General features: G+C 45.8%; 4 pseudogenes; 3 read left to right on the forward strand and 1 right to left on the reverse strand.

Moving 5' to 3' along the window:
- Window positions 1-3,201: 3,201 nt before the first annotated feature.
- LOC134912234 (5S ribosomal RNA) lies at window positions 3,202-3,320 on the reverse strand (annotated as a pseudogene).
- Window positions 3,321-10,142: 6,822 nt separating this feature from the next.
- Window positions 10,143-10,261, forward strand: LOC134912246 (5S ribosomal RNA; annotated as a pseudogene).
- Window positions 10,262-16,904: 6,643 nt separating this feature from the next.
- On the forward strand, window positions 16,905-17,023 carry LOC134912258 (5S ribosomal RNA; annotated as a pseudogene).
- A 6,643-nt stretch (window positions 17,024-23,666) lies between these two features.
- LOC134912269 (5S ribosomal RNA) lies at window positions 23,667-23,785 on the forward strand (annotated as a pseudogene).
- Window positions 23,786-72,089: the final 48,304 nt, after the last annotated feature.

Consider the following 72,089-nt stretch of genomic DNA (forward strand, 5'->3'; position numbering starts at 1 on the left):
AATTGGTCAAGGGTCGCACCACGTTGGGCCGCCCAAGAAGGTCCAACAGACTGAGTAGAATGGGCCGTAATGTGAACAGGAGCTGACAGACCAGCCTTCACATAAGCATGCGCAATCACCATTCTAATCCACCTGGCCAGGGTCTGCTTGTGAGCAGGCCAGCCACGTTTGTGAAATCCAAACAAAACAAAGAGAGAATGAGACTTTCTAATAGAAGCAGTTCTCTTCACATAGATACGGAGAGCCCGTACCACATCCAAAGACCGCTCTCTGGGAGACAAATCAGGAGAGACAAAAGCTGGAACCACAATCTCCTGATTAAGGTGGAACGAAGAAACCACCTTAGGTAAATATCCGGGACGAGTCCTAAGAACCGCCCGGTCACGGTGAATAATCAGATATGGGGAACTACAAGACAAGGCACCGAAATCCGACACTCTTCTAGCAGAGGCAATAGCCAGCAAGAACACCACCTTAAGGGAAAGCCACTTAAGGTCAGCTTGAACCAAGAGGTTCAAATGGAGGCTCCTGCAACGCCTCCAAAACCACCGACAAGTCCCAAGGAGCCACAGGCGGGACATAGGGAGGTTGAATACGCCACACACCCTGAGTGAAAGTATGAATATCAGGTAAAGTCGCAATTTTTCTCTGAAACCACACCGACAAGGCAGAAATATGAACCTTGAGGGAGGCCAGACGCAGGCCTAAATCTAGGCCCTGCTGTAGAAAAGCCAAAAGTTTGGCTGTACTAAATTTGGAAGCGTCATAATGGTTAGATGCGCACCAAACAAAGTAGGAATGCCAGACCCGATGGTAAATCCGAGCAGAGGCCGGTTTCCGGGCCCGCAACATAGTTTTAATGACCTCTTCAGAAAAACCCTTAGCTCTTAAGAGGGAAGCTTCAAGAGCCATGCCGTCAAAGACAGCCGGGCTAGGTCCTAGTAGACACAGGGGCCCTGAACGAGGAGGTCTGGGCGTTGTGGAAGTAGAAGTGGACGCTCTGACGATAGGCCTTGCAGGTCTGAGAACCAGTGCCGTCTGGGCCACGCCGGAGCTATGAGAAGCAGATTTCCTTTTTCTTGCTTGAACTTTCGAATTACCCTGGGCAGGAGTGACACCGAAGGGAACACGTACGGCAGCCGAAACCTCCACGGCACTGCCAGCGCATCCACGAATGCTGCTTGAGGATCCCTTGTCCTTGCTCCGAAGACCGGAACCTTGTGATTGTGTCGAGACGCCATCAAATCCACATCTGGAAGACCCCACCTTTCCACGAGGAGTTAAAACACTTCTGGATGGAGGCCCCACTCACCGGCATGCACGTCCTGACGACTGAGAAAGTCTGCTTCCCAATTCAGGACTCCCGGAATGAATATTGCCGATATTGCCGGTAGATGGCGTTCTGCCCAACGTAGAATCCGTGAGGCTTCCTTCATTGCCAAACGGCTTTGAGTGCCGCCTTGATGATTTATGTAAGCCACTGTGGTGGCGTTGTACGACTGTACTTGAACAGGACGGTTCTGAATCAAATGCTGGGCTAGGTTCAACGCATTGAAGACCGCCCGCAATTCCAGAATGTTGTTCGAGAGGAGAGATTCCTCCTTGGTCCACCGACCCTGCAAGGAGTGCGGCTCCAGCACAGCGCCCCAACCTCTTAGACTGGCATCTGTCATCAACAGGACCCAGTTGGATATCCAGAAGGGATGGCCTCTGCACAATTGTCGGTCCAGGAGCCATCAGAGCAGTGACAGACGGACCTCCGGAGTTAAAGAGATCATGTGAGACCTGATCCGGTGAGTCAGGCCGTCCCACTTGGCTAGAATCAGCTTCTGGAAGGGGCGAGAATGGAATTGAGCAAACTCCACCATGTCGAATGCTGACACCATGAGGCCCAGCACCTTCATTGCCGAATGTATCGACACTTGCGGACGAGAAAGGAAGCAACAAATCCTGTCCTGAATCTTCAGGACTTTCTCCTGAGACAAGAACAACCTCTGGTTGTGAGTGTCCAACAGCGCTCCCAGATGCACCATCCTCTGAGCAGGGACAGGGAGGATTTCTTCCAGTTGATGAGCCACCCGTGGGCTTGTAGAAACCGGACCGTCATATCCAGATGACGCAGGAGAAGATCTGGGGAATTTGCCAGGATTAACAAGTCGTCCAGATACGGCAGTATCCTGACCCCTTGACGGCGGAGTACCACCGTCAGTGTATGTGCTGTCTTCATCAGACGAGGTGTCAGTGACAGCAGTGGATTGTGAGAAGACGAGCGCTCGCTTAGAGAACCTCTTGGACTTAGGCGAGCGTTGGTCAGACTTTTTAGTAGTTAGGGACTGGTTCAACTTCTTTAATTGAGCAGATAAATCGTCCGCCCACGGCGGGTTAGCTGCAGGGACCACATACAGTTGTACCGGCATTGGGGGTCCCATAGGGGGTGTTAGTTTATGAACTAGCGTATGCAGAAGCATGTAAAAAGCGGCCCACGGAGGGTCAGTATGTGCCTCCGTTGCCACAGTCCCACTGGGGAACAAGGAGCCCCCAGAATCAGAGCCCACAGTTGCTATATTCTCCCCATATGTGCCTGTGGCTTCAGCAACACCAGCAGTGTGTTCCGCCCCAGAACCGTTACCTTTATACAAAGGGGAGAGGACAGAAGGCTCTTGTGTGGGCGCACTCTTATAGAAAAGAAGTAAATTTGATAAGGTAATTGAGATAAATGGTTAAAACATAACTTTTATTGACTAATATTACAAACGAGGTTGTTACCGGAGATCTATCCTTTAGGAATGCAATATACCGAGCATCTTAGTGAGATAAAAAATGTTCTGGTCTCTTAATGATTAAAAGTGTGTGGAAGGGCGGTAGACATTAGTTGGTCATACCCCCATTCCCACTTGACCAGTACAGACTTGCTGTATTGATGGAACCACAGGGTAGTCAAGACACAAAAATAATGATAATAACTATGCTCTCTTGGCTTAAGTAGAATTAGAGAAATGATCAGAAGTCATTCCTCTGAGTATAATACAAGAAAAATGGACATGCTCCTATCTGGATTTGAGACAGTAATAACGGTAGAGGTAAATATGGCACCTCACGTAGATGGTGCCCGTGACCAAAGGTCTGGAGATTGCAGAGTAAAGAAAACAAGTGGTGATACTGCTGTTGGTGTTGCTACCACATAGGTGAGGAAAAGATCCCACTCTACAACACCAGGTATTCGCAGGTGGTCCCCCTTCCTGGTACTGACTTGGCCCAACGCTGTTTAGCTTCCAAGATCAGACGAGATCGGGCGTTGGCAGCGTGGTATGGTAGTAGAGAATTTTATGTGAACATCAATGAGAGTGCACCTATTTAAGAATATTGAAAATCAGAGCCGACAGGAAGAGGATTGAGGAAAGATGGAGTAAAAAGGTGGATCTGCTTTCCACGTTAGACCTGATCCAATATTCCCACTCATGTGGTGCAATGTACCAGGAATCGTAAATGAGAGTCCACGAAGGATAGTGATCTATAGACAGTTGAAGTTAATGAGAATCATGATCTATAGACAATTTGAAATTAATAAAAATACAGTCAGAAAAACACTATCACAGGTATATTACAGTATATCCCGACAGATAGTGCATGATAGGAGATGCTGATTGAAACAGATAAATGCGTAGTCACTCTGGTGATACGGTCTATTTCAAAACTGAGGGTAAGGTCTGGGATCTATAGGGTTAAGCACTGAGGTGACTGATTTATAGAAACTATACCAACATATATCTGTTAACCATGTGTGTCATACACTGTTTGCCACGTAGTCCCGGATAGAATATGGGATGCTAATATATACTAATTATCTGCATGCATAAATTGCTATGAGGAGGCAATAATAAAAATGGATAAATACCAGCACTTAAATAAGTATAACAAATATAATGGTCAAAAATTAATAACACCTAAACTAGGCGTTAGTTTCCAATAGGTTCACTCAATGCTAGGTGAGTGCTAATGAATAAAGGTCTCTAGATAATCACCCCTATGATACGTACTAGGTACGAGATAATTCAAGCGGTACTGCTAGGTTTTGTAAGTAGGAGTTGCTATCCGTGTCAGAGAGCCACAGGATAGTAATGCTTACAGTTTCACCAGAGATCAGGGTAAGCCGAGAGAGCAAGGCAGATAAATGAAGCTAAATGCCAGGATACGGTAGTGTCGACGGGACCCCTGTTCCTAAATGCGGAAGACGCGTTTCGCCCTAGGGCTTGTTCACTTCCGGGTTCCGTGCTGTACGGTGTAGAGAGAGGGCTTTTATGTCCGCCCCGGTTAAGGCTTAGCCAATCATGTGGTGTGGTGTGGTGGGTGTGATTTCCCCATATGTGTAGTTGCTAGGAGACCGCATGCATAAGGACGTCAGATAGGGAGGCGGGAGATACATAACTTATCGCGAGATCGCGGGCGCCATCTTGGATGTGGGAAGAAAATCTTGAAGGTTTGTGTGGGCAGTTACTAAGAGACTGAGAATAGCGGAGCGAAAAACGTCATTGCCGGAGGCTAGAAACATTGGGTGATGGTAAATCACCAATTAAGATATGTCGTATGATGAATGTGATCTCCCCGTATGTGTAGTTGCTGGGAGACCATATTTACTGGTGACGTCAGATCGAGAGACAGCAGATGCACCTCATATCGCGAGAGCACGGGCGCCATCTTAAAGGTGGGAGAAATGCCATAGAGAATAGGGTTTGTATAAGCGGTTGCTAAGATACTGATAATACAGAGCTGAGAAGTCATAACCGGAGGGCTGTGAACATTAGGTGGTAGTAAATCACCATTGTTAGATATAAGAATACTAAATAGTGGATAGGTGGCAAAAGCCCTTATTGCATTGCTGCTAATGTTGCCATTTGATATTAGGTGATACAAATAGATTAAATATTTAGGAAGAACTATACATGGGGGATGAGGGAATGTGATGAGATGGGGATGTAATAATGAGAGAAAATAAAATATGATATGAAAAATCTATAAGATATATAAAGAAATAAATAACCTAAAATTATGACTGGAAGTGGATAACAGATAAAGATAATAATTTATTAGTACCATACTTGATTATAGGGAAATATTAAAATGAAATTAAATTAAAATGAGAATAAAATTAAAAAATTTTTTTTGAAAAGTAAAATGATAAATAAATAAATGATAAATAATAAATGAATAAAAAATATATTGATAAATGAAAGGTGAAAAATGAAAAGTGAAAAGCAAACAGGATAGGCCTGGGGGAAATTGTAATGGAGGGGCTGGACGTGCCTAAGGGGCCATGATAAAAGGGAGGTAAATGTAGGAGTGGAGGGGTCGGATTGTGACAGTGATAATACTGTATGTACATAGGAAAGCAGGTGTCGGGGTGCAGTAACAAGTCAACAAATGAAAGGGGTGAGTGGAAGCTGAGGATGGGATGTGAGTGCAAGGGGGTGCAATGACCATGGGAATAGATAAAATAATTAGTCTTGCATTTGTGAGGATAGAAAAGAAGATGAGGGGTGGGTGTGAGTGGTTATGATTGATGGGGGAAAATCAGGGATAAATGTCTGGTGGGTGTGGGCTATTGGTGAAGAATGGAAATGGGAACTAGTTGTAAAGAGGAATGTTGGATGGGAAAGGGGGATGATGAAGTCAGGTGTTAAAAAGTGATGTAAATATGGAAGATGAGAGGTGCATGGAAATTGTGTGCAGTGAAAGGTGTAGGTGTATCCATGACCTGTGGAAAAAATGATAAAAGGAGGAATATAAATTCAGAACATATAAATGGTAAGTGAAAAGCTAAATTACAAGAAAGCTCCATAATTAATGGTTTCATTCAAGCCAAAGGGTTTCAGGCTGTTCAGGCGGAAAATCCACTCACTCTCCTTTTTGTATAGTTCTTTTGTTATGTCTCCTCCTCGTATTCCGAGATGTACTCGATCCAAGCAGAAAGTCTTGAACCCTTTGATGGATCCTTTATGCACAGAGTTGAAATGTCTTGCTACTGAAGTGAGCTGTTTCATTCTGTTTAAATCTCTGGAGGCATTACGGATGTTCCCAAGGTGTTCCAAAATTCTTTCTTTCCATTTGCGAGTGGTCATGCCCACATACTTAAGATTACACTCGCACGTTATGCAATATATCACCGCCTGCGTATTACAATTGAAGAAATATTGTAACTTAACAGGCTGGTCAAATTTATCGATGACCGTGTTGGTTTGCAAAATTTGGGGGCATGCTTTGCAGTGGCCGCAGGGGAAAGAGCCTGTGATGATAGGTTTTTTGATATTTGAAGAGATCAAATGGCTGTGCACTAGCTGGTCTCTCATATTTTTTGATCTGCGCCAGCTCATTTGCAATGGGGAGTCGAAGAGGGGTGCCAAATCTGGGTCCAATTGTAAGATTGGAAGATGTCTAGTTATTGCTCCCTTCAACTTCCTCCATTCAGGGCAGAAGGTCCCAATGAAGCGAACGGTGTCTTCCTGCTCCGTGCTCTTATTTTTCTTTCCAAAGATCAAACTCTCTCTTTTGGTTTTTGCTATGGCAGTGTATGCCCGCTTGAGTGAGCGTCTGCTGTAGCCTCTATCCAGTAGACGGTTGGTTAATTCCAAGCTTTTGGCCTTGAAAGTTGAATCTTCCGAGCAATTGCGTCTTAGGCGTAGATATTCCCCTTTAGGGATGTTCTCCACAGTGGGCGGAAAATGAGAGCTTGTTTGGTGTAGGAGGCTGTTAGTAGCCGTCTCCTTACGGAATAATTCCGTTTCCAAAAATCCTGCATTGGATTTATAAATACTAAGGTCTAAGAATGGTACTCTCGTTGGGCTGATAAAGTGTGTCAAGTTGATGTTGAGTTCATTGTGATTAAGAATCTGAATGAACTCCAGAAGTAAGTTCTTATCACCGTTCCAAATCACGAAGACATCGTCGATGTATCTTAGCCATAGTATTATATGTGTGGTGTATTTTTCATTGCAGATGTCAAACACGTGAAAGTGCTCCCACCACCCTAGGAAGAGATTCGCATATGTAGGTGCACATGCTGCCCCCATAGCGGTTCCCCTGATTTGTAAGAAAAACTGGTCTTGAAAAACAAAATAATTTTTTGAGAGGACAAAAGTAAGTAGCTGTAACAAAAAATCCGAGAAATCATTGGAACCAATTTGATCCAAAAAGAATTTGGTTGCAGCCAAACCTTGTTGGTGATTGATGCTCGAGTAGAGTGCCTCAACATCTAAGGTTGCTAGGAGGAAGTCATCCTCAAAATGAATATTGTGAATTTTTCGTAGTAAGTCAGCAGTGTCTTGCAGATAAGATGGTAAGTCAAGGACGAAATCGCGTAGGTGTAAATCTAAGAATCGACTCGGCTGCTCCAACAATCCTCCATTACCCGACATTATCGGTCTGCCTGGTGGCACTTGGATGTCTTTATGAATCTTCGGCAGAAGATAAAAAGTTGGAGTTCTCGGGTTTTGTACAGTCAAATATGCTACTTCTTGTTTAGTGATGGTTCCCTGAGTAGCAGCCTCTTGTATTAGAGAGGTATAAGCTTTTTGGAACCTTTTAGTGGGATCGTTAAGAAGTTTTTGATAGCAGAGGGGGTTAAGCAATTGTTTATGTGCTTCCGTGATATACATTTCTAACGGCCATAGCACAATATTACCACCCTTGTCTGAAGGTTTGATAATTACGTCTCGCCAGGTTTCCATCTCACGTAATGCTTTCCTTTCTTGATAATTGAGATTTCTTGATGGATATTGATGGGAAGTTTTAATTTGGACGTAAATATCGTCGAATTCTTTCGACACCCTGTTAAGAAAGACCCTGATTTCAGGGCTGGTATTATCGGGTGGGAAAAATGAGGACTTTGGTTTACATTTGGCTCGGCAAGGAGTGCTGTCTTGTATGTTTGATTCCCCTCATCTTCTTTTCTATCCTCACAAATGCAAGACTAATTATTTTATCTATTCCCATGGTCATTGCACCCCCTTGCACTCACATCCCATCCTCAGCTTCCACTCACCCCTTTCATTTGTTGACTTGTTACTGCACCCCGACACCTGCTTTCCTATGTACATACAGTATTATCACTGTCACAATCCGACCCCTCCACTCCTACATTTACCTCCCTTTTATCATGGCCCCTTAGGCACGTCCAGCCCCTCCATTACAATTTCCCCCAGGCCTATCCTGTTTGCTTTTCATTTTTCATTTTTCACCTTTCATTTATCAATATATTTTTTATTCATTTATTATTTATCATTTATTTATTTATCATTTTACTTTTCAAAAAAAATTTTTTAATTTTATTCTCATTTTAATTTAATTTCATTTTAATATTTCCCTATAATCAAGTATGGTACTAATAAATTATTATCTTTATCTGTTATCCACTTCCAGTCATAATTTTAGGTTATTTATTTCTTTATATATCTTATAGATTTTTCATATCATATTTTATTTTCTCTCATTATTACATCCCCATCTCATCACATTCCCTCATCCCCCATGTATAGTTCTTCCTAAATATTTAATCTATTTGTATCACCTAATATCAAATGGCAACATTAGCAGCAATGCAATAAGGGCTTTTGCCACCTATCCACTATTTAGTATTCTTATATCTAACAATGGTGATTTACTACCACCTAATGTTCACAGCCCTCCGGTTATGACTTCTCAGCTCTGTATTATCAGTATCTTAGCAACCGCTTATACAAACCCTATTCTCTATGGCATTTCTCCCACCTTTAAGATGGCGCCCGTGCTCTCGCGATATGAGGTGCATCTGCTGTCTCTCGATCTGACGTCACCAGTAAATATGGTCTCCCAGCAACTACACATACGGGGAGATCACATTCATCATACGACATATCTTAATTGGTGATTTACCATCACCCAATGTTTCTAGCCTCCGGCAATGACGTTTTTCGCTCCGCTATTCTCAGTCTCTTAGTAACTGCCCACACAAACCTTCAAGATTTTCTTCCCACATCCAAGATGGCGCCCGCGATCTCGCGATAAGTTATGTATCTCCCGCCTCCCTATCTGACGTCCTTATGCATGCGGTCTCCTAGCAACTACACATATGGGGAGATCACACCCACCACACCACACCACATGATTGGCTAAGCCTTAACCGGGGCGGACATAAAAGCCCTCTCCCTACACCGTACAGCACGGAACCCGGAAGTGAACAAGCCCTAGGGCGAAACGCGTCTTCCGCATTTAGGAACAGGGGTCCCGTCGACACTACCGTATCCTGGCATTTAGCTTCATTTATCTGCCTTGCTCTCTCGGCTTACCCTGATCTCTGGTGAAACTGTAAGCATTACTATCCTGTGGCTCTCTGACACGGATAGCAACTCCTACTTACAAAACCTAGCAGTACCGCTTGAATTATCTCGTACCTAGTACGTATCATAGGGGTGATTATCTAGAGACCTTTATTCATTAGCACTCACCTAGCATTGAGTGAACCTATTGGAAACTAACGCCTAGTTTAGGTGTTATTAATTTTTGACCATTATATTTGTTATACTTATTTAAGTGCTGGTATTTATCCATTTTTATTATTGCCTCCTCATAGCAATTTATGCATGCAGATAATTAGTATATATTAGCATCCCATATTCTATCCGGGACTACGTGGCAAACAGTGTATGACACACATGGTTAACAGATATATGTTGGTATAGTTTCTATAAATCAGTCACCTCAGTGCTTAACCCTATAGATCCCAGACCTTACCCTCAGTTTTGAAATAGACCGTATCACCAGAGTGACTACGCATTTATCTGTTTCAATCAGCATCTCCTATCATGCACTATCTGTCGGGATATACTGTAATATACCTGTGATAGTGTTTTTCTGACTGTATTTTTATTAATTTCAAATTGTCTATAGATCATGATTCTCATTAACTTCAACTGTCTATAGATCACTATCCTTCGTGGACTCTCATTTACGATTCCTGGTACATTGCACCACATGAGTGGGAATATTGGATCAGGTCTAACGTGGAAAGCAGATCCACCTTTTTACTCCATCTTTCCTCAATCCTCTTCCTGTCGGCTCTGATTTTCAATATTCTTAAATAGGTGCACTCTCATTGATGTTCACATAAAATTCTCTACTACCATACCACGCTGCCAACGCCCGATCTCGTCTGATCTTGGAAGCTAAACAGCGTTGGGCCAAGTCAGTACCAGGAAGGGGGACCACCTGCGAATACCTGGTGTTGTAGAGTGGGATCTTTTCCTCACCTATGTGGTAGCAACACCAACAGCAGTATCACCACTTGTTTTCTTTACTCTGCAATCTCCAGACCTTTGGTCACGGGCACCATCTACGTGAGGTGCCATATTTACCTCTACCGTTATTACTGTCTCAAATCCAGATAGGAGCATGTCCATTTTTCTTGTATTATACTCAGAGGAATGACTTCTGATCATTTCTCTAATTCTACTTAAGCCAAGAGAGCATAGTTATTATCATTATTTTTGTGTCTTGACTACCCTGTGGTTCCATCAATACAGCAAGTCTGTACTGGTCAAGTGGGAATGGGGGTATGACCAACTAATGTCTACCGCCCTTCCGCACACTTTTAATCATTAAGAGACCAGAACATTTTTTATCTCACTAAGATGCTCGGTATATTGCATTCCTAAAGGATAGATCTCCGGTAACAACCTCGTTTGTAATATTAGTCAATAAAAGTTATGTTTTAACCATTTATCTCAATTACCTTATCAAATTTACTTCTTTTCTATAAGAGTGCGCCCACACAAGAGCCTTCTGTCCTCTCCCCTTTGTATAAAAGTTTGCATACTTTCTGGCTCTGGGCGCACCACCAACTAGGACGATAATAACACCGATACGTATATAGTATACCATATGGAAAAGGCTAATTTTTGCCCTTTTTCTCCCCTACCAGTTTAGGGTAACTCACTGTCCTGTTTTGGTTTTTCTTCTTTAATTTTCAGTATCTATTCCTATTTAGCTTTACCGGTGCCGGATCGCCCTAGGTTTTTGTATAGTATTTTTCTACTGTTGCACAAACAGTCTCTGATCCTTGGCACGGTTTTCCGTATCGCACTTTATGACAACGTTTTCCTTACCGGATCTGTCCATTTTAGCAGTAACACCTTCACTTAAATAATTTTTGGAAGCAGTTTCTATAATGACCACCTTCTCATTAAAAGCGGAGCTAACAAAACGACAAAACCCGGAGACCTTTGGGGATTTCTTCACAGAAAATTTTGACGAATCCCCCACTGATTCTGACTGGAAAACTTCTTTTGCTAGATTACAAAAGAACTTGCAGAAAAGGACTCGCCTTTCGTGGGACATTACCACATTACAGAATTATATTAAACATAAGATTGTGCCTCGGGGGTTGAGACCCAAAATATTCCCCTCTTTCCCACTGGCCACGGAGAACTTGAAGACAGAGTGGGAGACAGCACTCCTGAAGTGTTCCCAAGAACTATTACATCTTTTGGTCAAACATGACACTTTACTCATAGATCAAGTGGAAAAAGAAATAGAGGAACTGGGCCATAACCTAGAAATTTGGGAAAAAGATCTGTCTTTTCAGACAGCTTTTGAGAAACATCAAAAAGAACTTAAGTCATATGAACAAACAATAGCTGATCGGAAGCGTAACAAATTCATTAGGGACAAACGAGACTTCTCGCGTGGGGATATCTTCAGGTGGAACTCCATACCCCAGAGCAGGAATCGAAGACAGAGGGACGACTCGACTTTCTCAGAATTTGAATCTTCAAACAGTGGAGATTCATCTAGTGAGACTTCAGACAACGCCAGATTCAATCAAGGTGAAGGAGAATTCTCTCCACGTTTTTTAGGCCAGGGCTTGAAACAAAGAGGCCGGGACAAAAACCAAGGAAAACCCGGCGGGGGGGAAAGAAGAGGCGACAGACGCAACCCCGATTGGGACCTATCAAGGACTGCCAGGTATCCGGCCCGACAGAGGAAGACGCTACGCTAATTCATCCGACTTCTTCCTCCTTACAGGTTATCAACCTATCGGGCAGACCCCTTTCACCTGCACATATGGCTGTTTTAGCCAAAGGCCTATCTTTCTCACCCTCCAGATCATTCAACAGATTTTGTTGGGAGAAGGATCTTAGATTATTTGGTAGAAAACTCCTGCTCAAAAAGTTCTTTACAAAACACCACGCAAGACGAGACAGCGATAACATCACAGATTTATCCCCTGAGGAGCTCCAAGCAGTCCAAACGCTCGAAGACCTACTAGTGGAATCAAACATACAAGACAGCACTCCTTGCCGAGCCAAATGTAAACCAAAGTCCTCATTTTTCCCACCCGATAATACCAGCCCTGAAATCAGGGTCTTTCTTAACAGGGTGTCGAAAGAATTCGACGATATTTACGTCCAAATTAAAACTTCCCATCAATATCCATCAAGAAATCTCAATTATCAAGAAAGGAAAGCATTACGTGAGATGGAAACCTGGCGAGACGTAATTATCAAACCTTCAGACAAGGGTGGTAATATTGTGCTATGGCCGTTAGAAATGTATATCACGGAAGCACATAAACAATTGCTTAACCCCCTCTGCTATCAAAAACTTCTTAACGATCCCACTAAAAGGTTCCAAAAAGCTTATACCTCTTTAATACAAGAGGCTGCTACTCAGGGAACCATCACTAAACAAGAAGTAGCATATTTGACTGTACAAAACCCGAGAACTCCAACTTTTTATCTTCTGCCGAAGATTCATAAAGACATCCAAGTGCCACCAGGCAGACCGATAATGTCGGGTAATGGAGGATTGTTGGAGCAGCCGAGTCGATTCTTAGATTTACACCTACGCGATTTCGTCCTTGACTTACCATCTTATCTGCAAGACACTGCTGACTTACTACGAAAAATTCACAATATTCATTTTGAGGATGACTTCCTCCTAGCAACCTTAGATGTTGAGGCACTCTACTCGAGCATCAATCACCAACAAGGTTTGGCTGCAACCAAATTCTTTTTGGATCAAATTGGTTCCAATGATTTCTCGGATTTTTTGTTACAGCTACTTACTTTTGTCCTCTCAAAAAATTATTTTGTTTTTCAAGACCAGTTTTTCTTACAAATCAGGGGAACCGCTATGGGGGCAGCATGTGCACCTACATATGCGAATCTCTTCCTAGGGTGGTGGGAGCACTTTCACGTGTTTGACATCTGCAATGAAAAATACACCACACATATAATACTATGGCTAAGATACATCGACGATGTCTTCGTGATTTGGAACGGTGATAAGAACTTACTTCTGGAGTTCATTCAGATTCTTAATCACAATGAACTCAACATCAACTTGACACACTTTATCAGCCCAACGAGAGTACCATTCTTAGACCTTAGTATTTATAAATCCAATGCAGGATTTTTGGAAACGGAATTATTCCGTAAGGAGACGGCTACTAACAGCCTCCTACACCAAACAAGCTCTCATTTTCCGCCCACTGTGGAGAACATCCCTAAAGGGGAATATCTACGCCTAAGACGCAATTGCTCGGAAGATTCAACTTTCAAGGCCAAAAGCTTGGAATTAACCAACCGTCTACTGGATAGAGGCTACAGCAGACGCTCACTCAAGCGGGCATACACTGCCATAGCAAAAACCAAAAGAGAGAGTTTGATCTTTGGAAAGAAAAATAAGAGCACGGAGCAGGAAGACACCGTTCGCTTCATTGGGACCTTCTGCCCTGAATGGAGGAAGTTGAAGGGAGCAATAACTAGACATCTTCCAATCTTACAATTGGACCCAGATTTGGCACCCCTCTTCGACTCCCCATTGCAAATGAGCTGGCGCAGATCAAAAAATATGAGAGACCAGCTAGTGCACAGCCATTTGATCTCTTCAAATATCAAAAAACCTATCATCACAGGCTCTTTCCCCTGCGGCCACTGCAAAGCATGCCCCCAAATTTTGCAAACCAACACGGTCATCGATAAATTTGACCAGCCTGTTAAGTTACAATATTTCTTCAATTGTAATACGCAGGCGGTGATATATTGCATAACGTGCGAGTGTAATCTTAAGTATGTGGGCATGACCACTCGCAAATGGAAAGAAAGAATTTTGGAACACCTTGGGAACATCCGTAATGCCTCCAGAGATTTAAACAGAATGAAACAGCTCACTTCAGTAGCAAGACATTTCAACTCTGTGCATAAAGGATCCATCAAAGGGTTCAAGACTTTCTGCTTGGATCGAGTACATCTCGGAATACGAGGAGGAGACATAACAAAAGAACTATACAAAAAGGAGAGTGAGTGGATTTTCCGCCTGAACAGCCTGAAACCCTTTGGCTTGAATGAAACCATTAATTATGGAGCTTTCTTGTAATTTAGCTTTTCACTTACCATTTATATGTTCTGAATTTATATTCCTCCTTTTATCATTTTTTCCACAGGTCATGGATACACCTACACCTTTCACTGCACACAATTTCCATGCACCTCTCATCTTCCATATTTACATCACTTTTTAACACCTGACTTCATCATCCCCCTTTCCCATCCAACATTCCTCTTTACAACTAGTTCCCATTTCCATTCTTCACCAATAGCCCACACCCACCAGACATTTATCCCTGATTTTCCCCCATCAATCATAACCACTCACACCCACCCCTCATCTTCTTTTCTATCCTCACAAATGCAAGACTAATTATTTTATCTATTCCCATGGTCATTGCACCCCCTTGCACTCACATCCCATCCTCAGCTTCCACTCACCCCTTTCATTTGTTGACTTGTTACTGCACCCCGACACCTGCTTTCCTATGTACATACAGTATTATCACTGTCACAATCCGACCCCTCCACTCCTACATTTACCTCCCTTTTATCATGGCCCCTTAGGCACGTCCAGCCCCTCCATTACAATTTCCCCCAGGCCTATCCTGTTTGCTTTTCATTTTTCATTTTTCACCTTTCATTTATCAATATATTTTTTATTCATTTATTATTTATCATTTATTTATTTATCATTTTACTTTTCAAAAATTTTTTTTAATTTTATTCTCATTTTAATTTAATTTCATTTTAATATTTCCCTATAATCAAGTATGGTACTAATAAATTATTATCTTTATCTGTTATCCACTTCCAGTCATAATTTTAGGTTATTTATTTCTTTATATATTTTATAGATTTTTCATATCATATTTTATTTTCTCTCATTATTACATCCCCATCTCATCACATTCCCTCATCCCCCATGTATAGTTCTTCCTAAATATTTAATCTATTTGTATCACCTAATATCAAATGGCAACATTAGCAGCAATGCAATAAGGGCTTTTGCCACCTATCCACTATTTAGTATTCTTATATCTAACAATGGTGATTTACTACCACCTAATGTTCACAGCCCTCCGGTTATGACTTCTCAGCTCTGTATTATCAGTATCTTAGCAACCGCTTATACAAACCCTATTCTCTATGGCATTTCTCCCACCTTTAAGATGGCGCCCGTGCTCTCGCGATATGAGGTGCATCTGCTGTCTCTCGATCTGACGTCACCAGTAAATATGGTCTCCCAGCAACTACACATACGGGGAGATCACATTCATCATACGACATATCTTAATTGGTGATTTACCATCACCCAATGTTTCTAGCCTCCGGCAATGACGTTTTTCGCTCCGCTATTCTCAGTCTCTTAGTAACTGCCCACACAAACCTTCAAGATTTTCTTCCCACATCCAAGATGGCGCCCGCGATCTCGCGATAAGTTATGTATCTCCCGCCTCCCTATCTGACGTCCTTATGCATGCGGTCTCCTAGCAACTACACATATGGGGAGATCACACCCACCACACCACACCACATGATTGGCTAAGCCTTAACCGGGGCGGACATAAAAGCCCTCTCCCTACACCGTACAGCACGGAACCCGGAAGTGAACAAGCCCTAGGGCGAAACGCGTCTTCCGCATTTAGGAACAGGGGTCCCGTCGACACTACCGTATCCTGGCATTTAGCTTCATTTATCTGCCTTGCTCTCTCGGCTTACCCTGATCTCTGGTGAAACTGTAAGCATTACTATCCTGTGGCTCTCTGACACGGATAGCAACTCCTACTTACAAAACCTAGCAGTACCGCTTGAATTATCTCGTACCTAGTACGTATCATAGGGGTGATTATCTAGAGACCTTTATTCATTAGCACTCACCTAGCATTGAGTGAACCTATTGGAAACTAACGCCTAGTTTAGGTGTTATTAATTTTTGACCATTATATTTGTTATACTTATTTAAGTGCTGGTATTTATCCATTTTTATTATTGCCTCCTCATAGCAATTTATGCATGCAGATAATTAGTATATATTAGCATCCCATATTCTATCCGGGACTACGTGGCAAACAGTGTATGACACACATGGTTAACAGATATATGTTGGTATAGTTTCTATAAATCAGTCACCTCAGTGCTTAACCCTATAGATCCCAGACCTTACCCTCAGTTTTGAAATAGACCGTATCACCAGAGTGACTACGCATTTATCTGTTTCAATCAGCATCTCCTATCATGCACTATCTGTCGGGATATACTGTAATATACCTGTGATAGTGTTTTTCTGACTGTATTTTTATTAATTTCAAATTGTCTATAGATCATGATTCTCATTAACTTCAACTGTCTATAGATCACTATCCTTCGTGGACTCTCATTTACGATTCCTGGTACATTGCACCACATGAGTGGGAATATTGGATCAGGTCTAACGTGGAAAGCAGATCCACCTTTTTACTCCATCTTTCCTCAATCCTCTTCCTGTCGGCTCTGATTTTCAATATTCTTAAATAGGTGCACTCTCATTGATGTTCACATAAAATTCTCTACTACCATACCACGCTGCCAACGCCCGATCTCGTCTGATCTTGGAAGCTAAACAGCGTTGGGCCAAGTCAGTACCAGGAAGGGGGACCACCTGCGAATACCTGGTGTTGTAGAGTGGGATCTTTTCCTCACCTATGTGGTAGCAACACCAACAGCAGTATCACCACTTGTTTTCTTTACTCTGCAATCTCCAGACCTTTGGTCACGGGCACCATCTACGTGAGGTGCCATATTTACCTCTACCGTTATTACTGTCTCAAATCCAGATAGGAGCATGTCCATTTTTCTTGTATTATACTCAGAGGAATGACTTCTGATCATTTCTCTAATTCTACTTAAGCCAAGAGAGCATAGTTATTATCATTATTTTTGTGTCTTGACTACCCTGTGGTTCCATCAATACAGCAAGTCTGTACTGGTCAAGTGGGAATGGGGGTATGACCAACTAATGTCTACCGCCCTTCCACACACTTTTAATCATTAAGAGACCAGAACATTTTTTATCTCACTAAGATGCTCGGTATATTGCATTCCTAAAGGATAGATCTCCGGTAACAACCTCGTTTGTAATATTAGTCAATAAAAGTTATGTTTTAACCATTTATCTCAATTACCTTATCAAATTTACTTCTTTTCTATAAGAGTGCGCCCACACAAGAGCCTTCTGTCCTCTCCCCTTTGTATAAAAGTTTGCATACTTTCTGGCTCTGGGCGCACCACCAACTAGGACGATAATAACACCGATACGTATATAGTATACCATATGGAAAAGGCTAATTTTTGCCCTTTTTCTCCCCTACCAGTTTAGGGTAACTCACTGTCCTGTTTTGGTTTTTCTTCTTTAATTTTCAGTATCTATTCCTATTTAGCTTTACCGGTGCCGGATCGCCCTAGGTTTTTGTATAGTATTTTTCTACTGTTGCACAAACAGTCTCTGATCCTTGGCACGGTTTTCCGTATCGCACTTTATGACAACGTTTTCCTTACCGGATCTGTCCATTTTAGCAGTAACACCTTCACTTAAATAATTTTTGGAAGCAGTTTCTATAATGACCACCTTCTCATTAAAAGCGGAGCTAACAAAACGACAAAACCCGGAGACCTTTGGGGATTTCTTCACAGAAAATTTTGACGAATCCCCCACTGATTCTGACTGGAAAACTTCTTTTGCTAGATTACAAAAGAACTTGCAGAAAAGGACTCGCCTTTCGTGGGACATTACCACATTACAGAATTATATTAAACATAAGATTGTGCCTCGGGGGTTGAGACCCAAAATATTCCCCTCTTTCCCACTGGCCACGGAGAACTTGAAGACAGAGTGGGAGACAGCACTCCTGAAGTGTTCCCAAGAACTATTACATCTTTTGGTCAAACATGACACTTTACTCATAGATCAAGTGGAAAAAGAAATAGAGGAACTGGGCCATAACCTAGAAATTTGGGAAAAAGATCTGTCTTTTCAGACAGCTTTTGAGAAACATCAAAAAGAACTTAAGTCATATGAACAAACAATAGCTGATCGGAAGCGTAACAAATTCATTAGGGACAAACGAGACTTCTCGCGTGGGGATATCTTCAGGTGGAACTCCATACCCCAGAGCAGGAATCGAAGACAGAGGGACGACTCGACTTTCTCAGAATTTGAATCTTCAAACAGTGGAGATTCATCTAGTGAGACTTCAGACAACGCCAGATTCAATCAAGGTGAAGGAGAATTCTCTCCACGTTTTTTAGGCCAGGGCTTGAAACAAAGAGGCCGGGACAAAAACCAAGGAAAACCCGGCGGGGGGGAAAGAAGAGGCGACAGACGCAACCCCGATTGGGACCTATCAAGGACTGCCAGGTATCCGGCCCGACAGAGGAAGACGCTACGCTAATTCATCCGACTTCTTCCTCCTTACAGGTTATCAACCTATCGGGCAGACCCCTTTCACCTGCACATATGGCTGTTTTAGCCAAAGGCCTATCTTTCTCACCCTCCAGATCATTCAACAGATTTTGTTGGGAGAAGGATCTTAGATTATTTGGTAGAAAACTCCTGCTCAAAAAGTTCTTTACAAAACACCACGCAAGACGAGACAGCGATAACATCACAGATTTATCCCCTGAGGAGCTCCAAGCAGTCCAAACGCTCGAAGACCTACTAGTGGAATCAAACATACAAGACAGCACTCCTTGCCGAGCCAAATGTAAACCAAAGTCCTCATTTTTCCCACCCGATAATACCAGCCCTGAAATCAGGGTCTTTCTTAACAGGGTGTCGAAAGAATTCGACGATATTTACGTCCAAATTAAAACTTCCCATCAATATCCATCAAGAAATCTCAATTATCAAGAAAGGAAAGCATTACGTGAGATGGAAACCTGGCGAGACGTAATTATCAAACCTTCAGACAAGGGTGGTAATATTGTGCTATGGCCGTTAGAAATGTATATCACGGAAGCACATAAACAATTGCTTAACCCCCTCTGCTATCAAAAACTTCTTAACGATCCCACTAAAAGGTTCCAAAAAGCTTATACCTCTTTAATACAAGAGGCTGCTACTCAGGGAACCATCACTAAACAAGAAGTAGCATATTTGACTGTACAAAACCCGAGAACTCCAACTTTTTATCTTCTGCCGAAGATTCATAAAGACATCCAAGTGCCACCAGGCAGACCGATAATGTCGGGTAATGGAGGATTGTTGGAGCAGCCGAGTCGATTCTTAGATTTACACCTACGCGATTTCGTCCTTGACTTACCATCTTATCTGCAAGACACTGCTGACTTACTACGAAAAATTCACAATATTCATTTTGAGGATGACTTCCTCCTAGCAACCTTAGATGTTGAGGCACTCTACTCGAGCATCAATCACCAACAAGGTTTGGCTGCAACCAAATTCTTTTTGGATCAAATTGGTTCCAATGATTTCTCGGATTTTTTGTTACAGCTACTTACTTTTGTCCTCTCAAAAAATTATTTTGTTTTTCAAGACCAGTTTTTCTTACAAATCAGGGGAACCGCTATGGGGGCAGCATGTGCACCTACATATGCGAATCTCTTCCTAGGGTGGTGGGAGCACTTTCACGTGTTTGACATCTGCAATGAAAAATACACCACACATATAATACTATGGCTAAGATACATCGACGATGTCTTCGTGATTTGGAACGGTGATAAGAACTTACTTCTGGAGTTCATTCAGATTCTTAATCACAATGAACTCAACATCAACTTGACACACTTTATCAGCCCAACGAGAGTACCATTCTTAGACCTTAGTATTTATAAATCCAATGCAGGATTTTTGGAAACGGAATTATTCCGTAAGGAGACGGCTACTAACAGCCTCCTACACCAAACAAGCTCTCATTTTCCGCCCACTGTGGAGAACATCCCTAAAGGGGAATATCTACGCCTAAGACGCAATTGCTCGGAAGATTCAACTTTCAAGGCCAAAAGCTTGGAATTAACCAACCGTCTACTGGATAGAGGCTACAGCAGACGCTCACTCAAGCGGGCATACACTGCCATAGCAAAAACCAAAAGAGAGAGTTTGATCTTTGGAAAGAAAAATAAGAGCACGGAGCAGGAAGACACCGTTCGCTTCATTGGGACCTTCTGCCCTGAATGGAGGAAGTTGAAGGGAGCAATAACTAGACATCTTCCAATCTTACAATTGGACCCAGATTTGGCACCCCTCTTCGACTCCCCATTGCAAATGAGCTGGCGCAGATCAAAAAATATGAGAGACCAGCTAGTGCACAGCCATTTGATCTCTTCAAATATCAAAAAACCTATCATCACAGGCTCTTTCCCCTGCGGCCACTGCAAAGCATGCCCCCAAATTTTGCAAACCAACACGGTCATCGATAAATTTGACCAGCCTGTTAAGTTACAATATTTCTTCAATTGTAATACGCAGGCGGTGATATATTGCATAACGTGCGAGTGTAATCTTAAGTATGTGGGCATGACCACTCGCAAATGGAAAGAAAGAATTTTGGAACACCTTGGGAACATCCGTAATGCCTCCAGAGATTTAAACAGAATGAAACAGCTCACTTCAGTAGCAAGACATTTCAACTCTGTGCATAAAGGATCCATCAAAGGGTTCAAGACTTTCTGCTTGGATCGAGTACATCTCGGAATACGAGGAGGAGACATAACAAAAGAACTATACAAAAAGGAGAGTGAGTGGATTTTCCGCCTGAACAGCCTGAAACCCTTTGGCTTGAATGAAACCATTAATTATGGAGCTTTCTTGTAATTTAGCTTTTCACTTACCATTTATATGTTCTGAATTTATATTCCTCCTTTTATCATTTTTTCCACAGGTCATGGATACACCTACACCTTTCACTGCACACAATTTCCATGCACCTCTCATCTTCCATATTTACATCACTTTTTAACACCTGACTTCATCATCCCCCTTTCCCATCCAACATTCCTCTTTACAACTAGTTCCCATTTCCATTCTTCACCAATAGCCCACACCCACCAGACATTTATCCCTGATTTTCCCCCATCAATCATAACCACTCACACCCACCCCTCATCTTCTTTTCTATCCTCACAAATGCAAGACTAATTATTTTATCTATTCCCATGGTCATTGCACCCCCTTGCACTCACATCCCATCCTCAGCTTCCACTCACCCCTTTCATTTGTTGACTTGTTACTGCACCCCGACACCTGCTTTCCTATGTACATACAGTATTATCACTGTCACAATCCGACCCCTCCACTCCTACATTTACCTCCCTTTTATCATGGCCCCTTAGGCACGTCCAGCCCCTCCATTACAATTTCCCCCAGGCCTATCCTGTTTGCTTTTCATTTTTCATTTTTCACCTTTCATTTATCAATATATTTTTTATTCATTTATTATTTATCATTTATTTATTTATCATTTTACTTTTCAAAAAATTTTTTTAATTTTATTCTCATTTTAATTTAATTTCATTTTAATATTTCCCTATAATCAAGTATGGTACTAATAAATTATTATCTTTATCTGTTATCCACTTCCAGTCATAATTTTAGGTTATTTATTTCTTTATATATCTTATAGATTTTTCATATCATATTTTATTTTCTCTCATTATTACATCCCCATCTCATCACATTCCCTCATCCCCCATGTATAGTTCTTCCTAAATATTTAATCTATTTGTATCACCTAATATCAAATGGCAACATTAGCAGCAATGCAATAAGGGCTTTTGCCACCTATCCACTATTTAGTATTCTTATATCTAACAATGGTGATTTACTACCACCTAATGTTCACAGCCCTCCGGTTATGACTTCTCAGCTCTGTATTATCAGTATCTTAGCAACCGCTTATACAAACCCTATTCTCTATGGCATTTCTCCCACCTTTAAGATGGCGCCCGTGCTCTCGCGATATGAGGTGCATCTGCTGTCTCTCGATCTGACGTCACCAGTAAATATGGTCTCCCAGCAACTACACATACGGGGAGATCACATTCATCATACGACATATCTTAATTGGTGATTTACCATCACCCAATGTTTCTAGCCTCCGGCAATGACGTTTTTCGCTCCGCTATTCTCAGTCTCTTAGTAACTGCCCACACAAACCTTCAAGATTTTCTTCCCACATCCAAGATGGCGCCCGCGATCTCGCGATAAGTTATGTATCTCCCGCCTCCCTATCTGACGTCCTTATGCATGCGGTCTCCTAGCAACTACACATATGGGGAGATCACACCCACCACACCACACCACATGATTGGCTAAGCCTTAACCGGGGCGGACATAAAAGCCCTCTCCCTACACCGTACAGCACGGAACCCGGAAGTGAACAAGCCCTAGGGCGAAACGCGTCTTCCGCATTTAGGAACAGGGGTCCCGTCGACACTACCGTATCCTGGCATTTAGCTTCATTTATCTGCCTTGCTCTCTCGGCTTACCCTGATCTCTGGTGAAACTGTAAGCATTACTATCCTGTGGCTCTCTGACACGGATAGCAACTCCTACTTACAAAACCTAGCAGTACCGCTTGAATTATCTCGTACCTAGTACGTATCATAGGGGTGATTATCTAGAGACCTTTATTCATTAGCACTCACCTAGCATTGAGTGAACCTATTGGAAACTAACGCCTAGTTTAGGTGTTATTAATTTTTGACCATTATATTTGTTATACTTATTTAAGTGCTGGTATTTATCCATTTTTATTATTGCCTCCTCATAGCAATTTATGCATGCAGATAATTAGTATATATTAGCATCCCATATTCTATCCGGGACTACGTGGCAAACAGTGTATGACACACATGGTTAACAGATATATGTTGGTATAGTTTCTATAAATCAGTCACCTCAGTGCTTAACCCTATAGATCCCAGACCTTACCCTCAGTTTTGAAATAGACCGTATCACCAGAGTGACTACGCATTTATCTGTTTCAATCAGCATCTCCTATCATGCACTATCTGTCGGGATATACTGTAATATACCTGTGATAGTGTTTTTCTGACTGTATTTTTATTAATTTCAAATTGTCTATAGATCATGATTCTCATTAACTTCAACTGTCTATAGATCACTATCCTTCGTGGACTCTCATTTACGATTCCTGGTACATTGCACCACATGAGTGGGAATATTGGATCAGGTCTAACGTGGAAAGCAGATCCACCTTTTTACTCCATCTTTCCTCAATCCTCTTCCTGTCGGCTCTGATTTTCAATATTCTTAAATAGGTGCACTCTCATTGATGTTCACATAAAATTCTCTACTACCATACCACGCTGCCAACGCCCGATCTCGTCTGATCTTGGAAGCTAAACAGCGTTGGGCCAAGTCAGTACCAGGAAGGGGGACCACCTGCGAATACCTGGTGTTGTAGAGTGGGATCTTTTCCTCACCTATGTGGTAGCAACACCAACAGCAGTATCACCACTTGTTTTCTTTACTCTGCAATCTCCAGACCTTTGGTCACGGGCACCATCTACGTGAGGTGCCATATTTACCTCTACCGTTATTACTGTCTCAAATCCAGATAGGAGCATGTCCATTTTTCTTGTATTATACTCAGAGGAATGACTTCTGATCATTTCTCTAATTCTACTTAAGCCAAGAGAGCATAGTTATTATCATTATTTTTGTGTCTTGACTACCCTGTGGTTCCATCAATACAGCAAGTCTGTACTGGTCAAGTGGGAATGGGGGTATGACCAACTAATGTCTACCGCCCTTCCACACACTTTTAATCATTAAGAGACCAGAACATTTTTTATCTCACTAAGATGCTCGGTATATTGCATTCCTAAAGGATAGATCTCCGGTAACAACCTCGTTTGTAATATTAGTCAATAAAAGTTATGTTTTAACCATTTATCTCAATTACCTTATCAAATTTACTTCTTTTCTATAAGAGTGCGCCCACACAAGAGCCTTCTGTCCTCTCCCCTTTGTATAAAAGTTTGCATACTTTCTGGCTCTGGGCGCACCACCAACTAGGACGATAATAACACCGATACGTATATAGTATACCATATGGAAAAGGCTAATTTTTGCCCTTTTTCTCCCCTACCAGTTTAGGGTAACTCACTGTCCTGTTTTGGTTTTTCTTCTTTAATTTTCAGTATCTATTCCTATTTAGCTTTACCGGTGCCGGATCGCCCTAGGTTTTTGTCCAGAACCGTTACCCTCAGAAGCAGACATGATATAACTTGCAGTATGAGGTAACACAGTACAATTATTAGCAGCACTATATCCCTAAACCCAAACCCCTGCGCAGTGTAGTCAGCACCAGCAGAGATAAAGGAGAGATATGGTGACTAAATCAAAGAGAAAAATACGTAATACAGTATATCTTTGTGAAAATCCTATATTAAATAACACCTGACGCACCAAGCCCCCTCAGGTTATAGAATATAGGGATAGCAAGTTGAGTGAAAGACACGAGATGGACACCACTCAGCTATCAATGCACACACAAATAGTCACAGTTTGTACAATGCAGAGGTTATTACAGACAATAATACTGCACTGGACTAGCTTACACAGCTATATAGTCAATAGATATAACACTACACAGTAAGAAACTGGATGTATATCACAGGGTAATTGTACTATAAACCCCTGACTAAATGCACTCTTTCTTAACTAACACTGACTAAAAAGGCAGGTAGAATACTTAAGTGTCATGTAAAGTCACAGCACTGACAACCAGGCGGCTTTACATAGGAGGATTTGCCCAAGCAGTCCCAGGAACAGTGAGCTGAGGAGTAATGGCGCCGCAGACACTGACAGGGAGTGAGGAAAGACAGAGATGTAGCTCCAGGGTGGGTACACTTGCTGGAAATGGCACCCTGGGGCTGGGGGAGTGGCTTCAGGTCTAAGCCTTATCCCCCTTGCTGGCAAAACCACCGGGTACTGTGGGCGATATTAAAATCGGTTTTAAGAGAAAACCTGACCTGCGCCCATGCCCTGGTGATCTAGTGGGATCGCCTGTATCCACAGTGTCCACCGCCAGCGCGCACGGCCCGCCTCCCACTGACCGTGCTGGATCGCGATAAAGACCGGGTCCCGCGAGCGGGACCCACTTACCACCTCCCGAAGCGCGGCCATACGATCCTGGAGAGCCCCAGCCGTGTGTGCCTAACGTGAAGTAAACTGGAGCCTCCGCTGTAGATACCCGGCAACCAGGGCTCGGGAGTGTACAGCGCCGCTGGGGAGAGCTGGAGCTGCAGCAGAGAATGTCAGAAGACATTTACCCCTGCTGCTGCTCTTGAAGTCTTCACTTTTTACCTCATAAAAAGCTTTTCTTAGGGCTGGCTGGAGCAGCCCCTCTGTTAAGTGAAAGCTTTGAGCCTGTTGGTGCCTTGGATCAGGATCCTACTCTATACCCCATTGTCCAGACTTGTGGAGCCCAGTGTACCCCGCAGCAGAAAGGTGGTTTTACCTGTTCCAGGATCTACCGCCTTAAAGGAGCTGGCTGATCGCAAAATTGATACTGCGCTCAAATCCATATACACGGCTTCAGGGGTGATACTACGGCCCACTATTGCCTGTGCATGGATTTCCAAAGCTATAGTAAAGTGGTCAGGCACATTACTTGAGGATTTGGATACTATGGATAAAAGTGATGTAGAATTGTTTTTACGTAACATTCAGGATTCTGCAGGCTTTATGGTGGAATCCATGAAGGACCTGGGTTCAATGTCTGCAGGAATTTCTTCCATGTCTGTCTCAGCTCGTCGAGGACTGTGGCTGCGCTAGTGGTCTGCCGACATGGAATCCAGGAGAGGTGTGGAGACCCTACCCTACACAGGTCAGACTCTCTTTGGGGAAGCGTTGGATGCGAGGATCTCCACGGCTACAGCGGTTAAGTTACCCTTTCTGTGAAGCATCCTTTTCCTTCAGTAGCATCACAGTCCTTTCGTGTTACTAAAACAAGAAAGGCCAAACCGTCCAACACCTTCTTAGAGGGGGTTGGCCAAAGTCCAAGAAACCTGCTGCTGCAGGTTCCCAGGAACAGAAGCCTGCTTCTGGTACATCAAAGTCCTCAGCATGACGGTGGAGAGTGCGGCCTGGAGGTAGGGCCAGTGGGGGCGAGACTCAGTCACGTCAGATTTCAGTCACATCTGGATGTCGTCAGGCCTGGATCCCTGGGTACTAGATATTGTGTCCTGGGGGTACCGGCTGGAATTTCAAGATCTTCCTCCTCACTGGCTCTTCAAATCAGGCTTGCCAACTTTGCCGGCAGACAGGGCTGCCCTACAGGGAGCCATCCAGAAGCTGGTGGAGGCACAGGTTATCGTACCAGTTCCTCCCCAGATGCAAAACAAAGGATTCTATTCAAACCTTTTCGTGGTACCGAAACTGGATGGTTCGGTCAGGCCCATTCTGAACTTAAAATCACTAAACCCCTTTCTGAGGGAGTTCAAGTTCAAAATGGAGTCTTGAAGGGCAGTGATGTCAGGTCTGGAGGAGGGGGAATTCCTGGTATCCCTGGATATCAAGGATGCGTACCTCCACATTCCGATTTGGCTGCCGCATCAAGCTTATCTTCGATTCGCCCTGTTGGACTGTCATTTTCAGTTCCAGGCCCTGCCTTTCGGCCTCCCCACAGCACCAAGGGTATTCACCAAGGTGATGGCAGAAATGATGATTCTCCTCTGCAGACAGGGGGAGAACATAATTCCATATCTGGATGATCTGCTGATAAAAGCATCATACAAGGAGAAGCTGTTACGGTCCATAGCTCTCACGACCCAGCTTCTCAGGGGACATGGTTGGATCCTGAATCTTCCAAAATCACATTTGGAACCAACCAGTAGGTTGTCCTTTCTGGGAATGATCCTCGACACGGAAGTGCAGAGGGTGTTTCTTCCAGAAGAAAAGGCATTGGTGATACAAACAATGGTCCGGGATGTCCTGAGGCCAACCCGGGTGTCGGTTCATCAGTGCATTTGCCTACTGGGGAAGATGGTGGCCTCTTACGAGGCTCTGCAGTACGGGAGGATTCATGCTCGGTCCTTCCAGCTGGATCTCCTGGATAGGTGGTCGGGATCCCATCTACACTGGATGTACATGCACCAGAGAATACGTCTGTCACCAAAGGCCAGGATTTCACTCCTCTGGAGGCCACAATTACCTCACCTTCTGGAGGGTCGCAGGTTCGGGATTCAGGACAGGATCCTTCTAACCACGGATGCAAGTCTCTGGGGCTTGGGCGCAGTCACTCTGGGGGAAACCTTCAAAGGGAGGTGGTCAAGTCTGGAAGCCGGCCTGCCAATAAACATTCTGGAACTAAGGGCCGTCTACAACGGTCTTCTTCAAGTGGCCCTTCTTCTGAGAAATCAGACCATTCAAGTGCAGTCGTACAAAGTAACGACAGGGGCTTACATGAACCGACAGGGCAGAATGAAGAGCAGAACTTCAATGTCAGAGGTATCAAGAATCATCCTCTGGGCAGAAAAACATGCGTTGGCGCTGTCAGCAATCTTCATTCTGGGAGTAGACAACTGGGAAGAGGACTTCCTCAGCAGACACGATCTCCATCCAGGGGAATGGGGTCTCCATCCGGAGGTGTTCAAGGAGGTAACAGATCTTTAGGGTGTACCCCAAATCGACAAGATGGCCTCTCGTCTCAACAAGAAGCTTCGGCGGTATTTTTCCAGGTCGAGGGACCCGCAAGCAGTGGCGGTGAACGCCCTAGTGATTCCGTGGGTGTTCCGGTCGGTGTACGTGTTTCCTCCACTTCCACTCATTCCAAGAGTTCTCAACCTCATAAGGAGTATAAGAGTTCAGGCAATCCTCATTGCTCCGGACTGGCCAAGAAGGGCTTGGTACGCGGATCTTCTGGATCTACTGCTAGAAGAGCCGAGGCCTCTTCCTCTTTGGGAGGACCTGCTGCAGCAGGGGCCATTCACCTATCAAGACTTACCAGGCTACGTTTGACGGCATGGAGGTTATACGCCAGATACTAGCTCGGAAGGGCATTCCAAACAAGGTTATTCCTACCCTGATACAGGCTAGGAAAGGAGTAACGTCTAATCATTACCATCGTATTTGGAAAAAAATATGTATCTTGGTGTGAGTCCAAGAAGTTTCCTGCGGTGGAGTTTCAAGTGGGACGGTTTCTCCTCTTCCTGCAAACAGGTGTGGATATGGGCCTGAGGTTAGGATCCATAAAGGTCCAAATTTCGTCTCTATCCATTTTCTTCCAGAAACAGTTGGCAGCCCTCCCTGAGGTTCAGACTTTTTTGAAGGGGGTTCTGCACATACAACCTCCCTTTGTACTGCCTACGGCACTTTGGGATCTTAACGTGGTGTTGCAGTTCCTCCAGTTGGACTGGTTTGAGCCTCTACAGGAGGTTGAGGTCAAGTTTCTCACGTGGAAGGCTGTCACTTTGTTGGCCTTAGCTTCTGCTAGACGTGTGTCGGAGTTGGGGGCTTTGTCATGTAAAATCCCATATTTGATCTTCCATGAAGATAAAGCTGAGCTTCAGACACGTCAGCAGTTTCTTCCAAAGGTTGTGTCGGCATTTCATATCAACCAACCTATCGTGGTGCGCATTTGCGACTAACTCCTCAATTTCATCAAAGTCCTTGGATGTTGTAAGGGCTCTAAAGGTCTCTGTGAGGAGAACTGCTCGTCACAGGAAGTCGGACTCTCTGTCCTGTATGATCCCAAGGAAATTGGGTGTCCTGCTTCTAATCAGACGATCTCTCGCTGGATCAGGTTCACTATCCAGCATGCATATTCTACAGCAGGATTGCCATGTCCTATGTCTGTTAAGGCGCACTCTACTCGTAAGGTGGGTTCTTCCTGGGTGGCTGCCCGGGGTGTCTTGGCATTACAACTCTGCTGAGCAGCTACTTGGTCGGGGTCGAACACGTTCGCAAAGTTCTACAAGTTTGATACTTTGGCCTCTGAGGACCTAAAGTTTGGTCAATTGGTTCTGCAGGAGCCTCCACGCTCTCCCTCCCATTCTGGGAGATTGGTACATCCCCATGGTACTAATGTGGACCCCAGCATCCTCTAGGACATAAGAGAAAATAGGATTTTTATTACCTACCGGTAAATCCTTTTCTCGTAGTCCGTAGAGGATGCTGGGTGCCCGCCCAGCGCTTCATGATCCTGCAGTGGTTATTTAGTTCAGTACTGCTTAGTTTTTGGTAAGTACTGTTTTGTTACTTGGTAAGTAATCCTGTTCAACCGTTGCTGATGTTTCAAGCTAGTTAGCTTGGTTTGCCTTGTATGTGAGCTGGTGTGAATCTCGCCACTATCTGTGTAAAATCTAGAGATGAGCGGGTTCGGTTTCTTTGAATCCGAACCCGCACGAACTTCACTTTTTTTTTCACGGGTCCGAGCGACTCGGATCTTCCCGCCTTGCTCGGTTAACCCGAGCGCGCCCGAACGTCATCATGACGCTGTCGGATTCTCGCGAGACTCGGATTCTATATAAGGAGCCGCGCGTCGCCGCCATTTTCACACGTGCATTGAGATTGATAGGGAGAGGACGTGGCTGGCGTCCTCTCCATTAGAATAGATTAGAAGAGAGAGAGAGAGAGAGAGATTGTGCAGACAGAGTTTACCACAGTGACCAGTGCAGTTGTTGTTAAGTTAACTTTTATTTAATATATCCGTTCTCTGCTATATCCGTTCTCTGCCTGAAAAAACGATACACAGCAGTCACACAGTGTGACTCAGTCTGTGTGCACTCAGCTCAGCCCAGTGTGCTGCACATCAATGTATAAAAGCTTATAATAATTGTGGGGGAGACTGGGGAGCACTGCAGGTTGTTATAGCAGGAGCCAGGAGTACATAATATTATATTAATTTAAAATTAAACAGTGCACACTTTTGCTGCAGGAGTGCCACTGCCAGTGTGACTAGTGGTGACCAGTGCCTGACCACCAGTATAGTAGTATATTGTTGTATACTATCTCTTTATCAACCAGTCTATATTAGCAGCAGACACAGTACAGTGCGGTAGTTCACGGCTGTGGCTACCTCTGTGTCGGCAGTCGGCACTCGGCAGGCAGTCCGTCCATCCATAATTGTATAATTATATACCACCTAACCGTGGTATTTTTTTTTCTTTCTTTATACCGTCGTCATAGTCATACTAGTTGTTACGAGTATACTACTATCTCTTTATCAACCAGTGTACAGTGCGGTAGTTCACGGCTGTGGCTACCTCTGTGTCGGCAGTCGGCAGGCAGTCCGTCCATCCATAATTGTATTATTATAATATATACCACCTAACCGTGGTTTTTTTTCCATTCTTTATACCGTCATAGTGTCATACTAGTTGTTACGAGTATACTACTATCTCTTTATCAACCAGTGTACAGTGCGGTAGTTCACGGCTGTGGCTACCTCTGTGTCGGCAGTCGGCAGGCAGTCCGTCCATCCATAATTGTATTATTATAATATATACCACCTAACCGTGGTTTTTTTTTCATTCTTTATACCGTCATAGTGTCATACTAGTTGTTACGAGTATACTACTATCTCTTTATCAACCAGTGTACAGTGCGGTAGTTCACGGCTGTGGCTACCTCTGTGTCGGCAGTCGGCAGGCAGTCCGTCCATCCATAATTGTATTATAATATATACCACCTAACCGTGGTTTTTTTTTCATTCTTTATACCGTCATAGTGTCATACTAGTTGTTACGAGTATACTACTATCTCTTTATCAACCAGTGTACAGTGCGGTAGTTCACGGCTGTGGCTACCTCTGTGTCGGCAGTCGGCAGGCAGTCCGTCCATCCATAATTGTATTATAATATATACCACCTAACCGTGGTTTTTTTTTCATTCTTTATACCGTCATAGTCAGTCATACTAGTTGTTACGAGTATACTACTATCTCTTTATCAACCAGTGTACAGTGCGGTAGTTCACGGCTGTGGCTACCTCTGTGTCGGCACTCGGCAGGCAGTCCGTCCATCCATAATTGTATTATAATATATACCACCTAACCGTGGTTTTTTTTTCATTCTTTATACCGTCATAGTGTCATACTAGTTGTTACGAGTATACTACTATCTCTTTATCAACCAGTGTACAGTGCGGTAGTTCACGGCTGTGGCTACCTCTGTGTCGGAACTCGGCAGGCAGTCCGTCCATCCATAATTGTATTACAATATATACCACCTAACCGTGGTTTTTTTTTCATTCTTTATACCGTCATAGTCAGTCATACTAGTTGTTACGAGTATACTACTATCTCTTTATCAACCAGTGTACAGTGCGGTAGTTCACGGCTGTGGCTACCTCTGTGTCGGCACTCGGCAGGCAGTCCGTCCATCCATAATTGTATTACAATATATACCACCTAACCGTGGTTTTTTTATACCACCTAACCGTGGCAGTCCGTCCATAATTGTATACTAGTATCCAATCCATCCATCTCCATTGTTTACCTGAGGTGCCTTTTAGTTCTGCCTATAAAATATGGAGAACAAAAAAGTTGAGGTTCCAAAATTAGGGAAAGATCAAGATCCACTTCCACCTCGTGCTGAAGCTGCTGCCACTAGTCATGGCCGAGACGATGAAATGCCAGCAACGTCGTCTGCCAAGGCCGATGCCCAATGTCATAGTACAGAGCATGTCAAATCCAAAACACCAAATATCAGTAAAAAGCCTCTTTTTTTCTTTGCGTCATGTGCTGTTTGGGGAGGGTTTTTTGGAAGGGACATCCTGCGTGACACTGCAGTGCCTCTCCTAGATGGGCCCGGTGTTTGTGTCGGCCACTAGGGTCGCTAATCTTACTCACACAGCTACCTCATTGCGCCTCTTTTTTTCTTTGCGTCATGTGCTGTTTGGGGAGGGTTTTTTGGAAGGGACATCCTGCGTGACACTGCAGTGCCACTCCTAGATGGGCCCGGTGTTTGTGTCGGCCACTAGGGTCGCTTATCTTACTCACACAGCGACCTCGGTGCAAATTTTAGGACTAAAAATAATATTGTGAGGTGTGAGGTATTCAGAATAGACTGAAAATGACTGTAAATTATGGTTTTTGAGGTTAATAATACTTTGGGATCAAAATGACCCCCAAATTCTATGATTTAAGCTGTTTTTTAGTGTTTTTGGAAAAAAACACCCGAATCCAAAACACACCCGAATCCGACAAAAATAATTCGGTGAGGTTTTGCCAAAACGCGTTCGAACCCAAAACACGGCCGCGGAACCGAACCCAAAACCAAAACACAAAACCCGAAAAATTTCAGGCGCTCATCTCTAGTAAAATCCTTCTCTTGAAGATATCCGTCTCCTCGGGCATAGAGGGAGGAGCCAGCCCACACTCTCAAACTCTTAAAGTGCCACTGGCTGCTAGTGGAACCCATGGTACTAATGTGGACCCCAGCATCCTCTATGGACTATGAGAAAAGGATTTACTGGTAGGTAATTAAATTCTATTTTACTTAAGAAATAAACAAAAGATAATGATGTTAAAATTTTGATTACACAGTATTATAAAAAAAATACGCTTGTCATATCTTCACAGTGTCCAAAAAAACAACAACAGGGCAGCCTGCCACCACTCAGGCACAAGATGATGATGTTGATGATGAAGCAGGTAAAGTTACAATTTATGGACATATTATGAGTGCAAATGATTTGGCACAACATTAATGTTTTTTTTGTATAACTATAGGACCATCCACACAACAGCTCATTCCCAGAAGGAGGCATCCAGAGGATTCTGGCAGGCAAAGCCCACAAGACACACAGGCCGGATGTGCACTCCAGACAACACGAGTCCCCACCTCAACGACGCATATCAAATGTGTCCTCAAGGCCACCATTCCAACTATTGGAGAGTCCGCCAACATGGAAACCACAATCCCTTAGCTGCCTGGTGAGTAGAAAAAAACCCACACATTAGTACACATACTTACACAGGGCACTTTATAAAAATGTATCCTGGTTGGAGACCACACAATAACCTATGTACGGCTGAACCCCAACAACAAAATGCCTAACAAATGTTATGGAGTTACAGCGTAACACTAAATATATGTGTGTACACTTCAGCCATAGAGTAGCATATTAAGATGAAGATGCTGCAACAAAAGCAGAAGTGCAAGCTTCACAAGGATTAGATCATAAAAAAAATGGTGTGTGGTGATGTATTTAGATGTAGTGTGGAGATCCTGCACACCCATCATAAATTTAGTGTAACCAATCCTAGTTTTACACATGCTTAAACAAGCCATAAACAGTGTTTGCACAGTATGTTATGTATTTGTGAGACAGATTTGGATTAATATTACATTCTAAAACAACACATCTAATATAGTCGAGAGGCATGGCCTTAATGTAACTGACGTATTGATGTTGTTGGCAACAACACCATTTGGAATCATCTTTATCATGTCTTGGCACAAAAAACAAACAAATCATATTAAAACAATATATGTCTACATAAACTAAAATGTTGTTCCATTACAGCCCATACAGATGACGACAACATTCCCCTGGACCCCCAGCATGACACACAAATGGAGGAAAGCTTTGTGTTATATCTCCAGCACCACAGATCAGTCCAACATCACCACAAGTGACAACACAGGATCAAGTTTTTTGGAATACTTGGTCAACCCAGCAGGCAAATAACCTGGATTGTCTGCGTAGTCAGACGCAATTTCTAGCTAGTCTGCCACATCATCTTCCCCAAATTAGTCGAAATAGTAGTCAGCTAAAAGAGCAAGTCACTCGAATCACCAACACAATGGAATTAATGCGTGCCGACAACACACATATGATGAACACATTCCAGAGAGTAATGGATGAACAACACAGACAGCACAAAAACTACCTCAACATTTTGGAAACCAACCAAATATGTTAATAGAAAGCATCAACCGCATTATGAAAAGTCACACTGCAGCTTCCAGAGAATTCAATGCTACTCTGAGTAACCTGAGCCAAAACTTCAGTTCCCAACAAGCATTACAACCAAGCATCAGCTCAGGAACCACAACTCCTATCATTTCTAGAGATGAGCGGGTTCGGTTCCTCAGAATCCGAACCCCCCCGAACTTCAGCCTTTTTACACGGGTCCGAGGCAGACTCGGATCTTCCCGCCTTGCTCGGTTAACCCGAGCGCGCCCGAACATCATCATCCCGCTGTCGGATTCTCGCGAGGCTCGGATTCTATCGCGAGACTCGGATTCTATATAAGGAGCCGCGCGTCGCCGCCATTTTCACACGTGCATTGAGATTGATAGGGAGAGGACGTGGCTGGCGTCCTCTCCGTTTAGATAGAGAGTGAGACACTTGATTTACTGGAGCATTAGGAGTACTCAGAGAGTGCAGAGTTTTGCTGATAGTTATACTAGTGACCACCAGTTTTATTTATTATTTAATATAATCCGCTCTCTGCCTGAAAAAAAACGATACACAGTCACATACCATATCTGTGCTCAGCCTCAGTGTGCTGCATGATAATATCATCTATGTATATCTGACTGTGCTGAGTAGTGCTCACTGCTCACACAGCTTAATTGTGGGGGAGACTGGGGAGCAGTTATAGCAGGAGTACATATTTAACAGTGCACACTTTTGCTGCCAGAGAGCCAGTGTGACTGACCAGCAGTGACCACCAGTATATTGTCTGCCTGAAAAAGTTAAACACTCGTGTGGTGTTTTTTTTTTTTATTCTATAAACGCATTCTGCTGACAGTGTCCAGCAGGTCCGTCATTCATTATATTTCTATCTTCTTCATACTAGTAGTTTAGGAGTCTGCAGTGCTGACAGTGTCCAGCAGGTCCGTCATTATATAATACATACCTGTCCTGCAGTAGTGATATATATATATTTTTTATATCATTATCATCCAGTCTATACTAGCAGACGCAGTACGGTAGTCCACGGCTGTAGCTACCTCTGTGTCGGCAGTCGCTCGTCCATAATTGTATACCTACCTGTGGTGGTTTTTTTTTTTTCTATCTTCTTCATACTAGTAGTTTAGGAGTCTGCAGTGCTGACAGTGTCCAGCAGGTCCGTCATTATATAATATATACCTGTCCTGCAGTAGTGATATATATATATTTTTTATATCATTATCATCCAGTCTATACTAGCAGACGCAGTACGGTAGTCCACAGCTGTAGCTACCTCTGTGTCGGCAGTCGCTCGTCCATAATTGTATACCTACCTGTGGTGGGTTTTTTTTTTCCTATCTTCTTCATACTAGTAGTTTAGGAGTCTGCAGTGCTGACAGTGTCCAGCAGGTCCGTCATTATACAATATATACCTGTCCTGCAGTAGTGATATATATATATTTTTTATATCATTATCATCCAGTCTATACTAGCAGACGCAGTACGGTAGTCCACGGCTGTAGCTACCTCTGTGTCGGCAGTCGCTCGTCATCCATAAGTATACTAGTATCCATCCATCTCCATAGTTTACCTGAGGTGCCTTTTAGTTGTGCCTATTAAAATATGGAGAACAAAAATGTTGAGGTTCCAAAAATAGGGAAAGATCAAGATCCACTTCCACCTCGTGCTGAAGCTGCTGCCACTAGTCATGGCCGAGACGATGAAATGCCATCAACGTCGTCTGCCAAGGCCAATGCCCAATGTCATAGTACAGAGCATGTAAAATCCAAAACACCAAATATCAGTAAAAAAAGGACTCAAAAATCTAAAATAAAATCGTCGGAGGAGAAGCGTAAACTTGCCAATATGCCATTTACCACACGGAGTGGCAAGGAACGGCTGAGGCCCTGGCCTATGTTCATGGCTAGTGGTTCAGCTTCACATGAGGATGGAAGCACTCAGCCTCTCGCTAGAAAAATGAAAAGACTTAAGCTGGCAAAAGCACAGCAAAGAACTGTGCGTTCTTCGAAATCACAAATCCACAAGGAGAGTCCAATTGTGTCGGTTGCGATGCCTGACCTTCCCAACACTGGACGTGAAGAGCATGCGCCTTCCACCATTTGCACGCCCCCTGCAAGTGCTGGAAGGAGCACCCGCAGTCCAGTTCCTGATAGTCAGATTGAAGATGTCAGTGTTGAAGTACACCAGGATGAGGAGAATATGGGTGTTGCTGGCGCTGGGGAGGAAATTGACCAGGAGGATTCTAATGGTGAGGTGGTTTGTTTAAGTCAGGCACCCGGGGAGACACCTGTTGTCCGTGGGAGGAATATGGCCATTGACATGCCTGGTGAAAATACCAAAAAAATCAGCTCTTCAGTGTGGAAGTATTTCAACAGAAATGCGGACAACATTTGTCAAGCCGTGTGTTGCCTTTGTCAAGCTGTAATAAGTAGGGGTAAGGACGTTAACCACCTCGGAACATCCTCCCTTATACGTCACCTGCAGCGCATTCATCATAAGTGAGTGACAAGTTCAAAAACTTTGGGCGACAGCGGAAGCAGTCCACTGACCAGTAAATCCCTTCCTCTTGTAACCAAGCTCACGCAAACCACCCCACCAACTCCTTCAGTGTCAATTTCCTCCTTCCCCAGGAATGCCAATAGTCCAGCAGGCCATGTCACTGGCAATTCTGACGAGTCCTCTCCTGCCTGGGATTCCTCCGATGCATCCTTGAGTGTAACGCCTACTGCTGCTGGCGCTGCTGTTGTTGCTGCTGGGAGTCGATCGTCATCCCAGAGGGGAAGTCGTAAGACCACTTTTACTACTTCCACCAAGCAATTGACTGTCCAACAGTCCTTTGCGAGGAAGATGAAATATCACAGCAGTCATCCTGCTGCAAAGCGGATAACTGAGGCCTTGGCATCCTGGGCGGTGAGAAACGTTGTTCCGGTATCCATCATTACTGCAGAGCCAACTAGAGACTTGTTGGAGGTACTGTGTCCCCGGTACCAAATACCATCTAGGTTCCATTTCTCTAGGCAGGCGATACCGAAAATGTACACAGACCTCAGAAAAAGACTCACCAGTGTCCTAAAAAATGCAGTTGTACCCAATGTCCACTTAACCACGGACATGTGGACAAGTGGAGCAGGGCAGACTCAGGACTATATGACTGTGACAGCCCACTGGGTAGATGTATTGACTCCCGCCGCAAGAACAGCAGCGGCGGCACCAGTAGCAGCATCTCGCAAACGCCAACTCTTTCCTAGGCAGGCTACGCTTTGTATCACCGCTTTCCAGAATACGCACACAGCTGAAAACCTCTTACGGCAACTGAGGAAGATCATTGCAGAATGGCTTACCCCAATTGGACTCTCCTGTGGATTTGTGGCATCGGACAACGCCAGCAATATTGTGTATGCATTAAATCTGGGCAAATTCCAGCACGTCCCATGTTTTGCACATACCTTGAATTTGGTGGTGCAGAATTATTTAAAAAACGAGAGGGGCGTGCAAGAGATGCTGTCGGTGGCCAGAAGAATTGCAGCACACTTTCGGCGTACAGGCACCACGTACAGAAGACTGGAGCACCACCAAAAACGCCTGAACCTGCCCTGCCATCATCTGAAGCAAGAAGTGGTAACGAGGTGGAATTCAACCCTCTATATGCTTCAGAGGTTGGAGGAGCAGCAAAAGGCCATTCAAGCCTATACAACTGAGCACGATATAGGAGGTGGAATGCACCTGTCTCAAGCGCAGTGGAGAATGATTTCAACGTTGTGCAAGGTTCTGCAACCTTTTGAACTTGCCACACGTGAAGTCAGTTCAGACACTGCCAGCCTGAGTCAGGTCATTCCCCTCATCAGGCTTTTGCAGAAGAAGCTGGAGACATTGAAGGAGGAGCTAACACATAGCGATTCCGCTAGGCATGTGGGACTTGTGGATGGAGCCCTTAATTCGCTTAACAAGGATTCACGGGTGGTCAATCTGTTGAAATCAGAGCACTACATTTTGGCCACCGTGCTCGATCCTAGGTTTAAAGCCTACCTTGTATCTCTCTTTCCGGCAGACACAAGTCTGCTGGGGTTCAAAGAACTGCTGGTGAGAAAATTGTCAAGTCAAGCGGAACGCGACCTGTCAACATCTACTCCTTCACATTCTCCCGTAACTGGGGGTGCGAGGAAAAGGCTCAGAATTCCGAGCCCACCCGCTGGCGGTGATGCAGGGCAGTCTGGAGCGACTGCTGATGCTGACATCTGGTCCGGACTGAAGGACCTGACAACGATTACGGACATGTCGTCTACTGTCACTGCATATGATTCTCTCCCCATTGAAAGAATGGTGGAGGATTATATGAGTGACCGCATCCAAGTAGGCACGTCAGACAGTCCGTACTTATACTGGCAGGAAAAAGAGGCAATTTGGAGGCCCTTGCACAAACTGGCTTTATTCTACCTAAGTATCCCTCCCACAAGTGTGTACTCCGAAAGAGTGTTTAGTGCTGCCGCTCACCTTGTCAGCAATCGGCGTACGAGGTTACATCCAGAAAATGTGGAGAAGATGATGTTCATTAAAATGAATTATAATCAATTCCTCCGTGGAGACATTGACCAGCAGCAATTGCCTCCACAAAGTACACAGGGAGCTGAGATGGTGGATTCCAGTGGGGACGAATTGATAATCTGTGAGGAGGGGGATGTACACGGTGATATATCGGAGGATGATGATGAGGTGGACATCTTGCCTCTGTAGAGCCAGTTTGTGCAAGAAAAGATTAATTGCTTCTTTTTTGGTGGGGGTCCAAACCAACCCGTCATTTCAGTCACAGTCGTGTGGCAGACCCTGTCACTGAAATGATGGGTTGGTTAAAGTGTGCATGTCCTGTTTATACAACATAAGGGTGGGTGGGAGGGCCCAAGGACAATTCCATCTTGCACCTCTTTTTTCTTTCATTTTTCTTTGCGTCATGTGCTGTTTGGGGAGTAGTTTTTGGAAGGGCCATCCTGCGTGACACTGCAGTGCCACTCCTAGATGGGCCAGGTGTTTGTGCCGGCCACTTGGGTCGCTTATCTTAGTCACACAGCTACCTCATTGCGCCTCTTTTTTTCTTTGCGTCATGTGCTGTTTGGGGGGTGTTTTTTGGAAGGGCCATCCTGCGTGACACTGCAGTGCCACTCCTAGATGGGCCAGGTGTTTGTGTCGGCCACTAGGGTCGCTTAGCTTACTCACACAGCTACCTCATTGCGCCTCTTTTTTTTCTTCTTTGCGTCATGTGCTGTTTGGGGGGTGTTTTTTGGAAGGGCCATCCTGCGTGACACTGCAGTGCCACTCCTAGATGGGCCAGGTGTTTGTGTCGGCCACTTGGGTCGCTGAGCTTAGTCATCCAGCGACCTCGGTGCAAATTTTAGGACTAAAAATAATATTGTGAGGTGTGAGGTGTTCAGAATAGACTGAAAATGAGTGGAAATTATGGTTATTGAGGTTAATAACACTTTGGGATCAACATGACCCCCAAATTCTATGATTTAAGCTGTTTTTTAGGGTTTTTTGAAAAAAACACCCGAATCCAAAACACACCCGAATCCGACGAAAAAAATTCGGTGAGGTTTTGCCAAAACGCGTTCGAACCCAAGACCAAAACACAAAACCCGAAAAATTTCCGGTGCTCATCACTAATTTTCACACGTGCATTGAGATTGATAGGGAGAGGACGTGGCTGGCGTCCTCTCCGTTAGAATAGATAGAGACACTTGAGTTGATTTACTACTAACTTAGTATTTTTGGGGAGCATTAGGAGTACTCAGAGTGCAGAGTTTTGCTGATAGTTACTAGTGACCACCACCAGTTTTATTTATTATTTAATATAATCCGTTCTCTGCCTGAAAAAAAACGATACACAGTCACATACCATATCTGTGCTCAGCCTCAGTGTGCTGCATGATAATATCATCTATGTATATCTGACTGTGCTGAGTGCTCACTGCTCACACAGCTGAATTGTGGGGGAGACTGGGGTGCAGTTATAGCAGGAGTACAGTGCACACTTTTGCTGCCAGTGTGACTGACCAGTGACCACCAGTATATTGTCTGCCTGAAAAAGTTAAACACTCCTGTGGTGTTTTTTTTTTTTATTCTATAAACGCATTCTGCTGACAGTGTCCAGCAGGTCCGTCATTCATTATATTATATAAATATTTACCTGCAGTAGTGTTATATTTTTTTTGTTCATCTCTATCATCTTTATCATCTCTATATTGGCAGACGCAGTACGGTAGTCCACGGCTGTGGCTACCTCTGTGTCGTCAGTGCTCGTCCATAATTGTATACCTACCTGTGGTGGGTTTTTTTTTCTATCTTCTTCATACTAGTAGTTTAGGAGTCTGCTTACAGTGTCCAGCAGGTCCGTCATTATATTATATATACCTGCAGTAGTGATATATATATATATTTTATATCATTATCATCTCTATACTAGCAGACGCAGTACGGTAGTCCACGGCTGTAGCTACCTCTGTGTTGTCAGTGCTCTTCCATAATTGTATACCTACCTGTGGTGGTTTTTTTTTTTCTATCTTCTTCATACTAGTAGTTTAGGAGTCTGCTGACAGTGTCCAGCAGGTCCGTCATTATATTATATATACCTGCAGTAGTGGTATATATATATATTTTTTATATCATTATCATCTCTATACTAGCAGACGCAGTACGGTAGTCCACGGCTGTAGCTACCTCTGTGTCGTCAGTGCTCGTCCATAATTGTATACCTACCTGTGGTGGGTTTTTTTTTTCTATCTTCTTCATACTAGTAGTTTAGGAGTCTGCTGACAGTGTCCAGCAGGTCCGTCATTATATTATATATACCTGCAGTAGTGATATATATATATTTTTTATATCATTATCATCTCTATACTAGCAGACGCAGTACGGTAGTCCACGGCTGTAGCTACCTCTGTGTCGTCAGTGCTCGTCCATAATTGTATACCTACCTGTGGTGGGGGTTTTTTTTCTATCTTTTTCATACTAGTAGTTTAGGAGTCTGCTGACAGTGTCCAGCAGGTCCGTCATTATATTATATATACCTGCAGTAGTGATATATATATATTTTTTATATCATTATCATCTCTATACTAGCAGACGCAGTACGGTAGTCCACGGCAGTAGCTACCTCTGTGTCGTCAGTGCTCGTCCATAATTGTATACCTACCTGTGGTAGGGTTTTTTTTTCTATCTTCTTCATACTAGTACTTTAGGAGTCTGCTGACAGTGTCCAGCAGGTCCGTCATTATATTATATATACCTGCAGTAGTGATATATATATATTTTTTATATCATTATCATCTCTATACTAGCAGACGCAGTACGGTAGTCCACGGCTGTAGCTACCTCTGTGTCGTCAGTCACTCGTCATCCATAAGTATACTAGTATCCATCCATCTCCATTGTTTACCTGAGGTGCCTTTTAGTTGTGCCTATTAAAATATGGAGAACAAAAATGTTGAGGTTCCAAAAATATTGAAAGATCAAGATCCACTTCCACCTCGTGCTGAAGCTGCTGCCACTAGTCATGGCCGAGACGATGAAATGCCATCAACGTCGTCTGCCAAGGCCGATGCCCAATGTCATAGTACAGAGCATGTAAAATCCAAAACACAAAATATCAGTAAAAAAAGGACTCAAAAATCTAAAATAAAATCATCGTCGGAGAAGCGTAAACTTGCCAATATGCCATTTACCACACGGAGTGGCAAGGAACGGCTGAGGCCCTGGCCTATGTTCATGGCTAGTGGTTCAGCTTCACATGAGGATGGAAGCACTCAGCCTCTCGCTAGAAAAATGAAAAGACTTAAGCTGGCAAAAGCACAGCAAAGAACTGTGCGTTCTTCGAAATCACAAATCCACAAGGAGAGTCCAATTGTGTCGGTTGCGATGCCTGACCTTCCCAACACTGGACGTGAAGAGCATGCGCCTTCCACCATTTGCACGCCCCCTGCAAGTGCTGGAAGGAGCACCCGCAGTCCAGTTCCTGATAGTCAGATTGAAGATGTCAGTGTTGAAGTACACCAGGATGAGGAGGATATGGGTGTTGCTGGCGCTGGGGAGGAAATTGACAAGGAGGATTCTGATGGTGAGGTGGTTTGTTTAAGTCAGGCACCCGGGGAGACACCTGTTGTCCGTGGGAGGAATATGGCCACTGACATGCCTGGTGAAAATACCAAAAAAATCAGCTCTTCGGTGTGGAAGTATTTCAACAGAAATGCGGACAACAGGTGTCAAGCCGTGTGTTGCCTTTGTCAAGCTGTAATAAGTAGGGGTAAGGACGTTAACCACCTCGGAACATCCTCCCTTATATGTCACCTGCAGCGCATTCATCATAAGTCAGTGACAAGTTCAAAAACTTTGGGCGACAGCGGAAGCAGTCCACTGACCAGTAAATCCCTTCCTCTTGTAACCAAGCTCACGCAAACCACCCCACCAACTCCCTCAGTGTCAATTTCCTCCTTCCCCAGGAATGCCAATAGTCTTGCAGGCCATGTCACTGGCAATTCTGACGAGTCCTCTCCTGCCTGGGATTCCTCCGATGCATCCTTGAGTGTAACGCCTACTGCTGCTGGCGCTGCTGTTGTTGCTGCTGGGAGTCGATGGTCATCCCAGAGGGGAAGTCGTAAGACCACTTTTACTACTTCCACCAAGCAATTGACTGTCCAACAGTCCTTTGCGAGGAAGATGAAATATCACAGCAGTCATCCTGCTGCAAAGCGGATAACTGAGGCCTTGGGATCCTGGGCGGTGAGAAACGTTGTTCCGGTATCCATCATTACTGCAGAGCCAACTATAGACTTGTTTGAGGTACTGTGTCCCCGGTACCAAATACCATCTAGGTTCCATTTCTCTAGGCAGGCGATACCGAAAATGTACACAGACCTCAGAAAAAGACTCACCAGTGTCCTAAAAAATGCAGTTGTACCCAATGTCCACTTAACCACGGACATGTGGACAAGTGGAGCAGGGCAGACTCAGGACTATATGACTGTGACAGCCCACTGGGTAGATGTATTGACTCCCGCCGCAAGAACAGCAGCGGCGGCACCAGTAGCAGCATCTCGCAAACGCCAACTCTTTCCTAGGCAGGCTACGCTTTGTATCACCGCTTTCCAGAATACGCACACAGCTGAAAACCTCTTACGGCAACTGAGGAAGATCATCGCAGAATGGCTTACTCCAATTGGACTCTCCTGTGGATTTGTGGCATCGGACAACGCCAGCAATATTGTGTGTGCATTAAATCTGGGCAAATTCCAGCACGTCCCATGTTTTGCACATACCTTGAATTTGGTGGTGCAGAATTATTTAAAAAACGACAGGGGCGTGCAAGAGATGCTGTCGGTGGCCAGAAGAATTGCGGGACACTTTCGGCGTACAGGCACCACGTACAGAAGACTGGAGCAACACCAAAAACGCCTGAACCTGCCCTGCCATCATCTGAAGCAAGAAGTGGTAACGAGGTGGAATTCAACCCTCTATATGCTTCAGAGGTTGGAGGAGCAGCAAAAGGCCATTCAAGCCTATACAACTGACCACGATATAGGAGGTGGAATGCACCTGTCTCAAGCGCAGTGGAGAATGATTTCAACGTTGTGCAAGGTTCTGCAACCTTTTGAACTTGCCACACGTGAAGTCAGTTCAGACACTGCCAGCCTGAGTCAGGTCATTCCCCTCATCAGGCTTTTGCAGAAGAAGCTGGAGACATTGAAGGAGGAGCTAACACTGAGCGATTCCGCTAGGCATGTGGGACTTGTGGATGGAGCGACTGCTGATGCTGACATCTGGTCCGGACTGAAGGACCTGCCAACGATTACGGACATGTCGTCTACTGTCACTGCATATGATTCTCTCACCATTGAAAGAATGGTGGAGGATTATATGAGTGACCGCATCCAAGTAGGCACGTCAGACAGTCCGTACGTATACTGGCAGGAAAAAGAGGCAATTTGGAGGCCCTTGCACAAACTGGCTTTATTCTACCTAAGTTGCCCTCCCACAAGTGTGTACTCCGAAAGAGTGTTTAGTGCCGCCGCTCACCTTGTCAGCAATCGGCGTACGAGGTTACTTCCAGAAAATGTGGAGAAGATGATGTTCATTAAAATGAATTATAATCAATTCCTCCATGGAGACATTCACCAGCAGCAATTGCCTCCACAAAGTACACAGGGAGCTGTGATGGTGGATTCCAGTGGGGACGAATTGATAATCTGTGAGGAGGGGGATGTACACGGTGATGAATCGGAGGATGATGATGAGGTGGACATCTTACCTCTGTAGAGCCAGTTTGTGCAAGGAGAGATTAATTGCTTCTTTTTTGGTGGGGGTCCAAACCAACCCGTCATTTCAGTCACAGTCGTGTGGCAGACCCTGTCACTGAAATGATGGGTTGGTTAAAGTGTGCATGTCCTGTTTATACAACATAAGGGTGGGTGGGAGGGCCCAAGGACACTTCCATCTTGCACCTCTTTTTTCTTTCATTTTTCTTTGCGTCATGTGCTGTTTGGGGATTTTTTTTTGGAAGGGCCATCCTGCGTGACACTGCAGTGCCACTCCTAGATGGGCCAGGTGTTTGTGTCGGCCACTAGGGTCACTTATCTTAGTCACACAGCTACCTCATTGCGCCTCTTTTTTTTCTTCTTTGCGTCATGTGCTGTTTGGGGAGTATTTTTTGGAAGGGCCATCCAGCCTGACAATGCAGTGCCACTCCTAGATGGGCCAGGTGTTTGTGTCGGCCACTAGGGTCGCTTAGCTTACTCACACAGCTACCTCATTGCACCTCTTTTTTTCTTTGCGTCATGTGCTGTTTGCAGAGTGTTTTTTGGAAGGGCCATCCTGCGTGACACTGCAGTGCCACTCCTAGATGGGCCAGGTGTTTGTGTCGGCCACTTGGGTCGCTGAGCTTAGTCACACAGCTACCTCATTGCGCCTCTTTTTTTCTTTGCGTCATGTGCTGTTTGGGGAGTGTTTTTTGGAAGGGCCATCCTGCGTGACACTGCAGTGCCACTCCTAGATGGGCCAGGTGTTTGTGTCGGCCACTTGGGTCGCTGAGCTTAGTCATCCAGCGACCTCGGTGCAAATTTTAGGACTAAAAATAATATTGTGAGGTGTGAGGTGTTCAGAATAGACTGAAAATGAGTGGAAATTATGGTTATTGAGGTTAATAATACTTTGGGATCAAAATGACCCCCAAATTCTATGATTTAAGCTGTTTTTTAGGGTTTTTTTAAAAAAACACCCGAATCCAAAACACACCCGAATCCGACAAAAAAAATTCGGTGAGGTATTGCCAAAACGCGTTCGAACCCAAAACATGGCCACGGAACCGAACCCAAAACCAAAACACAAAACCCGAAAAATTTCCGGTGCACATCTCTAATCATTTCCCCAGTTACCTCCCCACCAAGGTGATCCAGCCGTACACAGACAATCGTCACTGGGAAAGGCACATCAGCCTCCAAAGTGGCACCCAAAACATGGGCTTCAGGTGTTGGTGTTCATTCTGTTTAGGATGAAAAAACTGCGTCAGTTTAAGTGTATGAAGGACACTGAAAATTTAAATTTAACATCATTAATCTCTCGCATAATGTGATTTTTTTGTAAGTCATAATCACTCTCAGTATTACATGACCATTATTACACTTCTTTCCAATAATAATCAGAATCAGTATTCCTTGGTCAGTATCCATATTCTTTACAATAACAATCAGAATCATTATTCCTTGGTCAATATCCATATTCTTTACAATAACAATTAGAATCATTATTCCTTGGTCAGTATCCATATTTTTTACAATAACAATCAGAATCATTATTCTTTGGTCAGTATCTATATTCTTTACAATAACAATCAGAATCATTATTCCTTGGTCAGTATCCATATTCTTTACATTTACAATCAGAATCAGTATGTCTTGGTCAGTATCCATATTCTTTAAATTTACAATCAGAATCATTATTCCTTGGTCAGTATCCATATTTTTTACATTTACACTCAGAATCAGTATGCCGTGGTCAGTATCCATATTCTTTACAATAACAATCAGAATCAGTATGCCTTGGTCAGTATCCATATTCTTTAAATTTAAAATCAGAATCAGTATGCCTTGGTCAGTATCCATATTCTTTAAATTTACAATCAGAATCAGTATGCCTTGGTCAGTATCCATATTCTTTAAATTTACAATCAGAATCAGTATGCCTTGGTCAGTATCCATATTCTTTAAATTTACAATCAGAATCAGTAATACCTGAGCATTATGTCATTTAATTGGTTAAAAAACCAATCACATTGTTAGCAGGACATGTACAGTATTTGCATGTCATGACTCATTCTGGAAAATGTGCCTTTAAGGCTATTTTATACTTTGGTTTTTTGTAGAGCTGTGATTACGCAATGTTTTTTCACAATTACAATGCCATGTATCCACATTATGAAGATGTTAGTTGCAAACATTATGTTTTTTTACTAAAACATTACGCAGTTTCATAGAGAAAATACAAAATAATGTCTTAGTTAATGGCTTGTATTTGTACTCTGTGGTTTGGCCACACAATCATTAAACAAGGAAAACAGCCCAATAAAATTTTGTGCAACAAAACACATGCTTGTCTACCTGAAAAACCCATGAGCACCACACATAATATTACGTTCACACATATACAACAAATATATTACACATGCATCAATTGTATGTCAGTAATGCATTGTTTTTATATATATATATATATATATATATATATATATATATATATATATATAGTGAGATAGACATATATATTTGTTAATACCAAACAAAAAAAACATAACAGAGTTAGACACATATTCTTACCAGAAAAATTATGCTGGATTAGTTCTTGCCTTACCTGCCTCCCTACATCTGTACTCCAAGTGTCGCCAGATGTTTCTAACTCCTCTACTTGCTGACTGTTTCTTCATCCTCCTCCTCATCAACATGTGGCAGATGTTGCAAACACGTTATTAAGAAAACAGCAGTAGAACACAATCCTAGTCACCTTTAAGGGACTATACAACTAAAGGCCACCAGACTTATCAAGACACCGAAATCTAGATTTCAGTACCCTAAAACATCTTTCTATCACATTCCGAGTGACCTTATGTGCATGATTGTAATTGTGATCAGTAGGGGAATCAGGACGGGACAATGGAGTTAGAAGCCAAGTGAAAAAGCCATATCCCCATCACCTGAAAGAGATATACTGTATAGTATAGACTGTAAAGTAGGTATTCAGCAACACGTTGCTGACATAGTGGCCATTTTTTAAATATATACATTTATACACATATCTAGTTACATACCCAGCAGTCATCCATTGGGCATTTGTCCGGCCTCAAATTTATCAAAGAGGGATGACTGACTGAGGATGAAGGAGTCATGGCAGTCACCAGGGTAACCAGCAACAACACTCATTATGTTTAGTTTTGCATCACAAACCACCTGGACATTAGTAGAGTGGTCCAGATGTCGATTAGTATAAATATACTGCCTGCCCCTAGGTGGTCTCAGCTCAATGTGTGTGCAATCTATGGCACCTAGCACATTGGGCATGCCAGCAAGGTCATATAAAGCTACCCTGACTGCATGCCACTGATATGCCTGGGTAGGGAAGCAGATAGAGGCATCTATGTGGGGTTGCAATGCATCCAACACCTGTGTGTACATTTGAACAAATGAGGTGAGTGAGATGAGTATAACTAACAACAACACTGTGTAATGTAAAATTCCGCATAAACTACTTTGGCATAGATGAGTATGTATGGTATACATCACCTGATTTAAGTGTTTTGAAAAGGTGGGCTGTGAGATTCCAATGACATCGCCACACACAGCCTGAAAGCTGCCAGTAGCCACAAAGTGCAACACAGCCAGGAGTTTGTGCAAGTCTCCGGGGCTGGGGCACAATCACTCAAGGGGAAACCTTCCAAGGAAGGTGGTCAAGTCTGGAAGCCGGCCTGCCGATAAACATTCTGGAACTAAGGGCCGTCTACAAATGTCTTCTTCAAGCGGCCCATCTTCTCAGAAATCGGGCCATTCAAGCGCAGTCGGACAATGTAACGACAGTGGCTTACATAAACTGACAGGTCAGAATGAAGAGCAGAGCTGCAATGTCAGAGGTAACAAGAATCGTCCTCTGGGCAGAAAAACACGCGTTGGCGCTGTCAGCAATCTTCATTCTTGGAGTAGACAACTGGGAAGCGGACTTCCTCAGCAGACATGATCTCCATCCAGGGGAATGGAGTCTCCATCCAGAGGTGTTCAAGGAGGTAATAGATCTTTGGGGGTTACCCCAAATAGACATGATGGCCTCTCATATCAACAGGAAGCTTCGGCAGTATTATTCCAGGTCGAGGGACCCGCAAGCAGTGGCGGTGAATGCCCTAGTGACTCCATGGGTGTTCCGGTTGGTGTACGTGTTTCCTCCACTTCCACTCATTCCAAGAGTTCTCAAACTCATAAGGAGAACAAAAGTTCAGGCAATCCTCATTGCTCCGGACTGGCCAAGAAGGCTTGGTACGCGGATCTTTTGGATCTACTGCTAGAAGAGCCGAGGCCTCTTCCTCTTTGGGAGGACCAGCTGCAGCAGGGGCCATTCGCCTATCAAGACTTACCACGGCTATGTTTGATGACATGGAGGTTGAACGCCAGATACTAGCTCGGAAGGGCATTCCGAACAAGGTTATTCCTATCCTGATACAGGTTAGGAAAGGAGTAACGTCTAAACATTACCATCGTATTTGGAAAAAATATGTATCTTGGTGTGAGTCCAAGATGTTTCCTGCGGTGGAGTTTTAACTGGGACAGTTTCTCCTCTTCCTGCAAACAGGTGTGGATATGGGCCTGAGGTTAGGATCCATAAAGGTCCAAATTTCGTCTCTATCCATTTTCTTCCAGAAACAGTTGGCTGCCCTCCCTGAGGTTTAGACTTTTTTGAAGGGGGTTCTGCACATAAAACCTCCCTTTTTACCGCCTACAGCACCTTGGGATCTTAATGTGGTGTTGCAGTTCCTCTAGTTGGACTGGTTTGAGCCTCTACAGGAGGTTGAGGTCAAGTTTATCACGTGGAAGGCTGTCACTTTGTTGTCCTTAGCTTCTGCTAGACGTGTGTCGGAGTTGGGGGCTTTGTCATGTAAAAGCACATATTTGATCTTCCATGAAGATAGAGCTGAGCTTCAGACACGCAGCAGTTTCTTCCGAAGGTTGTGTCGGCATTTCATATAAACCAATCTATTGTGGTGACAGTTGCGACTAACTCCACAATTTCATTAAAGTCCTTGGATGTTGTAAGGACTCTAAAGATCTATGTGAGGAGAACTGCTCATCACAGGAAGTCGGACTCTCTGTTTGTCCTGTATGATCCCAAGAAAATTGGGTGTCCTGCTTCTAATCAGACAATCTCTTGCTGGATCAGGTTCACTATCCAGCATGCGTATTCTATGGCAGGATTGCCATGTCCTACGTCTGTTAAGGCCCACTCTACTCGTAAGGTGGGTTCTTCCTGGGCGGCTGCCCGGGGTGTCTTGGCATTACAACTCTGCTTAGCAGCTACTTGGTCGGGGTCAAACACGTTCGCAAAGTTCTACAAGTTCGATACTTTGGCCTCTGAGGACCTAAAGTTTGGTCAATTGGTTCTGCAGGAGCCTCCACGCTCTCCCTCCCATTCTGGGAGCTTGGTACATCCCCATGGTACTAATGTGGACCCCAGCATCCTCTAGGACATAAGAGAAAATAGGATTTTTATTACCTACCGGTAAATCCTTTTCTCGTAGTCCGTAGAGGATGCTGTGTGCCCGCCCAGCGCTTCATGATCCTGCAGTGGTTATTTAGTTCAGTACTGCTTAGTTTTTGGTAAGTACTGTTTTGTTACTTGGTAAGTAATCCTGTTCAACCGTTGCTGATGTTTCAAGCTAGTTAGCTTGGTTTGACTTGTGTGTGAGCTGGTGTGAATCTCACCACTATCTGTGTAAAATCCTTCTCTCAAAGATATCCGTCTCCTCGGGCACAGTTTTTAGACTGAGTCTGGTAGGAGGGGCATAGAGGGAGGAGCCAGCCCACACGCTCAAACTCTTAAAGTGCCAATGGCTCCTAGTGGACCCGTCTATACCCCATGGTACTAATGTGGACCCCAGCATCCTCTACGGACTATGAGAAAAAGATTTACTGGTAGGTAATTAAAATTCTATTTTACTTAAGAAATAAACAAAAGATAATGATTTTCAAATTTTGATTACACAGTATTATAAAAAAAATACGCTTGTCATATCTTCACAGTGTCCAAAAAAACAACAACAGGGCAGCCTGCCACCACTCAGGCACAAGATGATGATGATGTTGATGAGGAAGCAGGTAAAGTTACAATTTATGGACATATTATAAGTGCAAATGATTTGGCACAACATTAATGTTTTTCTTGTATAACTATAGGACCATCCACACAACAGCTCATTCCCAGAAGGAGGCATCCAGAGGATTCTGGCAGGCAAAACCCACAAGAGACACAGGCCGGATGTACACTCCAGACAACATGAGTCACCACCTCAACGACGCATATCAAATGTGTCCTCAAGGCCACCATTCCAACTATTGGAGAGTCCGCCAACATGGAAACCACAATCCCTTAGCTGCCTGGTGGTGAGTAGAAAAAAACCCACATATTAGTACACATACTTACACAGGGCACTTTATAAAAATGTATCCTGGTTGGAGACCACACAATAACCTACGTACGGCTGAACCCCAACAACAAAATGCCTAACAAATGTTATGGAGTTACAGCTCAACACTAAATATATGTGTGTACACTTCAGCCATAGAGTAGCATATTAAGATGAAGATGCTGCAACAAAAGCAGAAGTGCAAGCTTCACAAGGATTAGATCATAAAAAAATGGTGTGTGGTGATGTATTTAGATGTAGTGTGGAGATCCTGCACACCCATCATAAATTTAGTGTAACCAATCCTAGTTTTACACACGCTTAAACAAGCCATAAACAGTGTTTGCACAGTATGTTATGTATTTGTGAGACGGATTCAGATTAATATTACATTCTAAAACAACACATCTAATATAGTCGAGAGGCATGGCCTTAATGTAACTGGAGTATTGATGTTTTTGGCAACAACACCCTTTGGAATCATCTTTATCATGTCTTGGCACAAAAAACAAACAAATCATATTAAAACAATATATGTCTACATACACTAAAATGTTGTTCCATTACAGCCCATACAGATGACGACAACATTCCCCCGGACCCCCATGATGACACACAAATGGAGGAAAGCTTTGTGTTACATCTCCAGGCAATCGACCAAACAATCCCTACACCACCTGTAAGTATGCTTCCAACAGAAACAACACCTGCACTCAGGGCCGGCTCTACCATTAGGCAGCTTTAGGCAGCTGCCTAGGGGCGCTGGCCCCTGGAGGGCGCCACTGAATTTATCTAGAAAAAAACTTAAAGATGTCTCTGTATGTGACCTCCTCCTTGTACACTGGGCTGGCTGCTGCTGTGGGTCTAATATGGTGCAGCCGCCGCCATAAGGCTTTACCACATAGTGCCTCAGTGCTTCCTCCTGTTGACACATGTAACATCAAGTCATGTGAGGAACATAGGAGGTGGATGTAACTATCACTCCCGAGAGGCACCCCCACAGCCGCTCCTCATAGCCCTGATGCACCTCCTCCAGACCCCTGGATCCCGGCTCTCCAGCAGCAAGCAGCACCTAACTACATGTCTGCACCCAGCAGCGTTGCTGTAATGCTGCTGCCACCTGTAAGAGGAACCATGGCAATTATGAAGGAAAACATGAAACAACTTTAGTGTAAGTAACCTATGGGGGTTCTGCAGGACCACAGACAGTACAGATCTTACCGCCTAATGGATGGTTTGCACATAATAGAGAAAACACAGGCACTGGGGCACAATACAGTACATATGGAGGAGGGGGGTTAGTAATGAAGTTACGGATGGGGGATGGAACACAATAAGGAGCATACCGGTGTATTTGTAAGTGTATATATGTATATATATACACACACATACAATTACATACAATTACAATTACATATCCCCACCATTACATATCCCCACCAGATCCCATGTGCAGATGCAGTGCTGGGGGTTTTGGAGGTTAGGTAGTGGGGGTTAGGGGGCGCTAGGCTGAAGCTTTGCCTAGGGTGCAGTGAGACCTTGCACCGGCCCTGTTTCCTGCAGTCCAAAAGATCGCAATGGCAAAACTTGCATCCAGATGTTTTGCCATTGCAAACATACAACTCAGGCAAACTAATAGGATGTGAGCTCACACCTAAAACATTACCAAATAATCGACAATAAATACTGTAGACCAACTTATGGCTTGTGAGATTGACAGAAGCATGCAGAGATCAGTGAGGTCTGTGCATGCTTAAAGTAAGAGTAAAAAAAAAAAAGGACTCACCCCCCCCCCCCCCCTGAAAAAGAAAAACCGTAACCAGCCCTGGGCTCTTTGCGCCGGTGCTGGTTGCAAAAGGATGGGTGAAAAATTGAGTAGGATAAACCTCTTACTGGCTGAGGGGTTTCACTCCCTCCTGACAATGAACCTTTCTAAACAACTTAGCAATATAATAATGACACAGAGACATGTATTTTGGCAGAAAGTTGTTAGCTATTTATTGTTAATCTAAATAACTAGATGAAACCTGCGATAAAATGATATTAATATGAATATTAATAAAAAGAGTATGGTGGCCAGAAAAAAGAACGGCTGAAATTCAAGCACAAACCCCCCAAGCTAATTAAATCTAAACCACTCCAAATCACAAAACAAAGGTATCCACTCAACCTTCATCTTGAGGGTGAACACAGATAAACTCAGCTGGAGGTGAAATTTAAAAAACCTGCTGTCACAACTGAGGGCCTGAGCTGACGGGAGGCAGCCTCAGTTGTAGGGGCTGAGATGTACCGGAACCTGGGAGGTTGTATCTGACCCCTGGACATGTAAGTAACATGAATAATAACTGCCCGAAGGCGTGACCACGACAACTTGGATAAAAGTCAATGATGTTTATTATGACAACTCCGCAGCACAGCAGCAGTAAAAGAAAACGTAAAAGTCAGCAAAGAATAAATACAGTTCCTGGGTACTACAGGATGGCAGGAGCCACAGGGCACTGGTAGTGTGAGATAGTTCTTATGATCTTCTAGATGGAAAGTCCTTACCAGGCCCAACTGTAGCAATGGAGATAACCCAGGATTGTGCCAGCTGGTGTTCCAGGAAAAGCTGGGTTGCTGAAGATAAAACAGCTGCTGTGGATACTGGCTGGAACCAGACTGTTGTTAGCACGGAGTGGATACTGGCTGGAACCAGTTAAATAATAAATGAACTTGGGAGCGATGAAATATGAACTGAAATGTAGAACTTGAGAGCGGAGAAATAATAATACCGGTGGAGAGTGGTAAAGTGTAGAAAGGACACCGGCCCTTTAAGAGAAGCTGTACTCTGCTGGAAGCTGAGCTGGAAGCAGATAATGTTGTAGCTGGAAACAGATGAATCCACAATGGATTGGAGAGTCAGGCTACACCGCAGGTGGAATGCTGGTGCGGGTCTCTATGGTGGAAGTCTTGAGACAGGAGCTGGAACCTGGAAGACAATCACAGGAGAGAGACAAACAGGAACTAGGTTTGACAACCAAAGCACTGACGCCTTCCTTGCTCAGGCACAGTGTATTTATACCTGCAGCAAGGAAGGGATTGGCTAGGCAATTATGCAGATTAACAATACTGACAACAGATTGGAGGAAATGATCAGCTGACAGAATCCAAGATGGCTGCGCCCATGCAGACACTTGGAGGGAAGTTTGGTTTGTAATCCATGTGGTAATGAAAACAGTAATGGCGGCGCCGGCCACTGGAGACAGGAGACGCCAGGCTGACAAGTGCACATCCAACCACGCGGACACAGCGGAGGCCGCGGCTGACGAAATCGCCACTCTGACACTCTGCATGCAGAAGCTCAGGGACGGCGGCGGAGGCCGCGGGAGACGCCATGCCAGATGTAATATGGCGCTTACTGTGACAGCGTCCCAGAGTGACAGGAGAGGATACAGGAATGTACACATCAGGATAACAGATGGAATCCGGTCCTGGAGCGCTGAGCCAGCCTTAGGAGGCATCTGATGGGTAAGAAATGGCGTCCAGATACCCGGATCGTGACAGCACCCCCCCTTTAGGAGTGGCCCCAGGACACTTCTTTGGCTTTTGAGGAAACTTGGAATGGAATCTCCGGACCAAGGCAGGAGCATGGACATCAGAAGCATTGGTCCATGAACGTTCCTCAGGACCATAACCTTTCCAGTCAATAAGATATTGTAGTTGACCGTAACGGTGACGTGAGTCCAGGATCTTGGCCACTTCATACTCAACGCCTCGTTGAGTTTGGACTTTCGGAGTTGGAGGAAGTGAGGAATGAAACCGATTCAAGATCAGCGGTTTCAACAGGGAAACATGGAATGTCCTGGGTATTTTTAAGAAGGGAGGCAACTGGAGTCTGTAAGCAACAGGATTGATGACTTGTTCAATCTTGAAAGGACCGATATAGCGAGGTGCAAACTTCATACTGGGAACTCTTAACCTCAAATTCTTCGTGGATAACCATACCCGATCACCCACCTTGAGAGCAGGAACTGCTCGACGCTTCTTATCCGCAAACTTCTTGTACCTGAACGATGCCTTGAGCAGAGCTGATCGTACGCTCTTCCAGATATTGGCAAACTGATGCAAGGTGATATCCACTGCAGGAACAGAAGTTGCTGGAAGCGGTTGGAACTCAGGGACTTTAGGGTGGAATCCAAAGTTAGTGAAGAATGGTGTTGAAGCAGATGAAGAATGATACTGGTTGTTATGACAGAACTCGGCCCAGGGAAGTAATTGAACCCAGTCATCTTGAAAGGAGGACACATAGATGCGGAGGAAGGCCTCCAAGTCCTGATTCACCCTCTCGGTTTGACCATTGGTCTGAGGATGGTAAGCCGTGGAAAACTTTAGCTTGACTTGGAGGACTTGACATAAACTTCGCCAGAATTTGGCTGTGAATTGAACTCCTCGATCTGAGATAATTTCTTCAGGAAGACCGTGGAGTCGGAAGATCTCTTGTATGAATACTTGAGCCAACTTGGAAGCTGACGGAAGACCGGTGAGAGGAATGAAGTGTGCCATCTTGGTGAACCGGTCAACTACCACCCAGATGGTATTGAACTTGTTGCACATGGGTAAGTCTGTAATGAAATCCATCGACAAGTGGGTCCATGGTCGACGGGGAACGGATAGTGGAACCAGTTGCCCCGCAGGCGACTGGCGGGATACTTTATGTTGGGCACACTTTGGGCAAGATGCAATAAACTCCAAGACGTCCTTTTTCAGAGTTGGCCACCAATAGGACCTAGAGATAAACTCCAGGGTTTTTTGGATACCTGTATGTCCGGCAAAACGGGAAGCATGGGCCCAATGCATGAGCTTCTTCCTTAGCATCGGCTTCACAAAACTTTTCCCTGATGGGGGCGTAGAGTCCATCCCTACCGTGGAGAATGCCAACGGATTTATAATAGGATGCTTGTCTGAAGACTCTGACTCATTTTCTTGCTCCCATGAGCGGGAAAGGGCATCGGCCTTGCGATTCTGAGAGCCCGGACAGAACTGGAGTTTAAAGTCGAACCTGGAAAAGAAAAGTGCCCATCTGGCCTGACGAGGGTTGAGACATTGTGCGCCCTTCAGGTATAAAAGGTTCTTGTGGTCTGTAAGTATGGTGATTGAATGAGAAGCTCCCTCCAACAGATACCTCCACTCTTCTAGAGCGAGCTTGATGGCTAGCAACTCCTGGTCGCCAATGGCATAGTTGCGCTCAGCTGGGGAGAACTTCCGGGAGAAGAAACTGCAAGGGTGTAAATGGCCATCTTTAGCCCTCTGAGATAACACCGCTCCTACTCCAACGGAGGAGGCATCCACCTCTAAGATGAAAGGAGAGTCGATGTCAGGCTGTTTCAGAACAGGCGCAGAGATGAACCTTTGTTTTAAAAGATGAAATGCTTGCATGGCTTCTTCAGACCACTTGGACGGGTTAGCACCCTTCTTAGTGAAAGCAGTAATAGGCGCCACAATGGTGGAAAAGTCTCGTATAAACTTTCGGTAATAGTTGGCGAACCCTAAGAACCTCTGGACCCCTTTGAGGGTTAAGGGTACCGGCCAATTTTGGATTGCTTGTAGTTTCTCAGGATCCATCTCTAGTCCGGAACCGGACACAATGTACCCTAGAAACGGAATGGACTTGACTTCAAAGACGCATTTTTCTAATTTGCAATAGAGATGATTGACACGGAGACGGGACAGAACCTCTTTAACCCAAAAACGATGTTCCTCTAAATCGTTGGCAAAAATGAGGATATCGTCTAGATAGACCACGACATGACGGTATAGAATGTCTCTGAAGATCTCATTGACAAAATGCTGGAAGACAGCTGGAGCATTGCTCAATCCGAAGGGCATGACGAGGTACTCATAATGTCCGTCACGGGTGTTAAAGGCGGTCTTCCACTCGTCACCCTCACGGATCCGGATGAGATTGTATGCACCTCGCAAGTCCAGCTTTGTAAAGATGGTAGCTCCGCTAACTCTGTCAAAGAGCTCAGTAATCAGGGGTAAAGGATAACGGTTCTTGATGGTAATGTCGTTCAAACCTCTGTAGTCGATGCACGGCCGCAGACCACCATCTTTCTTTTTTACAAAAAAGAAGCCTGCGCCGGCTGGAGAAGAAGAAGGTCGAATGAACCCCTTTGCTAGGTTCTCTTTAATATATTCCTCCATAGAATGTGTCTCAGGCAGAGACAACGGATAAGTTCGGCCTCGAGGTGGAACCTTCCCTGGAACGAGATCAATCGGACAGTCCCATTCTCTATGAGGAGGAAGGATATCAGCAGAAGCTTTACTGAACACATCCGTGAAATCTTGATATGGAGGAGGTGGAACATCAGACGACCTGGGGGAGGAAGAACAGACAGGCAATACTTTAAACAAACATGTCTCAGCACAGGAGGAACCCCATGCCAGGATTTGCGTAGTCGTCCAATCAATTGTAGGATTGTGAAGACGGAGCCATGGAAGGCCCAGGACCATAGGATGTGTGGCTCTTGGAATCGCTAAAAAAGAAATAAGTTCGGAATGAAGAACTCCCACTCTCAGACGAACTGGTAGAGTCCTTAAAGAAATAACTGCATCAAAAATTTTGCTGCCATCCACGGCAGTTAAAGAAATGGACGAAGGAAGTCTCTCGGTGGGTAGGGACCACCGTTTAACATAGGCTTCGGTAATAAAGTTCCCAGCTGCTCCGGAATCAAGGAGGGCAATGACGTTCCGGTAACGTTGAGCAACTTGAAGCGAGACTGGGAGATTACAATCTTGAGGAGATGGAGAGGAGATCATTACTCCTAGCCGGCCCTCTCCTTGGCGAGCTAGGATTTGGAGTTTCCCGGACGTTTGGGACAGGCATTAATGGTGTGAGACGGAGCTGCACAATAGAGACAGAGAAACTCGGAGAGACGTCTTCGGCGCTCAGCAGGAGTTAAACGGGAACGGCCAAGTTGCATGGGCTCATCTTTAGATGGTGACAGTTGACGAGGAGGAGGAGCAGAAGATTTTGGAGCAGATGATCTTCCACGCTCAGTTGCTCTCTCTCTGAAACGTAAATCAACTTTCGTGCAGAGTGAGATTAGCTCATCTAACTTAGAAGGTAAGTCTCTGGTAGCTAACTCATCTTTAATACGCTCAGATAAGCCATGCCAGAATGCAGCATACAGGGCCTCGTCGTTCCATGCCAGTTCGGATGCCAGGATCTGGAACTGTATCAGATATTGTCCTACAGTACGTGACCCCTGGCGTAAACGGAGAATCTCGGATGAAGCTGAGGTTACCCGGCCTGGCTCGTCGAAGATGCGCCTGAATGTTGACACGAAGGCAGTGTAGGAAGATAGCAGGGTGTCGGACCTCTCCCATAACGGTGAGGCCCAATCAAGGGCTGAGCCACTGAGAAGAGAAATAATGTAGGCAATTTTTGTACGGTCACTGGGAAAATTGCCAGGTTGTAGCTCAAACTGAATCTCACACTGGTTGAGAAATCCCCTGCAGAATCTTGGAGATCCGTCAAATTTTGCTGGCGTTGGAAGAGGAAGACGTGGAGCAGAAATGGGTAAGGTGGGTGGGGTTATAGCTGGAGTCACTGTGGTTGACGCACCAGACGCGCCTGATCCACGGAGAGTTGTCTGAATCCCATCCAGCCGAGTAGAGAGATCCTGGAGACAGCGGATGATGTGGCCCTGTGCAGCCTCCTGATGTTCTAGTCGGGCTGCCAGTTCTTGCATCGGCCTGGCCGCTTGATCCTGGTCTCCGGCTGGATTCATTAGGTCAGTGCTTACTGTCACAACTGAGGGCCTGAGCTGACGGGAGGCAGCCTCAGTTGTAGGGGCTGAGATGTACCGGAACCTGGGAGGTTGTATCAGACCCCTGGACATGTAAGTAACATGAATAATAACTGCCCGAAGGCGTGACCACGACAACTTGGATAAAAGTCAATGATGTTTATTATGACAACTCCGCAACACAGCAGCAGTAAAAGAAAACGTAAAAGTCAGCAAAGAATAAATACTGTTCCTGGGTACTACAGGATGGCAGGAGCCACAGGGCACTGGTAGTGTGAGATAGTTCTTATGATCTTCTAGATGGAAAGTCCTTACCAGGCCCAACTGTAGCAATGGAGATAACCCAGGATTGTGCCAGCTGGTGTTCCAGGAAAAGCTGGGTTGCTGAAGATAAAACAGCTGCTGTGGATACTGGCTGGAACCAGACTGTTGTTAGCACGGAGTGGATACTGGCTGGAACCAGTTAAATAATAAATGAACTTGGGAGCGATGAAATATGAACTGAAATGTAGAACTTGAGAGCGGAGAAATAATAATACCGGTGGAGAGTGGTAAAGTGTAGAAAGGACACCGGCCCTTTAAGAGAAGCTGTACTCTGCTGGAAGCTGAGCTGGAAGCAGATAATGTTGTAGCTGGAAACAGATGAATCCACAATGGATTGGAGAGTCAGGCTACACCGCAGGTGGAATGCTGGTGCGGGTCTCTATGGTGGAAGTCTTGAGACAGGAGCTGGAACCTGGAAGACAATCACAGGAGAGAGACAAACAGGAACTAGGTTTGACAACCAAAGCACTGACGCCTTCCTTGCTCAGGCACAGTGTATTTATACCTGCAGCAAGGAAGGGATTGGCTAGGCAATTATGCAGATTAACAATACTGACAACAGATTGGAGGAAATGATCAGCTGACAGAATCCAAGATGGCTGCGCCCATGCAGACACTTGGAGGGAAGTTTGGTTTGTAATCCATGTGGTAATGAAAACAGTAATGGCGGCGCCGGCCACTGGAGACAGGAGACGCCAGGCTGACAAGTGCACATCCAACCACGCGGACACAGCGGAGGCCGCGGCTGACGAAATCGCCACTCTGACACTCTGCATGCAGAAGCTCAGGGACGGCGGCGGAGGCCGCGGGAGACGCCATGCCAGATGTAATATGGCGCTTACTGTGACAGCGTCCCAGAGTGACAGGAGAGGATACAGGAATGTACACATCAGGATAACAGATGGAATCCGGTCCTGGAGCGCTGAGCCAGCCTTAGGAGGCATCTGATGGGTAAGAAATGGCGTCCAGATACCCGGATCGTGACACCTGCCGAGGGACTTTAAATTGGAGTCCAATTAGCCGAATTAGAATTGAATGAACCGAATTCAGTCCGTCGGGTCAGGCAAAAAAGTGAAAAATAACTCCAGACCCCCACTGCCAGCAGCGGCGAGTAGCTAATCCCTGAGTAGGAATGAACAGGGGATAACACACAAACATACTGGACATTAACTTACTTAACAATTGAACAAACAAGTTGCAAACGGCTGCAAAACTCCATAACCTATAACACCGGGCGAATATACCGTTTGTAGCTGGAAGACTTCCACCGGCCAACGATTGGATCTCCCTGACAGAAAAACCGGCCGACGCGGCCGACGTAGCCGCTCCTATCTGAAATGAATGCGTGCCGAAAGCTGCGGGTGAAAGGCCCACACCGGACAGACAGCGATTCAACCTGGTATCTCGTCAAAGGCAACCCGTCATAATGTTGCAGCCAGGACCCCTTCACGGAGGGCCGAACTGACGCATATCGGGCCGCCAGCAACACCGGGCAGATGCGATCGTCCAAAGACGAGACCAAGGTAACCCATCGACCTCTTCCTAATTGATCCGTCTTAGATCGCCGCAGCCTACACAGCAAGGACCTCTCACCCACAACTACATCCTCCCGCAGCATGGTCGAATCTTTCCACTTCGACGGCACCACCAACTCTGAAATGCGAAAAGCCCCATGATACGCCATGGAAAAAGCTAATTCGAATAACAAAGCCTCAAAACTGGAAGAAGCAATTCCGGCAACCGCCCCAATAACCGCCGGCAGAAGGGCCGCATCAATCGGGCGTCTCCTATCAGGCGGCGTCGGGGCCAACCTCGCCTAACCTTTCAGAGCCTTCACAAGGAGGAAGCTCTTGGTAACGTCAGGGAGACCCTTGAGCTTGGTGAAAAAGGAAATCCCCGCCAAGTACCATGACACAACTGCTCTAGACCTACCAGTGACGAAGAGTTGCCAAATAAAAGAAAGCATCAGCCGATGCCCACTCTTACCTTGATGCCCACGTCCGCGAGCAAACTCTTCCCATTCACTCCAAGCTTGGCTGTAAGCCTTAAGCGTAGCCGGAGCCAATGACCGCATCGCTAAACCCTCCAGGCCGGACCGATCACCTGCCAAACATAATCGGGACAGAGGATCCCAAGAGAATCAGCCTCAGGTGCCAAAACTCGAAATCTCTCCCACTGCCCGCGTGACAATGCGTCGGCAATTCCATTATCTTCCCCGGGAACGTGCAGCGCGCGAAACCAAACATTCCAATGCAAACAAGCCAACACAAGCTGCGCCAGTACTCTCAACACTACCACCAACTTCGCCCTCTGGTTGTTAATCGCATGCACCACGCCCAGATTATCGCATCTGAACAAAATGCTGCGATCAGCCAGACGCTCTCCCCACACTTCCAACGCCACCATAATTGGGAAAAGCTCGAACAGCAACAGATCCTTAGTGAGACCCTTACTAAACCACTCCTCAGGCCAAGAAGCCACACACCAGGACCCATTGAGATAGCACCCAAACCCCGAAGAGCCTGCCGCGTCGGTAAAAAGCTGTACATCAGCATTGCGAACGACTGGAGCCATCCATATCCGCACCCCGTTGAAATCCTCCAAGAAAGCGGCCCAAACAGCCAAATCTCTTTTAATCTCGGAAGACAATCGAATGAACTGATGCGGCCTGGAACACCCCGCCGTTGCCCTTTCCAACTTTCGGCAAAAAACCCTGCCCATCGGGATGACCCGACAAGCAAAGTTCAAAAGGCCTAACAAGGATTGAGCCTGCCGCAGCGTGACCTTTCGCAATGACCAGAACTGTCCGATAACTTCACGCAGCTTGGCCACCTTGGCCCGAGGAAGGCGACACAAACCTACCCCCGTATCAATTTCGATACCCAAATATGATAAGCAAGACACCGGACCTTCAGTCTTATCTTCAGCCACTGGCACTCCGAAATGATAAAAAAGCGCTTTGATGCTAAATAAAAGCTCACTGCACCGATCCGAATCCGCCGGCCCGACACACAAGGTAGTGCGCCACCCCGTGACCTCCTGTGGAAAACTCCACGCACCAATGCAAAAAGGTGCTGAACTTCTCGAAATATGAGCAAGAGACGGAACATCCCATCGACAGACACTTGTCAATGAAATATTCCGACCCGATACGAAAACCCATAATACGGAAAGACTCCGGATGTAAGGGAAGCAACCTAAAGGCCGACTCCACATCAATCTTAGCCATCAGGGCACCTGAACCGTAAGTCCGCACAATCCCAAGAGCCTCATCAAACGACTGGTAAACCACCGAACATTGCTCAATAGGTATCCCATCGTTGACGGATGACCCCGATGGGTATGACAGATGCTGAATGAGCCTAAAGGAACCCGGAGTCTTCTTAGGCACCACCCCCCTGGGGAAATAACCAGATCCTCCAGTGGGGGGCGCGCAAACGGACCCGCCATTCTGCCCCGACGAACCTCTTTCTCAACTTTCTCCCGTAAAACTAACGGAAAAGCGCGAGCTGACTGAAGATTTTGTGAGGCCTGCACTCGCACTTCGCCCGCAACTGGTAAACGGAAACCAAACTGAAAACCTTTGAACAAAAACTCTGCGACCTCCTGATCTGGATACCATCTAAGCCATTTGGCCATAGCATCCAGCCTGACTGGCGTCGGAGCCCTACTGAGCACCCCCGCCGCCGGCGGGTTTTCCTGCTCCTGCCTTTCCTGACCTTGGTGCCTGTTGATTACCTCAAAAACAGTTCGAGGCCGGGTGAAATCCACTGCATCGCAAGCATAAGTGTCGAAAACGACACCTACGCCCCAATGAGCATGTCGAATTATTATATGCAAAGCATTTCCCTCTCGCTTGCGACTGGCCAAAAACTCGACCTGCAACCCCCGCCTTCCTACCAGCCGCAGCTTCCGACCCGGCCCCCTGCACCGATGGGCCAGCCTGCTGAACATCCTCCCCCGTGCCCCGGGGCTCTTTCGAATCTTGCGTAGCCCGAGTTACGTCCAGCCACACCTCGACGTCCTTACACCCGAAATCGATTACCCGCAAACAATCCTGTTTGCGCCGAAACTTTTCATCATATATGCGCCACTACGCTCTCTTGGACGTTCGCTGCATGTCGTGAATAAGATGAATATACCGGATGATATTCATATGCTCATCCGGTCTATCCTCTAAATAACAGTATGCAAACTCACAAAAACCAGCCAGCCAGTTATCATATGACCGAAATGCGTCGGTCCCGATGCCTCCCTTAGCTCTAGCCACCTTGAACTCCTTCTTTGCATCCTCAGTCAGGACAAAAATATCCACATACTCACCTTTACTGATCTTCCGACGGCAGCTATCACGCAGACCCCGTAACACCGCCGTATAATCGCAGTGGATTACTCCTGGCAGGTTACGCCGCTTCTTAGCCCTGCGCTCGCTCTCACTCAGCCACTTGCGCCTCTTCCGACGTTCGTGCTGCACGGCCGCTCTCTTTGCATACTTAACCGCGCGCTTTTTTTCCCTCGTCGCGCTACTAGCCTCTGACGCGCCTGAAGACAAGGAAGAAGAGGCTGAAGTACTGCCAGAAACAGTATAGCATGAGGAGGCCGTGGATAACTCCCCTGCCTGGTCAACAACCGAACTCGACACCTCACCTTACGTCTCAGACTGCGTCGACTCCTCCGCCTCTGCTGCGAACACATCAAAGTCTTCGTCTTCTTCCCCATCCACGTCACCGGGTCCATCTGAAAAAGAAGACATTACACGGGCCGAAGCCGAAGCCCCCGCAACAAGCGACCTGGTAGGATCAACGGTATCCCGCATCATCCGCCGGCGCGAAACCACCGGACGTTGACCGCCTGATAATGTCAAATATTACCTTTAAACATAAAGCTATGTACTAATACCGTGGAGCCGTTATGGCCGCTAGACCATGTGCACGTGCTACGCACTTTGCACGCTATTTGCGTACAGAGTACCGTACGGGATACGCACATTGCGTACACACGCTGCGCTGAGTGTACGGAATACACACAGCGAGCGCACACACAGTCGATAACCTTTTAAACCTTCAACACAGTTAGAATATGCTTATACTGTAAACCTTAATAACCAAGTACTATATGATGTAACGCTTAAAACCTTTCACAATGTGTATACTGTATGAGCGATTAATACGCCAAGAGTAGCCCTTTGTAGTAAATAGTGAAAACGCAAGACCTTGTTTGGATCTATAAACCACTCCGGCTCTAACACCTTCGTGGATGATTTAGGGTAAAAAAAAGGTGAAAACAGTACAGGTTATACACTACAAACTAACATCAAAATCTAACACACTAACGGAGAATAAGATGAACAATGGCAAACAATTGCAAACAAGAGCGAACAAATGAGAACATAAATGGCGAACACAATGGATAACAAAATGGCTACAGAGAAATATACATACGTGAGAATGTTTCGCCGGCGCAACCTGAATTCAGTCCTCAGCTATCAGGGAGAAAGCCTTCAGAGTCTTGTGTGTCAAAGCCTGCTGCAAGCTCTATTTATTCACTAGCTCAAGACATAATACAATAGACACTGGGGTAAATTTACTAAGGTGGGAGATTTTTAGAACTGGTGATGTTGCCCATAGCAACCAATCAGATTCTACTTAACATTTGTCTAGCTGATTCTAGAAGATAATAGATACAATCTGATTGGTTGCTATGGGCAACATCACCAGTTCTAATAATCTCCCACCTTAGTAAATTTACCCCACTGTGTGCTCTTTTTCCATTGGTTAGGGGGTGGGACATGTCCTGCACCGGGGATCATTGGTTAGTTCAAGAAGTGGGCGATGGCTAGGACTTGTTAGTATTCTAAATTCCTCTCTGTCTGGTTATGTTGTGGAAAGCTATTGTTTCGGATCTTCCAAACAAACTCTGTTCCTAGATATTGTTCACCCTTGTTTATGTCTCTTTCAGTTGAGACAATGGCAACTCAGCACTCATTATTCTGGAGAGAAACCTGGCCCTATTCATAAACAAAGGTGTATGCCCTCTTCATAGAATCTCAAAGCTTAGTGTAAATAAGGCCATTGTATCTCAGTCTGTGGGAAATTTATGTGTGAATTCCATTCTCATCCTCTCCCCATTCGTAATATATTTTAAATACAATTTTATATCTATTTTCTACTTCTGCACATAACTATGCGCAGGAACATGCGAATCTTTCCTAACTATCATAGGAATATTACCCCTAAAATACCCTACAGCTGGATACTAGACACCACCTTTTAACCTTTATCTGACCCTTCCTATCATGCAAAGAGGAATCTCTCTGTCCAGGAACAGTTTAAACTAATTATACTGGCTGACATGGTCTAGGGGAATATTATCTACAATATGCACTATTTAGGTTAAATATGCTACGATCGAGTCGCACGCTACACGCTCACAAACTCCGCCGTAAATACACATCTTATGCGCACGAGACGCTGGTGCGTCCCCTACGCAACCTGCGGGGATGTGTACGCACGGGGGAGTGGATGCATGAGGGGTTAGTACAAGGCATTTGCATCATGATATTTTTCGACTTTGACACGCCCCACTGCGCCGCGGCCTCCCCCAAATCTTGACAAGCACGCACGATCCGCCCCGCCGCCGATCTCGACGAAATGGCGGGAGCCCCACCGCCGCACCGCGCGGCGGAACTCCCCGCAACCTCGGGGGATACAGCAGCCGCCACTGAAGACAGTGGCGATACTAAATCAGCCGCGTCACCCTGCTCCCTTAATACATTCCGGCCCCTGCCCGACCTTTCCTGACGTAAAGCCTCCTGCTCACCCCGTCTCCCACCTTGTTGCCTGGGGGGTGACCCAGAGGATCCCCATCAACAGCATCATAAAACCGCGCAGAGGACCTGTGGCCCCTGTCCATGGACCTAGCTCCGCCCACTGCGCGTACCAACCCCCCCTCACCATGACCACCGCCACTCAAATGGCCCTGGCCTCCACTAAAGGCCCTGTAAGGTGAGGGGGAGAATTGATGCCGGGAGCTAGCCAAACTCCCCCCTTCAGGACTCACTGCCTGCCTAAAGCGCAGGGAACGCACGTCCCCGCGCGCCCCTGCACTCAGCGCCGCCCGCCTCCCCCCCTGCCGCTCCCGTCTGAGCACAGGCTCCGGCTCAGCGCAAAGCGAAAGGGGAGAGCTGCACAAAAGACGACGCTGCGCGCCCCCGTGCGCCTGCAGACTCCACACGGCGGCACGCAACAGCACGGCACGAGGGCGCGCGACCGCGCACCCTTGCACCGCGGACATCGGGAGAGGAAGCCGCAGCTCAAGGCTCGGCCACGGCACCTCCCCGCCCACTTGCTGCCCGCCGTCCGCCCCGTCGCCCACGCCCGGCAACTGGCTCCGGGTCTGCCCGCGGCAGCAGGGCCGAACCATCATCCCCACTGCTAGCCGCGAGCGGGCAGATGCGACCTCAGGCCTTACTGGAGCCCCGCCACTACCGACATCTGAACGGTACCGTGCAGGGGCCCTGGGGGAACGGTGGGGCCGAGAAGCAGTGGCCATCACAGGAGGGGGGGGGGTTTTGAGGAATAAATGTATACCTAGGAATAACGCTGTGAGAGAGGGGGAAAGGAGCAGGATAAGCTCCACTCTATAAAACCCACTCTAAGATGCTAATACAAACTACCCTACTGGGCACCCCCTAAACTTTTCCACGACAGATGCACTCACCAGCCTGAAGGCAAATTGAAAGAGACAAGGTACCACACAGAACCAGCCCAATACAACCACTGACACCACCTCTCACTTTCCCTGATTGGCTGTATACTATCATACCATCCTGATCCACCCCCAGCCCAGGAGGTTTAACTCTCTCCATTGCAATATTGTCATTCTGTTCCCCTTCTCCCATATTTAAACAAGCAGCATTGGCCTCTTGGACCAGTCCTGGTTCCAAAAATATGGAGGAAAAAATAAGTAGGAATGCCCATACTTTTAAAACAAACACTGGGCTTCACTAGCCAGGGAGGTAATGCCGCAGCTGGGGACACTTTTATATAGGTCCCTGCGGCCACAGCATCACCCCCCCAACTAGTTACCCCTGGCTGGGGTTCCCTGGGGGAGTGGGGACCCCTACAATAAAGGGGTCCCCCCCTCCAGGCACCCAAGAGACAGGGACGAAGCCCGAGGCTGTCCCCACCATCCGTGGGCTGTGGATGGAGCACTGGATCCTAGCCCTGCAGCCTAACCCCAATGTCTCCCCGGTGTCTAACCCTAACCTCCCCTGGAGTGCTGGATCCTAGCCCCGCAGGCTAACCCTTACCTTCCTGGGAGCTCTGGATCCTAGCCCCTAACCTAACCCTAACCTATCCCCGGTGCCTAACCCTAACCTCCCCGAGAGCGCTGGAGCCTAGCCCCGCAGTCTTACCCTAACCTCTCCCCAGTGCCTAATACTAACCTCCCTGGGAGCACTGGATCCTAACCCCGCAGCCTAACCCTAACCTTCCTGTGAGCGCTGGATCCTAGCCCCACAGCCTAACCTCTCCCCGGTGCCTAAACCTTACCTCCCTGAGAGCGCTGGATCCTAGCCCCGCAGCCTAGCCCTAACCTCTCCCCGGTGCCTAACCCTAAACTTCCTAGGAGTGCTGGATCCTAGCCCCGCAGTCTAACCCTAATGTTTCCCCAGCGCCTAACCCCACCCTCACCATGATGGCTGGACACTAGCCCCGCAGCCTAACCCTAACCTCTCCCCGGTGCCTAATCCTAAACTTCCTGGGAATGCTGGATCCTAGCCCCGCAGTCTAACCCTAACCTCTCCCCGGTGCCTAACCCTAACCTACCCGGGAGCGCTGAATCCTAGCCCTAACGTCTCCCCGGTGAGTGCTGGATCCTACACCCGTTTCCTAACACTAACGTCTCCCCAGTGCCTAACCCCACCCTCCCCTGGAGCGCTGGACCCTAACCCCGCATTCTAACCCTAACCTCTCCCCGGTGCCTAACCCTGACCTCCCCAGGAGTGCTGGATCATAACGCTAATCTCTACCTGGTGCCTAACCTCAACCTCTCCAGGAGCACTGGATCTTAGCCCTGCAGCCTAACCCTAACCTCTCCCCATTGCCTAACCCTAACCTCCCCGGGAGCACTGGATTCTAACCCTAACCTCTCCCCAGTGCCTAACCCTAACCTCCGCAGGAGCACTGGATCCTAGGTCCGCAACCTAACCCTAACCTCTCCCCAGTGCCTAACCCTAAGCTTCCTGGGAGCGCTGGATCCTAGCCCTGCAGCCTAAACTTAACGTCTCCCCGGTGCCTGACCCTAACCTACCCAGGAGCGCTGGATCCTAGCCCCGCAGCATAACCCCAACATCTCCCCGGTGAGTGCTGGAACCTAGCCAGCAGCCTAACACTAACCTCTCCCTGGAGCCTAACCCTAACCTCCCTGGGAGCGCTGGATCCTAGCCCCGCAGCCTAACCCTAACCTCTCCCCGGTGCCTAACCCTAACCTTTCTGGGAGCGCTGGATCCCAGCCCCGCAGTCTAACCCTAACCTCTCCCCGGTGCCTAACCCTGACCTCCCCAGGTGCGCTGGATCATAATGCTAACCTCTCCCTGGTGCTTAACCTTAACCTCTCCGGGAGCACTGGATCCTAGCCCTGCAAGCTTACCCTAACCTCTCCCCAGTGCCTAACCCTAAGCTTCCTGGGAGCGCTGGATACTAGCCCCGCAGCCTAAACTTAACATCTCCCCGGTGCCTAACTCTAAGCTTCCTGGGAGTGCTGGATCCTAGCACCGCAGCCTAACCCTAACCTTCCTGGGAGCGCTGGATCATAACCATAACCTCTCCCCGGTGCCTAACCCTAAGCTTCCTGGGAGTGCTGGATCCTAGCCCCGCAGCCTAAACTTAACGTCTCCCCGGTGCCTAACTCTAAGCTTCCTGGGAGTGCTGGATCCTAGCCCTGCAGCCTAACCCTAACCTCCCCTGGAGTGCTGGATCCTAGCCCTGCAGCCTAACCCTAACATCTCCCCGGAGCCTAACCGTAACCTCCCTGGGAGTGATGGACGAGGCGGGTCACAGGTCACATGGAGGTCCCTTAGCCCACTTGGATCTAGCATCTACCCTATGACAAATGCCCCCCAAATGGATCCAGTCAGGATCCTGGCTGCCAGAATACCGACACTGGAATCCCACAACGATTCGTGTTGCTGGAATCCTGATAGCCGGGATGCTGAAAGAGAGGACATCGGCCCGCAGGAGAGGTAAGCCGTGCTGGAAGAGGAGTTAGGTTTAAGCTATGTGTGCGTGTGTGTGTGTGTGTGTGTGTGTGAGTGTGGGGGGGGGTTAGGTTTAGCTTGCAGTAAGGGTGGGTTAAATTAGGGGGCCTTGGGGTGAAGCTATGCATACTCACCTTCCCCTGTTGAGATTCCGAATATCGGGATGCTGCGGTCGGTATTCTGACCGCCGGCATCCCGAACGCAGGCAAACAGAACCCAACTCCACTCCACTCGCCCCCCCAAAGACTCATTTAGAACCGAGGGACAGAAAGATCCACTCCACTCCCTTACTACCCCCCCCCCAAACAAAAACAAAAAACACATGCAGGAATGAGGGACAGAAATTCCACTCCACTCCCATACCCTACCCCTGCAGAGGAAGTGCTTTTGCTCATTATACATACAGTAAAGTAAATACTAGAGATGAGCGCCTGAAATTTTTCGGGTTTTGTGTTTTGGTTTTGGGTTCGGTTCCGCGGCCGTGTTTTGGGTTCGAACGCGTTTTGGCAAAACCTCACCGAATTTTTTTTGTCGGATTCGGGTGTGTTTTGGATTCGGGTGTTTTTTTCCAAAAACACTAAAAAACAGCTTAAATCATAGAATTTGGGGGTCATTTTGATCCCAAAGTATTATTAACCTCAAAAACCATAATTTACACTCATTTTCAGTCTATTCTGAATACCTCACACCTCACAATATTATTTTTAGTCCTAAAATTTGCACCGAGGTCGCTGTGTGAGTAAGATAAGCGACCCTAGTGGCCGACACAAACACCGGGCCCATCTAGGAGTGGCACTGCAGTGTCACGCAGGATGTCCCTTCCAAAAAACCCTCCCCAAACAGCACATGACGCAAAGAAAAAAAGAGGCGCAATGAGGTAGCTGTGTGAGTAAGATTAGCGACCCTAGTGGCCGACACAAACACCGGGCCCATCTAGGAGTGGCACTGCAGTGTCACGCAGGATGGCCCTTCCAAAAAACCCTCCCCAAACAGCACATGACGCAAAGAAAAAAAGAGGCGCAATGAGGTAGCTGTGTGAGTAAGATTAGCGACCCTAGTGGCCGACACAAACACCGGGCCCATCTAGGAGTGGCACTGCAGTGTCACGCAGGATGGCCCTTCCAAAAAACCCTCCCCAAACAGCACATGACGCAAAGAAAAAAAGAGGCGCAATGAGGTAGCTGACTGTGTGAGTAAGATTAGCGACCCTAGTGGCCGACACAAACACCGGGCCCATCTAGGAGTGGCACTGCAGTGTCACGCAGGATGTCCCTTCCAAAAAAACCTCCCCAAACAGCACATGACGCAAAGAAAAAAAGAGGCGCAATGAGGTAGCTGTGTGAGTAAGATTAGCGACCCTAGTGGCCGACACAAACACCGGGCCCATCTAGGAGTGGCACTGCAGTGTCACGCAGGATGGCCCTTCCAAAAAACCCTCCCCAAACAGCACATGACGCAAAGAAAAAAAGAGGCGCAATGAGGTAGCTGTGTGAGTAAGATTAGCGACCCTAGTGGCCGACACAAACACCGGGCACATCTAGGAGTGGCACTGCAGTGTCACGCAGGATGTCCCTTCCAAAAAACCCTCCCCAAACAGCACATGACGCAAAGAAAAAAAGAGGCGCAATGAGGTAGCTGACTGTGTGAGTAAGATTAGCGACCCTAGTGGCCGACACAAACACCGGGCCCATCTAGGAGTGGCACTGCAGTGTCACGCAGGATGTCCCTTCCAAAAAACCCTCCCCAAACAGCACATGACGCAAAGAAAAAAAGAGGCGCAATGAGGTAGCTGACTGTGTGAGTAAGATTAGCGACCCTAGTGGCCGACACAAACACCGGGCCCATCTAGGAGTGGCACTGCAGTGTCACGCAGGATGTCCCTTCCAAAAAACCCTCCCCAAACAGCACATGACGCAAAGAAAAAAAGAGGCGCAATGAGGTAGCTGACTGTGTGAGTAAGATTAGCGACCCTAGTGGCCGACACAAACACCGGGCCCATCTAGGAGTGGCACTGCAGTGTCACGCAGGATGTCCCTTCCAAAAAACCCTCCCCAATCAGCACATGATGCAAAGAAAAAGAAAAGAAAAAAGAGGTGCAAGATGGAATTGTCCTTGGGCCCTCCCACCCACCCTTATGTTGTATAAACAAAACAGGACATGCACACTTTAACCAACCCATCATTTCAGTGACAGGGTCTGCCACACGACTGTGACTGATATGTCGGGTTGGTTTGGACCCCCCCCAAAAAAGAAGCAATTAATCTCTCCTTGCACAAACTGGCTCTACAGAGGCAAGATGTCCACCTCATCTTCACCCTCCGATATATCACCGTGTACATCCCCCTCCTCACAGATTATCAATTCGTCCCCACTGGAATCCACCATCTCAGCTCCCTGTGTACTTTGTGGAGGCAATTGCTGCTGGTCAATGTCTCCGCGGAGGAATTGATTATAATTCATTTTAATGAACATCATCTTCTCCACATTTTCTGGATGTAACCTCGTACGCCGATTGCTGACAAGGTGAGCGGCGGCACTAAACACTCTTTCGGAGTACACACTTGTGGGAGGGCAACTTAGGTAGAATAAAGCCAGTTTGTGCAAGGGCCTCCAAATTGCCTCTTTTTCCTGCCAGTATAAGTACGGACTGTGTGACGTGCCTACTTGGATGCGGTCACTCATATAATCCTCCACCATTCTATCAATGTTGAGAGAATCATATGCAGTGACAGTAGACGACATGTCCGTAATCGTTGTCAGGTCCTTCAGTCCG

Source organism: Pseudophryne corroboree, chromosome 4 (genome assembly GCF_028390025.1).
Source record: "Pseudophryne corroboree isolate aPseCor3 chromosome 4, aPseCor3.hap2, whole genome shotgun sequence".
NCBI lineage: Eukaryota > Metazoa > Chordata > Amphibia > Anura > Myobatrachidae > Pseudophryne > Pseudophryne corroboree.